Source organism: Nansenia antarctica, assembly GCF_963989245.1.
Source record: "Nansenia antarctica genome assembly, chromosome: 1".
In the NCBI taxonomy this organism is placed as follows: Eukaryota; Metazoa; Chordata; class Actinopteri; order Argentiniformes; family Microstomatidae; genus Nansenia; species Nansenia antarctica.
Genome location: NC_137674.1, coordinates 55,894,994 through 55,967,082, shown reverse-complemented (window position 1 = coordinate 55,967,082; position 72,089 = coordinate 55,894,994). Strand labels below are relative to the sequence as shown.

General features: G+C 43.7%; 2 protein-coding genes across 3 annotated transcripts; both read left to right on the top strand.

The window, feature by feature from the left end:
• Positions 1 to 23,859: 23,859 nt before the first annotated feature.
• Positions 23,860 to 38,399, top strand: ahsa1a (AHA1, activator of heat shock protein ATPase homolog 1a). Its single transcript, XM_080546874.1, has 9 exons — positions 23,860 to 24,196; positions 26,953 to 27,143; positions 28,219 to 28,301; positions 29,088 to 29,205; positions 29,320 to 29,414; positions 33,275 to 33,418; positions 36,132 to 36,233; positions 37,070 to 37,121; positions 37,849 to 38,399. The coding sequence occupies exons 1-9, from the start codon at positions 24,117 to 24,119 to the stop codon at positions 38,019 to 38,021; spliced, it is 1,038 nt and encodes a 345-aa protein (XP_080403000.1). The 5' UTR covers positions 23,860 to 24,116; the 3' UTR covers positions 38,022 to 38,399.
• A 674-nt stretch (positions 38,400 to 39,073) lies between these two features.
• On the top strand, positions 39,074 to 58,338 carry sel1l (SEL1L adaptor subunit of SYVN1 ubiquitin ligase). Of its 2 annotated transcripts, none has more exons than XM_080550429.1 (21): positions 39,074 to 39,516; positions 39,700 to 39,737; positions 40,348 to 40,552; positions 41,147 to 41,314; positions 42,242 to 42,347; positions 42,587 to 42,749; positions 43,589 to 43,642; positions 43,798 to 43,857; positions 44,249 to 44,330; positions 46,565 to 46,719; positions 47,271 to 47,327; positions 47,735 to 47,803; positions 47,925 to 48,002; positions 48,690 to 48,752; positions 48,905 to 48,992; positions 49,425 to 49,573; positions 50,278 to 50,443; positions 52,142 to 52,216; positions 54,696 to 54,868; positions 55,045 to 55,173; positions 55,303 to 58,338. In XM_080550429.1, exons 1-21 carry the CDS (start codon positions 39,429 to 39,431, stop codon positions 55,552 to 55,554), a joined length of 2,418 nt encoding a protein of 805 aa, XP_080406555.1. In that variant the 5' UTR covers positions 39,074 to 39,428; the 3' UTR covers positions 55,555 to 58,338. The 2 variants fall into 2 exon arrangements, with proteins under 2 accessions (XP_080406555.1, XP_080406554.1); XM_080550428.1 differs by having other exon boundaries at positions 52,139 to 52,216.
• The last annotated feature ends 13,751 nt before the right edge of the window (positions 58,339 to 72,089 follow it).

Below are 72,089 nucleotides of genomic sequence, written 5' to 3'. Positions count from 1 at the left end.
AGACACTCCCCTTACCACCATCATGCCCCGCAGACCAGCTCGCAGAACCTCCCGCCCCGTCCGTCGCCGCCGGCGCCCCAGGGTTAGCCGGAGGAGGAGGAGGGGAGGCCGGAGGAGGCGCTAGGACCGAGCCGGTAGGACCGAGCCGGTAGGGGAGGCGGTGTTACTTTAAATCATTCCCCTTATGGAGGGGAGAGTGGACGGAGGGGGCCTTCCTCACCCTCCCTCCCCCCTCCCTAAGGGGAATGATTTTCTGTCATTTTGCGTGTCTGTCTGTACGCACAGAGCCACACAATAAAACCCGCTATCAATTGGAGATCACCTGCTCTTGTCTTCACTGGTAACATAAGCAGTTATGGAACTACGTAGGAATTACAAGGGTAAAAGAGAACTGACAAAATATGAATAAAACATTAATAGAATGTAATAAAGATAATTTAAAAAATAATATTATAATACAGTATGACATCACAAAGACAAGTGACCGGTCTCTTGAGCTGAGGGGCATGATTTGTCCAAAACAAACTCAACCAATTATAATGTGTAGCTTTATCCATTTATTTGGTATTTCTAAATGCTTAAACAAGTTTAACGTGTGCGCTTTTATTTTGATGAAATCTTCACTGACAAACATTTGCATCGACCGGAAGAAGGTGGGCGGAGATCCACTGTTGGAGCAGGACGGACCGATGGGACTGGGTCACACTTCACTTTGGGCTTTGTGAACGAGACGAGTGAAAGGTTATGGCTGTGTTCCAATCCTGCCATTATAAAAGGCCTATATTATGGTTATACCCCTCGCAGGGCACTACACAGTGTATTCAGCCATTTAAGGGAGAGTCCAATGCATATCAGTAAATAAACATGTTAATTTCGAAGTGGCCTGCAACGTGGGTGTAACCGTAAGGAACAACAACAGGTGTACATTATACATTATGAATTTAACAACTTCTCTACATTAACCTCGTAACCCCCAAGCTATTGCGCACAGCGTAAACCTGGAATAACAACGACTCAAACCTGGGCTTAGTGGGAGTGCATTTACTGAGTTGAACTTGTCCGTTCGTATGTCACATACATTTATCTCTGATACCACTGGGACAAATAACATGTTAATGAAACTTAGCTGATTGATGCGTCTTGCCATACAAATGCGGAATGCGCTACAAATTACAATTAGCCTACTCTGATTGGTATGGTACCAATTTTGACAAAACGTAGGTGAATTGTTGTCTTGTTATAGAGATTGTTAGGAGCTTCGAGGTGACGAGATTGTCCTTTATTTAACTTGTGATGGTGCAGTTAGTGATAGTTTGTTATAATTAAAAACGGAATAATAGGGTGCAAAGAGGAGAGCGCGCCTCAGAACGCACCTTTTGGGTAATAGACTGTTTTGAAGTAATACGGTCAAATCCTTGAAATGAATCAAATAAGCACTACAAGCTCCGGTAACTTTTCAGCCTACTCAACTCTTCAAATAAATGCAAAATGCTCAAAAGTAATTTTTAAAAAGTAAATGTTTAAATTGACATATTCGTCTATTACTTGTCATTTTATATAGGACACATATAATGGACTGTATACAAATATTGTGCCTTCATCATGGCTAAACTTGATGTTTAGTACCAATCTACTCAGCAACACTTCTGGAATATGGAGCAAGTGAGTTTCAACCATGAGCTGTGTCATACATGTTGATGCCCTGTAGGCCTACACAAATATTTTCCAAGGCTAAACTTAGGTTAGGTTATTTACTACCATTTCACTCAACATTTCAAGAATATGGATCAACTGAGTCTCAACCATAATGTGTGTACAGTCCTTTATACCCTCAGCTGCCTCCCTGTGGTTACAGGAGTAACGTTCAAATGGTATTTTCACTAACTCTTAGCAAGACTGCTTTTGAATAATAATCATTTAAATTAAAAGCATTGTGACTGCCAATGGCACCTGGGGGGTGTTCCATCAACGTCGCTAAAGGACAAAACATTTTTATAGATCCCGCGAGAAAAAAATATCCAGCCTTATTTTGATAAGTCTCGCGAGACGACCATAGATTTGTGCTTATGGTGACTGATGTGTGACTTACTTTAGACAAATGTACATGTTGTAAGTCGCTTTGGATGCGTCTGATAAATGTAAAAAAATATATATAGAGCGTGCATACTTTTGTTGCAAAACACAGCCATAATAGAAAGTCAGATAATTCCAACAGAGGGCGCTGTTTACTTATAGTAACGTGCCTCCCTCAGGCTAAACAGGGAGACATTAACCGTAATCTCATAAGAAGACAGCAGACACAACAGATAGGACTTGATGGCTCAGAGTTTTCTCTCAGTGAAAATGTCACAGTCAATAACTTTCCCCATTCCATCATAACGCTGGAGAGAACAAGTATCTCTTAAATACTGTCTTCAAAAGTCTCTCCACTAACTCAGCCAGCATGGTGTTTCTGTTCAGAACAGGCCTTAGGATGAGAGTCTCCCTACGCTGGGGCTGCTGTGGACACCCGTCTGGTCATCCTGACCCCAGCAGCCATTGATCCAGTCCACACAGTAGCTGTGTCCACACAGTAGCTGTGTCCATACACTAGTTGTGTCCATACAGTAGCTGTGTCCATACACTAGCTCTGTCCATACACTAGCTGTGTCCATACAGTAGCTCTGTCCATACACTAGCTGTGTCCATACACTAGCTGTGTCCATACACTAGCTGTGTCCATACAGTAGCTGTGTCCAGACAGTAGCTGTGTCCATAACAGTAGCTGGTCCATACACTAGCTGTGTCCATACACTAGCTGGTCCATACACTTGTTGTGTCCATACAGTAGCTGTGTCCATACACTAGTTGTGTCCATACAGTAACTCTGTCCATACACTAGCTGTGTCCATACACTAGTTGTGTCCATACAGTAGCTCTGTCCATACACTAGCTGTGTAGATACAGTAGCTGTGTCCATACACTAGTTGTGTCCATACACTAGCTGTGTCCATACAGTAGCTGTGTCCATACACTAGCTGTGTCCATACAGTAGCTGGTCCATACACTAGCTGTGTCCATACACTAGCTGGTCCATACACTAGTTGTGTCCATACACTAGCTGGTCCATACACTAGCTGTGTCCATACACTAGCTGGTCCATACACTAGCTGTGTCCATACAGTAGCTGTGTCCATACACTAGTTGTGTCCAGACACTAGCTGTGTCCATACACTAGCTGTGTTAATACACTAGTTGTGTCCATACACTAGCTGTGTCCATACAGTAGCTGTGTCCATACAGTAGCTGTGTCCATACACTAGCTGTGTCCATACAGTAGCTCTGTCCATACACTAGCTGTGTCCATACACTAGCTGTGTACATACAGTAGCTGTGTCCATACAGTAGCTGTGTCCATACACTAGCTGTGTCCATACACTAGCTGTGTCCAAACGTTTGGTGTATTGAGCCAAGAGAAGGAAAAATGCTTCACTGTCCAAACACATATGCAGGGCACTGTAAGATATAATGAATAATACAATATTGGATCCAGTTTGTACGTTTTTCCTCAGAACCAACTTGCTGTCAATATCTTCTCCACTTCCTCCTCACAGTAGCCATCCAGCTGCTTCTTCAGTTCCGCCACCATCCTCCCCACAGCCTGGGTTAATGGTGGTACCAGGCAACTCCTCTGACACATCATAACCACAGAGGCCCTTGTAGTTCTGTAAACCAAGAGGAAATTATATCTGGACACAGTTATACAGGAGGAGCCTCCACCTCTGGTGAGATATTTTTTTAAATGTATAACCGATTCTCTGTACATGAGAGCTGCTCCATCTCAACATCTCTCCTCCTCAGCTCAGCGACCTCCTGCTCAGACCTCCTGCTCCAGACGCTCCAGGAGTCCTTCAGCCTGACTTACTTCAACCTTCTCCTGGACTCTGATCAGCTCTCTTTACTTCAGTGCCTCTTCTCTTAAGGGAGTGGATCACCGCAGCAGATATCCTATCACTGTCCTCCACTGCTGCCTTTGCAGAATGTTTCAGTGACATTATAGACTTGTTGAGCTGTTTTTTTATGTTGGAATATTTGACGTCTACTTGATACAACATTCTGCAAACAGACATAGCCCTGCCCTGAGTTAGAACAAACTGTAAAGAAAGTTAATACACTGAAAAGAAAAATTAAACAAAGTTGCTGACTAAATCTGAATTTCCGAGAAGAATTTCCAGTGATCATACTTTCTAGTGAAGAAGTAGACTTCATCTGTTTCTAGGCAACCAGCCATATACTGTAGCATAGAAGATAGGTAACCTGGGTCTCTACCTGTTTCTCTGCTGCAGCTGAGACAGTACCATGGCCTTTATGAGCATCTACTGTACATAGATAACAGATACATTGATTATTAGTCCGGCAGTATATCTCCAGCAGTTTGTCATGAGGACAGCATATCCCAGCCTGAAGTTGTTCAGTTGTTCAGTTGTTCAGTGGCACCAATAACCTTGTTTTTCCCCGGGGTTTAGGTCATGGTGAAGTTTAAGTTGACTCTCACAATAAGTTGTGTATCATAGCCCACACCCTGTATTTTTTTATTTTTGTATACTATCACTATATACGACATATTTATCATATATGTATCATATGTATCATAGCCTGTAAAATTGCACATTGTATATAATCTCAATGTATATATACCACTGCACATATACATCCAGTCACCATTGTATGTCATTGCACATCACGCTACCATTTGCACTTTACTGTATAGATTGCTGTAAATACTGCTGTAAATACTGCTACTTATCACTGCAATATAATTGCTATTTGTTGCACTTCTGGTTAGATGCACAATAATTTCGTTGCATTTTCTTGTAGCCTACTATGTAATGACAATAAAGTGAATGTAATCTAATCTAATCTGTCTGCCCTGGGGGCAGCTGTACACATGCTTCTGATCATCTTGATCCCAGCAGTCCTTAATACAGCCCATACAGTAGCTGTGTCCACAGGCGGTGGTCACCGGATCCTGCTATAGATCCAGACAAATCGGGCAGCTGAATTGGTCCTTCTCTACAGACATGTTAGTTGGTAAACTGGACTGTACACAACATATTTGTACTACCATTGTACTAACACAACACTTCTAGTAATCAATTGAACTTCAACCATGAAACAAAGAATTATTGACCCTTTACTGTGTCCTCCAGTCACAGTGGCAATAATTGTTCATATGACTGATGGTTGAAACTCAGTTGATTCTAGAAGTGTTGTCTAGTACAGTGGTAGTGGAAATCATGTTTAGCCTTGGAAATTATATTGAGTAGCCTACAGTCCATTATGTGTCCGCTATACAGTACAGCAAGGTTAATTTTGATATTACGAACCCTTAAAAACACATATTGTACATTGAGATGATTACATGTTTATATAGCCTCCCAGCAAGCACCGACATACCTGGACGAATTCGGACCAGCCCGATAACGGCCAGACCTAGTAATATCACAACTAGTTAGTAGCTGGCCCAGAATATCACCCTATTTCAACTAAAATATATATATATTTTTTTTTTAAATATTTGTCGGGAGAAAATACCCAAATGTGAAACCCCAGCAACAACCCGTCAACTCTGTTGTGACAGACATCAAAGTGGTTTTGATAAAACGGGCCGATTGCGTCACAGTGATGAGCGTGACGTCACGGGGCGAAAACGCCATAAATACCGGAGGTTCTCCGTTGTTCAGACACTCCCCATACCACCATCATGCCCCGCAGACCAGCTCGCAGAACCTCCCGCCCCGTCCGTCGCCGCCGGCGCCCCAGGGTTAGCCGGAGGAGGAGGAGGGGAGGCCGGAGGAGGCGCTAGGACCGAGCCGGTAGGACCGAGCCGGTAGGGGAGGCGGTGTTACTTTAAATCATTCCCCTTATGGAGGGGAGAGTGGACGGAGGGGGCCTTCCTCACCCTCCCTCCCCCCTCCCTAAGGGGAATGATTTTCTGTCATTTTGCGTGTCTGTCTGTACGCACAGAGCCACACAATAAAACCCGCTATCAATTGGAGATCACCTGCTCTTGTCTTCACTGGTAACATAAGCAGTTATGGAACTAAGTAGGAATTAGAAGGGTAATAGAGAACTGACAAAATATGAATAAAACATTAATAGAATGTAATAAAGATAATTTAAAAAATAATATTACAATACAGTATGACATCACAAAGACACGTGACCGGTCTCTTGAGCTGAGGGGCATGATTTGTCCAAAACAAACCCAACCAATTATAATGTGTAGCTTTATCCATTTATTTGGTATTTCTAAATGCTTAAACAAGTTTAACGTGTGCGCTTTTATTTTGATGAAATCTTCAATGACAAACATTTGCATCGACCGGAAAAAGGTGGGCGGAGATCCACTGTTGGAGCAGGACGGACCGATGGGACTGGGTCACACTTCACTTTGGGCTTTGTGAACGAGACGAGTGAAAGGTTATGGCTGTGTTCCAATCCTGCCATTATAAAAGGCCTATATTATGGTTATACCCCTCGCAGGGCACTACACAGTGTATTCAGCCATTTAAGGGAGAGTCCAATGCATATCAGTAAATAAATATGTTAATTTCGAAGTGGCCTGCAACGTGGGTGTAACCGTAAGGAACAACAACAGGTGTACATTATACATTATGAATTTAACAACTTCTCTACATTAACCTCGTAACCCCCAAGCTATTGCGCACAGCGTAAACCTGGAATAACAACGACTCAAACCTGGGCTTAGTGGGAGTGCATTTACTGAGTTGAACTTGTCCGTTCGTATGTCACATACATTTATCTCTGATACCACTGGGACAAATAACATGTTAATGAAACTTAGCTGATTGATGCGTCTTGCCATACAAATGCGGAATGCGCTACAAATTACAATTAGCCTACTCTGATTGGTATGGTACCAATTTTGACAAAACGTATAGGTGAATTGTTGTCTTGTTATAGAGATTGTTAGGAGCTTCGAGGTGACGAGATTGTCCTTTATTTAACTTGTGATGGTGCAGTTAGTGATAGTTTGTTATAATTAAAAACGGAATAATAGGGTGCAAAGAGGAGAGCGCGCCTCAGAACGCACCTTTTGGGTAATAGACTGTTTTGAAGTAATACGGTCAAATCCTTGAAATGAATCAAATAAGCACTACAAGCTCCGGTAACTTTTCAGCCTACTCAACTCTTCAAATAAATGCAAAATGCTAAAAAGTAATTTTTAAAAAGTAAATGTTTAAATTGACATATTCGTCTATTACTTGTCATTTTATATAGGACACATATAATGGACTGTATACAAATATTGTGCCTTCATCATGGCTAAACTTGATGTTTAGTGTTACGATGGGGTAATGTGTTTGGACCCAGGCGCAGAGTAGAACAGAGTAGACGGAAGCAGGAGTATAATAAATAATAACGGTACTCTTTATTTTGAGTAAACGGAACAAATAATAACCGCACAGTAAGCGAATAAACAAAAGAGGAGAAAACAAGTCTCCGATAAACGTTTTAAATAATAACAGGGACAAGGCAGAGCAATGTACTTACAATCGTCAACTATACTTATTTCCTAATCCGGCGAGGAACAATAAGGCTAAGAAGAATCGTATACATATAACAAACGCAACATGAAGTGAACAACCGAAGTGACGAAGGGTTTCAGTAGGGACACATGAAAGGTCGGGTGAACCCGCATGGAAGGTGGGAGTAGTAGTCTATACGCCACCGGGTTCACCCGCCGCACCACTTTGAACGGACCCACGAACCGGGGCGCTAGCTTCCTGGACTCGACCCGGAGGGGAAGGTCCCGGGTCGAGAGCCACACCTTCTGCCCCGGGCGAAAGATCGGGGCCGGGCGACGCCTGCGGTTGGCCTGAAGCTGGGACCGAGCCGACGCCCGCTGAAGCGCCGCCCTCACCCGCCTCCAGGTCCGGCGACAGCGACCGACGTGGGCTTGGACGGAGGGCACCTCCGCCTCCTCCTCCTGCTCAGGGAATAGGGGGGGTTGATAGCCATATTGGCACTGAAAGGGGGATAGGCCAGTGGATGAGCAGAGGAGGGTGTTGTGGGCGTATTCCGCCCACGCCAGTCGCCGACTCCACGTCGCCGGATTGCCGGAGACGTAGCACCTCAGCACGCCTTCCAGGTCCTGGTTGACACGCTCCGTCTGCCCATTGGACTGTGGATGGAAACCGGAGGACAGGCTGACGGAGGCGCCGAGGCTGGTCGCGAACGCCTTCCAGAACCTGGAAGCGAACTGAGGACCCCGATCCGACACCATGTCCTGCGGGAGACCATGCACCCGGAAGATGTGCTGCACCACCAGGTCGGCCGTCTCTCGGGCCGAGGGGAGTTTGAGGAGGGGGATGAAGTGGGCCGCCTTGGAGAAACGGTCCACTACCACCAAGATGGTAGTGAACCCGTCAGAGGGAGGGAGACCTGAAATAAAGTCAAGGGAGATGTGGGACCAGGGGCGTTTGGGGATGGGGAGGGGTCGGAGTAGCCCCGCTGAAGGCTGGCGAGATGTCTTGCTGCGCGCACACACAGGACAGGCTGCCACAAAGGCGCGCGTATCCCTCTCCGCTGTGGGCCACCAGAACCTCCTGCGAATAAAGTCCAGGGTCCTGGCAGCCCCGGGGTGGCTAGTGAGGGGCGACGCATGCGCCCATTGCAGCAGCCGTGAGCGCGCAGTCTTGGGAACATACAGCCTCCCCGGGGGTCCTCCCCCCGGATCCGGCTCCCGCCTGAGCGCCGCTCTCACCACTTTAGCGATCCCCCACGACACAGGGGCAACAATAAGGGTCTCCGGAACAATGGGGTGGGGTTTTTCCTCCCGGTCCGCCGGATCGAACTGCCGGGAGAGGGCGTCCGGCTTGACGTTTTTGGACCCCGGCCTAAAGGAGATGGAAAATTGGAAGCGTGTAAAAAACAGCGCCCACCTGGCTTGACGCGAATTGAGGCGCTTAGCCCCCTGGATGTAGGCTAGGTTCTTGTGGTCCGTCCACACCACAAACGGCTGTGCGGCCCCCTCCAGCCACTGCCTCCACTCCTCCAAAGCCAATTTAATGGCCAGCAGCTCCCGGTTTCCTACGTCATAATTACACTCGGCCGGGGACAGCCGACGTGAGAAAAAAGCGCAGGGATGTACCTTCCCATCCTTCCTGCACCTCTGGGAGAGCACCGCCCCCACCGCGAGATCTGAGGCGTCCACCTCCACCAGGAATGGTACTTCCGAGTCCGGATGGGCTAGGACCGGAGCAGAGGTGAACCGTTGCTTGAGGTCCACGAAGGCGGCCTCCGCCTCCGAGGACCAGGCGAACGTACGGAGGGTAGACCTGGTGAGGGCAGTTAAAGGGGCAGCTAGGGCACTAAAATTGCGGATAAAGCGTCTATAAAAATTAGCAAACCCTAGGAACCGCTGTAACTGTTTCAAAGAGGAGGGGCGGGGCCAGTCTAACACCGCACTAACCTTGGCAGGGTCCATGCTTAAATCCCCCCGTGTTATAATGAACCCCAGGAATGACACTGTGTCGGCGTGAAAGACACATTTCTCTGCCTTGACAAATAACTGGTGGTGGAGGAGGCGCTGGAGGACTTGACGGACATGACGTTGATGTTGAGTAATGTCTTTGGAAAAAATGAGGATATCGTCAAGGTACACAAAAACCGAATGACCAATCAAATCCCGCAGTACGTCGTTGACTAGTGCTTGAAATACTGCGGGTGCATTAGCGAGCAGGGGAGGCTGGTTCATTAGGGGCAATTGGACAATGCCCCACCAAAGGGAGAAGAGAGAGATTTTTTTTCTATGACTTCTAGACAGTGTTGCTTCTGAATATCATAGTCCAATCAGCTAGTGTTCTGTGGAGTATATCATAGTCCAATCAGCTAGTGTTCTGTGGAGTATGTTCCAATCAGCTTCAAGTCCCGCCCCTTTCAGGGCAACTTTCAGTCTACTCGAAGTTGCACTAGGCTGTTCTCGTAGACTTGCATGTAAAATCTATTTTGGTAACTTCAGGCCATTCGGTCGTTTGTCTATGGGGTTTTGGGACATGCACAAAGAATCGTACGTGCTTACGTCATGTCCGGCGTAGCTTTAGACGATCTAGCCAATTCACCTTCATTTCAGATCACTATGGCGGCTAGTAATGTTACACCGTTCAGCAAACCGTTCAGCCGTCGTAGCAACCAGGAGAAATTAACAGTAAAGGAATTAGGACCACCCAGACCAAATTTAATTATAAAGCAAGTTTATACAAAGGCAGGGAAAATTGGAAAATCGTATAACCGAGGATTTACGAGGGGTTGACATTGACGCAGTCTTCATAAAACATGCCGTCCACAAGCAGCATGCAGGCCATAAGGTAAGATCAAAAAATATAGTTTGTACCTTCTCCGTAATATAGAACTTTGTAATAATCAAATGTATGCATGCTATGATGAATGGGAAAGGCACCGGTAAAACTAGTAGGCTTATATAACAATGAGTTGAATTAAAATTAGGGCTTGCCCGAGTAATTGGAGTAGGATATTCCACTATTCATTTGGTAGGTTGCTATGCGAAGCTTCTTTTTTGCAACAAAACTTTGCATTTAATGTATTATGTTACATTATATTAATATGTAGTTACTTAATGTAATGTAGTATATTACATGTATCAAACAATACATTTTGTCAGCGAATTACAACTAAGCATTTTTTTTTTATATATGTATTAGGCTAATATATAGAACATGTCTAAAAATGTCTGAGGTTTAATTTGTGAATAGATAGACCTACATATTTATATTCAAGAATAAGCATATCTACCTAAATAGCTCCAAGATATCTAAGTGGTCGGGAGTGACTCATGTGCACAGCCTGTTAAAGCTAAAGTCAACTGTTATACTTAAAACAGATCCCTCTCTCCTGGAGACCTTAAATCATCGTTAGACTACATTTCAGAAATTACTGTAGATACAATTACAACTACAAGACAGCAGATTGTTCAGCTACATTTTCTTATTTGAAATCTTAACACTGTTGGTCTGTCTGCCTTCAGGGACCAAAGCTCATCTCAAGAGCAGCAGCAAGAAGCCACAGGAACCAGAACATCAAGGAGGGTCTTGGGAGAAGAAGAGAAGCAGAGGCTGTCTAAAGAGGTAGGTCCAGGTTTTGAAACACAGTGTTGGAAAATCACCACCAATCAGAGTTACATTCAGGGATGGGATGGTAGCAGTCTTTATTCAGTGTTGTACTTCCAAAGTGCTTATTTCCACATTTTCTTTTACACCCCATACTTTTGACAGATCTGCGACACAATCCTGGCCCACTCCAAAGAAAGGTTTTCTTTCACCAACCACCTTGTGAGTGCCACGCTGCTCCAAGGAGAGATGTTCCAACAGCACTGCCATGCATTCCCTGTTGAGGCTCTGAACACCACTGTCAAGGCATACCCCATGCTGAACCAGGTGAAGCTCAAGACTGAGCTGTCCCTTGTCTATGAGAGTGCTGAGTTCAAGGGCTGCTCTGGTGCACTGGCACTGTACCAGGTTCTACACAGTTACAACCTCCAGGAGACTTTCTCTGAGACTGTAGCTCTGTTGAACATCCTAATTACTACTCCCATGACAACAGCTGAAGCTGAGAGGTGTTTCTCGACCCTTAAGAGAATCAAGAACTTCCTGCGAAACACAATGGGCCAGGAGCGCCTGAATGCACTGGCCATGCTTTCAATGGAGAGGGAACTAGTCAGGAAGATGCCTGATTTTAATGAGAGGGTCATTGATTGTTTTGCTGCTTTGAAAGAGAGACGAGCTAAATTTCAATACAAGTGAGCAGTATGTATGCCGTCCATATTTTGTATTTTGTAGTATGTAAATAGTTTTATCCATCCATTGCACATTATCAGCCCCTGTGCCACTGCTCTTTATCCTGGATTTGCTGCACCTAAAATAAAAGATGTGATAACTGAATACCAATGGCTGTGAGAGTCAATTTATTTAAGCCCGCTGATTTAGGTGAATTTACCCTTGAACGTGTCACCTTAACCATCAACGCAACAATTGCCCCCCCTGAGAGATTTGGCAGGAGCCGCCACTGTTAGCGAGACCAAAGGGCATGACTAAATACTCATAATGTCCGTTAGGCGTGTTAAAGGCCGTCTTCCACTCGTCCCCCTCCCTCATCCTCACCAGGTTGTATGCATTGCGTAAATCCAGTTTGGTAAACACCCTTGCTCCTTGCAGTGACTCAAAGGCGGTATCCATGAGGGGCAGGGGATAGCGATTCTTTATGGAAATGTCATTTAGACCGCGGTAATCGATGCAGGGACGCTGTCCCCCGTCTTTCTTTGCCACAAAGAAGAAGCCTGCGCCAGCGGGCGAGGTGGAAGGACGGATATGACCCACGGCCAGTGCTTCCTCTATGTATTTATTCATGGAGAGATTCTCCGGGCGAGAGAGGGAAAACAGGCGTCTCCGCGGCGGCACAGTACCCGGCAGCAGATTGATGGCACAGTCATAGGGTCTATGGGGGGGTAATTTCTCGGCCCGAGATTTACTGAACACTTCCCCCAGGTCCCAATATATCTGAGGCACCCCTGTCAGGTCGGGGCTGGAAGGGGAAGCAGGGCCAGGGGAATTAGGAAGAGGGGTGGAAAGGGGGAGAGGCGAGAACTGGGGCTGCAACGGGGATGCGAGAGTCGTGGGCGGAGACTCAGTACGCACTGTGACGGAGCCTGCTTCGAGGGAGAGTCGACCTGTGGACCAGTCAATGCGGGGGTTGAGAGAAGCTAACCAGGGGTGACCTAACACAATAGGGCAATCAGGAGAGGCCACAATAAAAAATCGTATGAGTTCCCAACGACCCCCTCCCACCTGGATATGTACCGGCATAGTGCGCTGGGTAATGATCCCCGACCCCAATGGCCGGCCGTCTAGGGCTCGAACAGGAACGGGTTCTTTCAATTCTTCCAAAGGAACCCCCCACCCCCAGGCCAGGCCTTCGTGCATTAAATTCCCCGCTGCCCCTGAGTCCACCAGAGCCCGAACTCGCTGGGTACGGTGTCCCCACCGCACCTTAACAGAAAAAAAGGTTCGTGGGTCATTGAAACCCGAGGGTATGTCCCTACCCGCTAATACCCCTCCCGATACTAGCGGGCTGCCCCGTTTCCCGAGGTCCCTGGACAGGCACTGTAGCGGTGACCCTTGCGACCGCAACGGAAGCAGCGCCGCTCGTCCAGCCGACGCCGCCTCTCTGTGCTGGAGAGGTGTGTTGCGCCCAGCTGCATGGCCTCCTCCTCCTCCGTGGTCTCCTCCGGGAACCGCCGAGTCGCCTCCCTAGCAGGAGGAGGTTGGAACGGAGCGCCCCTCGACGAGCCCCTCTCACGTGATCGCTCTCGGCGCCGATTGTCCACACGCACCGAGAGCTCCACTACGCCGTCTAGCCGCTCTGGGAGGTCCCGGAGGGCAAGTTGGTCTTTCATCGCCTCCGAGAGCCCCTGGGTATAGAGTACGGCCAGGGCCTTCTCCTCCCAACCCGCCTCCCTAGCTAGAGTGCGGAACTCGATGGAATAATCCACCACCGAGCGATCCCCCTGTCGACACGCCGTGAGCCGCCGACCGGCTTCGTGCCCCGGTATCACCCGGGAGGTGTCGAATATTTTGCGTAACTCCCGGGTGAATGCTGTAGCGTCGGAGCACGCCGGCGACTGACTCTCCCACTCGGCCGTGGCCCAGGACAGGGCACGGCCCGTCAACAGGGTGATGATGTAGGCCACTCGGGAGTGCTCGGTGGGGAAGGACAGGGGCTGCAGGCTGAAGATCAGTGAACACTGAGTCAGGAACTCTCTGCAGCCCTCTGGACGTCCATCATAGCGTTCGGGAGGAGGTAGTCGGGGTTCCCGCGTGGTCACCGGCGGTAGAGGAGGCATAGCTGCTGCTGCTGCTGCCGCTGGTGGAGTGGGGTTGGCCTGAGCGGCCACCAGGCTAGTCACGGCGATGGTCAGCTTTTCGATCTCCGCAAACATCGCCAGCTGGTTCCGCTCCTGCTGGGCTACCATAGCCCCCTGGGTATTCAGCACCGTGCGAATCTGCTCTACATCTGCTGGGTCCATAATGGTCGGTTGTTCTGTTACGATGGGGTAATGTGTTTGGACCCAGGCGCAGAGTAGAACAGAGTAGACGGAAGCAGGAGTATAATAAATAATAACGGTACTCTTTATTTTGAGTAAACGGAACAAATAATAACCGCACAGTAAGCGAATAAACAAAAGAGGAGAAAACAAGTCTCCGATAAACGTTTTAAATAATAACAGGAACAAGGCAGAGCAATGTACTTACAATCGTCAACTATACTTATTTCCTAATCCGGCGAGGAACAATAAGGCTAAGAAGAATCGTATACATATAACAAACGCAACATGAAGTGAACAACCGACAACCAGAGGGGAAACAGAGGGATCTAAATAGCCACAGCCAAACAACACACACCAGGTACAAATCAGTTAATTAGGACAGACAAATGCATACATAAAACACCAGAGGGCGCCAAAGGGTCGCTCCACAATAAGGTCGCTTCCCCAACCCTTACAGTTTAGTACCAATCTACTCAGCAACACTTCTGGAATATGGAGCAAGTGAGTTTCAACCATGAGCTGTGTCATACATGTTGATGCCCTGTAGGCCTACACAAATATTTTCCAAGGCTAAACTTAGGTTAGGTTATTTACTACCATTTCACTCAACATTTCAAGAATATGGATCAACTGAGTCTCAACCATAATGTGTGTACAGTCCTTTATACCCTCAGCTGCCTCCCTGTGGTTACAGGAGTAACGTTCAAATGGTATTTTCACTAACTCTTAGCAAGACTGCTTTTGAATAATAATCATTTAAATTAAAAGCATTGTGACTGCCAATGGCACCTGGGGGGTGTTCCATCAACGTCGCTAAAGGACAAAACATTTTTATAGATCCCGCGAGAAAAAAATATCCAGCCTTATTTTGATAAGTCTCGCGAGACGACCATAGATTTGTGCTTATGGTGACTGATGTGTGACTTACTTTAGACAAATGTACATGTTGTAAGTCGCTTTGGATGCGTCTGATAAATGTAAAAAAATATATATAGAGCGTGCATACTTTTGTTGCAAAACACAGCCATAATAGAAAGTCAGATAATTCCAACAGAGGGCGCTGTTTACTTATAGTAACGTGCCTCCCTCAGGCTAAACAGGGAGACATTAACCGTAATCTCATAAGAAGACAGCAGACACAACAGATAGGACTTGATGGCTCAGAGTTTTCTCTCAGTGAAAATGTATCAGTCAATAACTTTCCCCATTCCATCATAACGCTGGAGAGAACAAGTATCTCTTAAATACTGTCTTCAAAAGTCTCTCCACTAACTCAGCCAGCATGGTTTTTTTGATTGATTGAAAACTTTATTAGAAGGTTTGCAGAAGTAGGTACATGAAAGTACATATTACATACAAGGTCAACTAAAAGGATAAAAACCCAAGAAAGCCACTGGCTTATTTCAATTGGGGTCTTTGATTTTCAATTCATCGTTACATGTAAGACAGACATAAGAAAAAAACTAGTACTATCTACAAGATAATACAGACAAATAACTATTACTATCTACAAGATAAACGTACATCCATCATGGTGTTTCTGTTCAGAACAGGCCTTAGGATGAGAGTCTCCCTACGCTGGGGCGGCTGTGGACACCCGTCTGGTCATCCTGACCCAAGCAGCCATTGATCCAGTCCACACAGTAGCTGTGTCCACACAGTAGCTGTGTCCATAGTACACTAGTTGTGTCCATACAGTAGCTGTGTCCATACACTAGCTCTGTCCATACACTAGCTGTGTCCATACACTAGCTGGTCCATACACTAGCTGTGTCCATACAGTAGCTCTGTCCATACACTAGCTGTGTCCATACACTAGCTGTGTCCATACACTAGCTGTGTCCATACACTAGCTGTGTCCATACAGTAGCTGTGTCCAGACAGTAGCTGTGTCCATACAGTAGCTGGTCCATACACTAGCTGTGTCCATACACTAGCTGGTCCATACACTTGTTGTGTCCATACAGTAGCTGTGTCCATACACTAGTTGTGTCCATACAGTAACTCTGTCCATACACTAGCTGTGTCCATACACTAGTTGTGTCCATACAGTAGCTCTGTCCATACACTAGCTGTGTAGATACAGTAGCTGTGTCCATACACTAGTTGTGTCCATACACTAGCTGTGTCCATACAGTAGCTGTGTCCATACACTAGCTGTGTCCATACAGTAGCTGGTCCATACACTAGCTGTGTCCATACACTAGCTGGTCCATACACTAGTTGTGTCCATACACTAGCTGGTCCATACACTAACTGTGTCCATACACTAGCTGGTCCATACACTAGCTGTGTCCATACAGTAGCTGTGTCCATACACTAGTTGTGTCCATACACTAGCTGTGTCCATACACTAGCTGTGTTAATACACTAGTTGTGTCCATACACTAGCTGTGTCCATACAGTAGCTGTGTCCATACAGTAGCTCTGTCCATACACTAGCTGTGTCCATACACTAGCTGTGTACATACAGTAGCTGTGTCCATACAGTAGCTGTGTCCATACACTAGCTGTGTCCATACACTAGCTGTGTCCAAACGTTTGGTGTATTGAGCCAAGAGAAGGAAAAATGCTTCACTGTCCAAACACATATGCAGGGCACTGTAAGATATAATGAATAATACAATATTGGATCCAGTTTGTACGTTTTTCCTCAGAACCAACTTGCTGTCAATATCTTCTCCACTTCCTCCTCACAGTAGCCATCCAGCTGCTTCTTCAGTTCCGCCACCATCCTCCCCACAGCCTGGGTTAATGGTGGTACCAGGCAACTCCTCTGACACATCATAACCACAGAGGCCCTTGTAGTTCTGTAAACCAAGAGGAAATTATATCTGGACACAGTTATACAGGAGGAGCCTCCACCTCTGGTGAGATATTTTTTTAAATGTATAACCGATTCTCTGTACATGAGAGCTGCTCCATCTCAACATCTCTCCTCCTCAGCTCAGCGACCTCCTGCTCAGACCTCCTGCTCCAGACGCTCCAGGAGTCCTTCAGCCTGACTTACTTCAACCTTCTCCTGGACTCTGATCAGCTCTCTTTACTTCAGTGCCTCTTCTCTTAAGGGAGTGGATCACCGCAGCAGATATCCTATCACTGTCCTCCACTGCTGCCTTTGCAGAATGTTTCAGTGACATTATAGACTTGTTGAGCTGTTTTTTTATGTTGGAATATTTGACGTCTACTTGATACAACATTCTGCAAACAGACATAGCCCTGCCCTGAGTTAGAACAAACTGTAAAGAAAGTTAATACACTGAAAATAAAAATTAAACAAAGTTGCTGACTAAAGAAGAATTTCCAGTGATCATACTTTCTAGTGAAGAAGTAGACTTCATCTGTTTCTAGGCAACCAGCCATATACTGTAGCATAGAAGATAGGTAACCTGGGTCTCTACCTATTTCTCTGCTGCAGCTGAGACAGTACCATGGCCTTTATGAGCATCTACTGTACATAGATAACAGATACATTGATTATTAGTCCGGCAGTATATCTCCAGCAGTTTGTCATGAGGACAGCATATCCAAAGTTGTTCAGTTGTTCAGTTGTTCAGTGGCACCAATAACCTTGTTTTTCCCCGGGGTTTAGGTCATGGTGAAGTTTAAGTTGACTCTCACAATAAGTTGTGTATCATAGCCCACACCCTGTATTTTTGTATTTTTGTATACTATCACTATATACAACATATTTATCATATATGTATCATATGTATCATAGCCTGTAAAATTGCACATTGTATATAATCTCAATGTATATATACCACTGCACATATACATCCAGTCACCATTGTATGTCATTGCACATCACGCTACCATTTGCACTTTACTGTATAGATTGCTGTAAATACTGCTGTAAATACTGCTACTTATCACTGCAATATAATTGCTATTTGTTGCACTTCTGGTTAGATGCACAATAATTTCGTTGCATTTTCTTGTAGCCTACTATGTAATGACAATAAAGTGAATGTAATCTAATCTAATCTGTCTGCCCTGGGGGCAGCTGTACACATGCTTCTGATCATCTTGATCCCAGCAGTCCTTAATACAGCCCATACAGTAGCTGTGTCCACAGGCGGTGGTCACCGGATCCTTCTATAGATCCAGACAAATCGGGCAGCTGAATTGGTCCTTCTCTACAGACATGTTAGTTGGTAAACTGGACTGTACACAACATATTTGTACTACCATTGTACTAACACAACACTTCTAGTAATCAATTGAATTTCAACCATGAAACAAATAATTATTGACCCTTTACTGTGTCCTCCAGTCACAGTGGCAATAATTGTTCATATGACTGATCTTTGAAACTCAGTTGATTCTAGAAGTGTTGTCTAGTACAGTGGTAGTGGAAATCATGTTTAGCCTTGGAAATTATATTGAGTAGCCTACAGTCCATTATGTGTCCGCTATACAGTACAGCAAGGTTAATTTTGATATTACGAACCCTTAAAAACACATATTGTACATTGAGATGATTACATGTTTATATAGCCTCCCAGCAAGCACCGACATACCTGGACGAATTCGGACCAGCCCGATAACGGCCAGACCTAGTAATATCACAACTAGTTAGTAGCTGGCCCAGAATATCACCCTATTTCAACTCAAATATATATATATATATTTTTTTATTTGTCGGGAGAAAATACTCAAATGTGAAACCCCAGCAACAACCCGTCAACTCTGTTGTGACAGACATCAAAGTGGTTTTGATAAAACGGGCCGATTGCGTCACAGTGATGAGCGTGACGTCACGGGGCGAAAACGCCATAAATACCGGAGGTTCTCCGTTGTTCAGACACTCCCCTTACCACCATCATGCCCCGCAGACCAGCTCGCAGAACCTCCCGCCCCGTCCGTCGCCGCCGGCGCCCCAGGGTTAGCCGGAGGAGGAGGAGGGGAGGCCGGAGGAGGCGCTAGGACCGAGCCGGTAGGACCGAGCCGGTAGGGGAGGCGGTGTTACTTTAAATCATTCCCCATATGGAGGGGAGAGTGGACGGAGGGGGCCTTCCTCACCCTCCCTCCCCCCTCCCTAAGGGGAATGATTTTCTGTCATTTTGCGTGTCTGTCTGTACGCACAGAGCCACACAATAAAACCCGCTATCAATTGGAGATCACCTGCTCTTGTCTTCACTGGTAACATAAGCAGTTATGGAACTAAGTAGGAATTAGAAGGGTAAAAGAGAACTGACAAAATATGAATAAAACATTAATAGAATGTAATAAAGATAATTTAAAAATTTATATTATAATACAGTATGACATCACAAAGACACGTGACCGGTCTCTTGAGCTGAGGGGCATGATTTGTCCAAAACAAACCCAACCAATTATAATGTGTAGCTTTATCCATTTATTTGGTATTTCTAAATGCTTAAACAAGTTTAACGTGTGCGCTTTTATTTTGATGAAATCTTCACTGACAAACATTTGCATCGACCGGAAGAAGGTGGGCGGAGATCCACTGTTGGAGCAGGACGGACCGATGGGACTGGGTCACACTTCACTTTGGGCTTTGTGAACGAGACGAGTGAAAAGTTATGGCTGTGTTCCAATCCTGCCATTATAAAAGGCCTATATTATGGTTATACTCCTCGCAGGGCACTACACAGTGTATTCAGCCATTTAAGGGAGAGTCCAATGCATATCAGTAAATAAATATGTTAATTTCGAAGTGGCCTGCAACGTGGGTGTAACCGTAAGGAACAACAACAGGTGTACATTATACATTATGAATTTAACAACTTCTCTACATTAACCTCGTAACCCCCAAGCTATTGCGCACAGCGTAAACCTGGAATAACAACGACTCAAACCTGGGCTTAGTGGGAGTGCATTTACTGAGTTGAACTTGTCCGTTCGTATGTCACATACATTTATCTCTGATACCACTGGGACAAATAACATGTTAATGAAACTTAGCTGATTGATGCGTCTTGCCATACAAATGCGGAATGCGCTACAAATTACAATTAGCCTACTCTGATTGGTATGGTACCAATTTTGACAAAACGTAGGTGAATTGTTGTCTTGTTATAGAGATTGTTAGGAGCTTCGAGGTGACGAGATTGTCCTTTATTTAACTTGTGATGGTGCAGTTAGTGATAGTTTGTTATAATTAAAAACGGAATAATAGGGTGCAAAGATGAGAGCGCGCCTCAGAACGCCCCTTTTGGGTAAGAGACTGTTTTGAAGTAATACGGTCAAATCCTTGAAATGAATCAAATAAGCACTACAAGCTCCGGTTACTTTTCAGCCTATACTCAACTCTTCAAATAAATGCAAAATGCTAAAAAGCAATTTTTAAAAAGTAAATGTTTAAATTGACATATTCGTCTATTACGTGTCATTTTATATAGGACACATATAATGGACTGTATACAAATATTGTGCCTTCATTATGGCTAAACTTGATGTTTAGTACCAATCTACTCAGCAACACTTCTGGAATATGGAGCAAGTGAGTTTCAACCATGAGCTGTGTCATACATGTTGATGCCCTGTAGGCCTACACAAATATTTTCCAAGGCTAAACTTAGGTTAGGTTATTTACTACCATTTCACTCAACATTTCAAGAATATGGATCAACTGAGTCTCAACCATAATGTGTGTACAGTCCTTTATACCCTCAGCTGCCTCCCTGTGGTTACAGGAGTAACGTTCAAATTGTATTTTCACTAACTCTTAGCAAGACTGCTTTTGAATAATAATCATTTAAATTAAAAGCATTGTGACTGCCAATGGCACCTGGGGGGTGTTCCATCAACGTCGCTAAAGGACATTTTTTAAATATAGATCCCGCGAGAAAAAAATATCCAGCCTTATTTTGATAAGTCTCGCGAGACGACCATAGATTTGTGCTTTTGGTGACTGATGTGTGACTTACTTTAGACAAATGTACTTGTTGTAAGTCACTTTGGATGCGTCTGATAAATGTAAAAAAATTATATCGAGCGTGCATACTTTTGTTGCAAAACACAGCCATAATAGAAAGTCAGATAATTCCAACAGAGGGCGCTGATTACTTATAGTAACGTGCCTCCCTCAGGCTAAACAGGGAGACATTAACCGTAATCTCATAAGAAGACGGCAGACACACCAGATAGGACTTGATGGCTCAGAGTTTTCTCTCAGTGAAAATGTCACAGTCAATAACTTTCCCCATTCCATCATAACGCTGGAGAGAATAAGTATCTCTTAAATACTGTCTTCAAAAGTCTCTCCACTAACTCAGCCAGCATGGTGTTTCTGTTCAGAACAGGCCTTAGGATGAGAGTCTCCCTACGCTGGGGCGGCTGTGGACACCCGTCTGGTCATCCTGACCCCAGCAGCCATTGATCCAGTCCACACAGTAGCTGTGTCCACACAATAGCTGTGTCCATACACTAGCTGTGTCCATACACTAGCTGTGTCCATACAGTAGCTGTGTCCATACACTAGCTGTGTCCATACAGTAGCTGTGTCCATACAGTAGCTGTGTCCATACACTAGTTGTGTCCATACACTAGCTGTGTCCATACACTAGCTGTGTCCATACACTAGCTGTGTCCATACAGTAGCTGTGTCCATACACTAGCTGTGTCCATACAGTAGCTGTGTCCATACAGTAGCTGTGTCCATACACTAGTTGTGTCCATACAGTAGCTCTGTCCATACACTAGCTGTGTCCATACACTAGCTGTGTCCATACAGTAGCTGTGTCCATACACTAGCTGTGTCCATACACTAGTTGTGTTTATACAGTAGCTGTGTCCATACACTAGCTGTGTCCATACACTAGTTGTGTCCATACAGTAGCTGTGTCCATACACTAGCTGTGTCCATACACTAGCTGTGTCCATACAGTAGCTGTGTCCATACACTAGCTGTGTCAGTGGAGGCTCCTCCATAGAGGTGGAGGAGGCCTGGCCTCCCCAATAATGTTTGTCATGAGGACAGCATATCCCAGCCTGAAGTTGTTCAGTTGTTCAGTTGTTCAGTGGCACCAATAACCTTGTTTCTTCCCGGGGTTTAGGGCATGGTGAAGTTGAATGTGTCAATGCGTCGAAAGCTTCATTTCCCCCATCACTACTAGAATGTAGATCAGAGTTTAAAAGCCAGTCTAAAGCGGTGTCTTACCATGTGGCTGGCTTTTTACTGTGGTCTGCATAGGACATCTATATTGGACCATACAGAAATAACTTTCGATTATTTCATCTCATCTCATCTGGTCTACTCGGCAACACTTTTACAATGTAAAACAGGTGAGATTTAATGTTGATGATATTTAGAAGAAATGCTACTTTACATGACGGGATTGAACACCGGTTTTCTTTTTTGAGTTGGGTTTCAATTGAATTTGGGGTTTGGGCCTTTGGTGGAAGAAATTCAGATTGCCAAAATAATTGTAGGTCTTTACACTTGTTTTTCTTCATTTTCTTTATTTTAGAGAGGGCATCGTCACATTTTTGTCTGAGGCTGTTTGAGCGTCCATATTTATTAGGAACCAATTAAATTATTTCTTCAGTTAATTCTGCTGCAGTCATCCCCTTTAAACTCTGCTCATAGAGCCAGCCGTTTGTAACGATAGGTGTCACTTGAGGTAAAATTTGAGGAGGTGACACTTGAGGTGCGTTTGTGGCCATAGCTACTCTGTAAAAATCTAATATGTAACTTATCAAAACAAAGAACCGAAATTAGGCTAGTCAGTACTGTGTGTAACATGGATTACATTTTATGTGGACATAAAACAACATATACACTTATCTAGCGATCTACCTATATATTCCAGCTGATTATTTACTATTTACTATTAACCCTTCGAAACCGGAGGGACCATTCACACAAACAGCGTCTAGCGGGCTAGAGTAGGCTCTCGAAGTTACAACCGGAGCAGAGTAGACTATATTTCTAATCAAAAGCCGCTGGATACAAGACAAACATGTAGCTATATGTATATATTTTTAGATAGAAAACAAGTTGAATTGAACAGAAAACGTACCGCAAGACGATCAGATGTCAATAATGATGAAGATCTTTCAAGTGTCTCCTTAAATTTACCACAGGAAAAAATCCTCCAATGAGTGGAGACTTGCGGGTAGACCAATAGGAAGTCAGGATACTTTAGATACAGGTGACATGTCCATTAAAGGGATTACTATTGGTCAGAGCCGCGGAAATGGCAAGAAAGAGAGCTTGTAAATTTCCGAAAATCACCGGAGATAGGGATTAGAACGGCGCCGCTGAAAGCGCTAGTGAGTAGCAACGGTAACATTGAAATTACAGTCTTAAAACAATAAGTACATCGAAAACGAAGTACACAGAGCTAAAACTATAATACATATATGGACATGTATGTTGACACATGTAAGACAATATCTTCCAAAAATGTATTTTTAATGGTGATTACATGCCGAGGAAAAAGTATACGATAGCTTCAAGTTCCTCCATGTTGCTATTGTTGTGGCTGTGTTGTGTCTCGTGAAAATATACGTCACCACCATGGCGCGCTGTTATGACGCGTAACTCTGTCTACTATCTCCTACTCCTCCTACTCGTTCCTGGTCTCTTGTGTATAGTGGAAAAAGGCTCATACCCAGAACTGTTCAAAAGCGTGCCGAAGCGAGCCGTGCTGACCCGAGCCGGGCCCTGTAGTGGAAAAGCACCATAAACCCCGTGTTCGCACGTTCTACGACCAGTGGGTGGACTCCCAGACTGTTGGGCGGAGCTTCACTAGTAATGTCGCCGGCGAGGAGAGCAGCTGTCGTTAGCCGACCGGAACCTTGTCAGCAGCACAACGCGATTGAACCACATTTCATTCGTATTTTGCTTCACTGATGCTTAGTGGCCGAGATTAGAAGCGAGCTGCTAAATGTAACGTTAGATAGCTAGCCCATTCGACTGTGTAACCAGCTAGTTAAAGAGCAAGCTAATTCGACATTATCACGCTGCCTGCCTCTACATAGCTACTTGAGCAAACTATCCAAGCAAACTGCAGCAGTCATGGCTAAATGGGGTGAAGGAGATCCCCGTTGGATTGTAGAGGAAAGAGCCGATGCAACTAACGTCAACAACTGGCACTGGTGAGTAAGATCTAACGACAGGAGACACATGGCTTCAGTGTGTTGTAGCTAGCTTAGCTAGGCTAAGCGATCTGGTCAGAATAGAGGGTGCGAAACTGTCTAGTACCTCGTTCTAGAACTCTCTATCTTGACTTCAACATTCAAGTCAGAGAGACGTCTGCCTCAGAGACAGAAAGAGATGTCACAGTCTTTTTCTTAGCAATGCTACAGGTACAGTATCGTATTGACCACGCCGTCCATTGCATAAGCTGCATCATTTTTTTCTTTTCCTCAAGTACTTGTGAATGGGGGTTTCGGGCAGGTCGTTATGTATTGAAGCAGGTTCAGATTACACAGCTGTGGCTAGAGATGGGATGGAGCAGCTGAGCAGAGTGCCACTGTCCCTCTCTACAATGACATTTCTCATCATTTTTGACATATTTTCTCAATCAACTTTGCAGGTACTTGATTCTCATAGGGGTCCTCGATTCGTTAGAGGAGTGTCCAGCCAGTGTGCACAGTAATTTGGTTAACTTAAATGATAAATATTAGATTCGATTTATCTCCCAAATCACCTCTGTATATTTAATGAATTGATGTGCCTTCCAAAACATGTCCTCTTTTGGAACTTGTGTGTGTGTGTGTGTGTGTGTGTGTGTGTGTGTGTGGGGGGGGGGGGGGGTGGGGGGGTAAACCAGGCTATTTTAGGAGTAACTGGCTATTAGGAGCAACAGGCTATTTTAGGAGATGTGTTGTCTAAGGTAGGTAAGGCCTACTATTTAGCCTAAAAAGTAGGTGTTTCAAACATGTCTTATATGCCAGCCAGCAGCATAAACCGTATGTTGTCATTGTATTGGATTGGAACTGTCACTGCCATGTTACTTCCTTTGGCAGTCACTACTTAAAGATGTAAGCTTTGGTATTAGTGTGGAAAATGTACTTTTTCATCAACACTTGGTAAACGGTTTGGTAATCTATACCTGGAGCAGCGAGGCTCCACTGTCACTCAACATATCAATGAGCACATATCAGTGAGGACACTCAACATATCAATGAGGGGCAGTCTGGGTTTCAAACCACAACAAAGTGGTCACTGTTTTTGGTAAACAGCTGAGGGATGGGGCTGGAGAAATGCAACCACGCTCACATTTCTAGACAGAGCTATGGATGCATGATGTAGGCTATATGATTGTTTTAACCATGTTCTAACAGTTTCTGTTTATAATTGAATTGTTTACAAAGAATAGTGCCGAGAGGTTTCAAGACAGACTGATTAGTAAACTGGTTTGAAATTATGATGACAGTCGTTGGTAACAATCGTGACCACTTATTATGTTTACATGTGTTTACACGTGAATCACACTGTTTGTGAGCCAAAGGAATTGCCTGAATCAACTGAGACCACTTTACAAGTGTTTCAGGTAGGCAGGCTGCATTGTGTCACAGATGAATGGGCACATCTAGAAAACATCCTGTCTGCGATCAAATCGACACACCCTTTTTTGGGGTGTATAGTCATGTTTGATCATATTTTAAGGTGTGTTGAGTCTTATGGTTCATTTTATACAGAACCCTGTTGTCTGCCCTACTGGATGTTGTTGATCCATCCAGATGGTCTTTGGGTGCATTTAAAAAAATGTATTTAGCTATGTCTTACAGTAGGGATGTCCCGATCCCACTTTTTCACTACCGATACCGATACCGATACCTGGGCTTCGGGTATCGGCGATACCGATACCGATCCGATATTTGTATAATTTTTTTGACCCCTGAATATTTTTTTTTTTTTTTTTTTTTTTTTTCCTAACACCAGGGGAGCCACCCCTCCTAAATTTCGTTGTTTGGTACCTGTACTGTAGCAATGACAATAAAGACCATTCATTCATTCATTCATTCATTCAAATACCTCCCCAGTATATAGTCCACACCAACAACAGTTAAATTAAAGACTGCCAGCCTTTATTAAAGCAACAAATGCGACGTGTTGTGGATTGGAACTACGGATCATAAGCTTTCAAATGATGTGTCATACATTGAAATCCGAAAAAATATGAAGTTAGAGTCATTTGAATGTTGTTAGACGTCAGGCACATATAGGGTTAACCTCTTTGTAATGAAACCGGAAGCACACAGCGCAGCGCTATGCGCATTTTAAGCGCATATAGGACTCGCGTGAAGCGCTATGCGCATTTTAAGCGCATATAGGACTCGCGTGAAGCATTTCTGCGACACGCGTTTTTGTTCACTGTTTTTATTCACTCATCGCTTATACACATAAGTTTGACTGCGGATGACAGTAGGATCGGATCGGAGCCTTTTTTTTCTTCTGGTCCGATCTCCGATCCAGCATTCAGGACCAATATCGGGTCGATATCCGATCTCAGTATCGGATCGGGACATCCCTATCTTACAGTGCACAAGTTCAACTCGTGTGTGTATCTGTCTGTCTGTGTCTGTGTGTGTGTGTGTGTGTGTGTGTGTGTATGTAGTAGAAGCTACTATTCTAAAGAGGCTCGAGCATCCTTTTAGAAACTCAAAAGCGTATTAGTGTAAATGTTATGTCTCCTGATGTTACACACACACAAACCAACGTACCTGTAGTGTTTTCTCACTATTCTCTTATTGACAGTGTTTGACAACTCAAGTCTTAACTGGGACCCTTTCTGTACATCAGTAAATAACTGTATCATGACTGAATCCGAAATTCCCCAAATATGTAGGAAAACTGTCTAGACTATGAGTACACCTAACGTACTCCCTGTGTTTCTCCATCGCAGGACTGAGCGTGACGTCACAGACTGGTCGACGGACAAGCTGAAGGAGCTGCTCCTGGGGCTGCGTGTGGTGGGGGCTGAAGGCAGCTGTGAGGTCACCGACGTCCCCAAGCTGGAGGGAGAGGCGTCCATCAACAACCGCAAGGGGAAGCTCATCTACTTCTACGAATGGGTTGTCCATGCCACGTGGACTGGTTAGTGGATCAGATCTCACAAGCTAGGTTCTTTGTCACTACAATGAAATTCCATCATATTGATTCCTGAGAGGTTCTATAGTAATAATAATAATAACAGTGACAATAGTAGTGCATAAGGGTGTAGTGTAAGTAGCAGCAGTAATGACTGTAATAATAACTTTAGTAATACTATGTCAAGTGTAAGAAACATAAATCAATTACAGTAATAGTGCAAATGGGAGAGGGGGAGGGGGGGGGGGGGGTTAGAGGTAGTGACGTTTGAGCACTTCTTGAGATCATTAGAGAACATTTATTGAGGGAGCCCTGCACAGCACAAGTGTGCGACAACATCGTAACAACATCGTAAAAATCCATGTCAACGTCAGTTCAGCAACCACCATCAGAAATTTTCTCTCTGAAGGAGCGCCCTATTGCTGCTCCGCACCTGTCCCCCGAGAAACACAGCAAGCCGACAGGCAACAGGAGCATCATAAGAAACAGTGCAGCAGCCAGCTGCATTTATTAGCTAAAGAAAGAAACCAAGATTAATTATTTAAAATAATTATTTCATAATTTTTCAGTGAAAGAGAACTACTCTGGACAAAATAATGCATTTACTGACAAAATACACAACTGCATTACCAATGGCTCTTTCAGGACACGCATTATTCATGAAACGACCACAACATACAAGTTTACAATATAGCAGGGAGCCCACCACTTAACCACACCCCTGTGGGAAGGCTGCTTACATAGCGACCATGCAGGGGGGGACGGAGGCTAGGGGCGGTGGGTGGGACGGAGGCTGTGCCTGTCTCGTTCGAATTCACGTCTACTATGGTCCAGTTCTGCATCTAGTTGAATGCGTGATTCAAGTAGCTTGTGCAAACCCGGGACGTGTGAAAATATGCAACCCGGCAATCTTCCGGCATTTAGCTCATGTGTGAGCGGCGAAAATCACTGGCGGACCCGAGTTGGGATTCCATGTATGTTTGTAGGCCTAGATTTTTTGGCTTTCGATTGACTAATCTAACCCATACATCCTCTCTCCCTCTCTGTCTCCGTCTCTCTCTCCCCCTCTCCCCTTTCTCAGGAACAACAAAAACCGGAATCAAATACAAAGGGAGCATAGACGTTCCCAACCTCTCTGATGAAAACGACATGGACGACCTTGATGTAAGCCATAGCAGGGAATATTGCTGTGTCCTAATTCTCTGCCCTTTTCCTTTGTGCTCTCTTAGGCACAAGTGTTTAAATGGTTGATACTAGAGCAAGAACCGATACTGGAGTTTTGAGTCCAATACTGATACCGATTTATGCGGGGTAAAATTCACAGATAACCGATATAGAATAGAATCCTTTTTTAAATTGATTTTTTACACAGAATGACTTCTTTTTTCTTCTTTTTTTGCTCAGTTTTCATAGTGTTGTGTGCGTGCGTATGCAAATGCCTTATGTTTATGTCGGCATGCATCTGTGTGCACGAGCGTACAAAAGTATCTGTGCAATGGAGAAAGAGAGGATCTGCTCTACCAGAAGTTTATTTTGTGCAAGAATACAACAAACCCCTATTCGCTCTAGTCAAATTGACCCAGAAGATCACCTATGTATCCTAAGTATGTCATTTCTGTCTCTTTTTATTAACATTTAATTTATTTTCTTTTGATAAGTTCATTACCCCTACCTAAAGAATAAGATGAAGGCTCATAGCTCAATAGCATTTCAAACTCAACTGACCCCTCAATGGGTCAGTTTGTCCGGCAGCATAAGAGGAGGTTTAAGACATGTGTAAGCAGGGGCTTGAGTGAGCAAACACCACATCTGTTACACAAGCCCTTCTTGTGGAAGACACTTCAGAACGGTGGGAAATTAGGATGCAGCACATTGTTGAACAATCTGTTTTTGGTGCAGAAATAACTAGACCACATAAAATTATGGTTTTTCTATTTTGTTGGGTTGCAGGTCAGTGTGACCCTCTGCAAGGATCAGCCCAACACTCCCCTTGTGGACCTCATGAAAAAGGAAGGAGCCAAAAAAGTCAGAGCCGCTTTGGGAAGCTATGTGGACAACCTCAAAACAGGTCAGGCCTTTTTACGCATTGTGTGTATTGTCTATAAATGATAGTTCAGTTTGACATGGACTGACGTTGACCCTACCTGGTTAGTTGACTATTTCCTATGTTTCCTGGTTGCAGAGTTCACTCAGGGTATGATCCTGCCCTCGGTCAACGGCGTGAGCAAACCTCAGCCATCACAGTCGCAGACCAAGGTGAAGCTGGACAAGACACAGGTGGGTAGTTACTCCAAAAAGCCTAACATAGTACTTACCATAATCGATACTACACCATTAGCTAACCTAGTAGAAAATGTTTCTGACACAGTGCCCTTAATTGAACAGTGAACAATTTCTTATTTTGGCCAAAAATCTGGATTTGAAATCAAACAATTACTATGAGGATAAAGTAGAGATTCTCAGCTTTTGTTTTGGACATATTGGTTCACCATTCAGAAAATTACAACACTTTTTATGCAGTCATGAGAGAGCTTTCATTGTCTAGGATTTACATTTGACATTTTTGGCATTTAGCAGACATGCTACATTTAGAGGAGGGAACTCAGGTTTCTTATCTCTCCAAGAAGCATCATTTAATGAAGCATGTGGAGTGGAGTTACATGACACCAGAGTAGTCTACGGCAATGAATTCTAAACTAGATGAAGTGATCGAATCCAGCAAATGATTGAGAAACTGATTCTGTTAAACCATTAAGTCAGTCAATTAGTGCTGTCCCAAACGACTATTTTTCTAACGATTAATCTAGCGATTATTTTATCGATTATTCGATTAGTCTAACGACTAATTTATCGATAAGTCTAACGATAATTTTTGTACTGTAAAAAACAAAACAAAAAAAAAACGTATTTGTCTCCACCTCACTGCTATGTTTAGCCAACTTGAATGCCAACATGGCCATTTAGAAGTCTATCCATCACCACAACACATAGCTAGCTAACGTTACTCTCGCTGCTATGTTATGATTAGCTAAATTGATGCTAACGTAGCATGCGAGCTACGAGCTAGATAACGTACAGTAGGTGCTCGCACCACAATGACAATAGGCTACCGTAGCTAGCCAGCTACATAGCTAACGTTACTAACACCAGAAGACAAGACATACGAACTGTGGTGAGCTACATTGCTTGTGTAACATTAGCTAGTAGCTATCCCTTTTTCACTCATACACTTAATTGTCTCGCCTGGTAAAATAAAGGTTTAAAAAAAAAAAACAAAAAAAAAAACGCCATTTTGTTTATTTACGACTAACCGACGCATATTACGCTAACCGACGTATTGACGTAGTCGATGACGTCGACGACGTCGAATAATCGTAACAGCCCTACAGTCAATGCTTTTGCTCTAGAAATAGAAGCCCTAGGCCCTCATTACCAACCACAGTATGAGACGTCCATTTGTTGATGTTAGTGTAAGTGTCATCAGTTGAAGAGAATACCATACAAAACACACCAATCTAAAGCAATTTAATTAAATATAACTGCATATATGCAAAAAGGTCCTATACACCAGTAATTTGCTACTGTTAGAAACATTAAAGTGAAGTCCATAGACATCTGTTGGCTCCACCATGCAAACCACCCAATTTGTCCGTCTCCCTGTGTAAGGTCTACTGTAGTCTACATACACACACAGTTCTGGAGTGAAGGTGGAGAAAAATAAAGTCTAATAGACTGAGAGTCAAAAGTGTGTTGTGTCTTGAGTAAAACAAATGTAATAAGCCTGCATTTCGACATACAGATCAGTGTTTCCTCCAGGATTTTTTTTTCCTGCGTGCACGCGCATAAAACGCGCACTGGCGCTCAAAACAAAGACGTAATTTCACCAAAAACTAGAGGGTGGTGTGCCCCGCGGTGGCGTAGCGGTCTAAGCACTAGTCACTAGTGCAAGCTGCCCACCGGGGACTGGATCGAATCCCGGTCTCGCCAGACCCGGATATGGCCGAGGCACACAGGGAGCGGCATATTGAGCGGCCGCTCCAGAGGGCGGTATAGGACTATTTCCGGACAAGGATCCGTCGCGCAACAGCGCCCCCGGGGTGCCGGAATAACGGTGCTGGGCTCGAGGAGCCAGTCAGCTAGTCTGCCTGGCGATCTCCTCTGGGGCTGCCGGCCACGGGGTCGTGCGGCGGATCCTACGCAATAGGCAGGGGATAATTGGATGCTAGGTTGGTTCAATTGGATACCAAATTGGGTGAAAAAGGGATAAAATCTGGAACAAAAAACTAGAGGGTGGCAACAATTATAATTTTGTTAAATAGCGGTTAAGTCATTAAAGCCGAGCAGGTGATTTTATATAGAAGGTGATCAAATACCAATATATCCTACAGCTGCAGCGGAACATGCGGAACGCGCATTACACACACACACACACACACACAGAAAGATCAATACGAAGTAGGCCAGTGGTGTAGTCTAGGTGACACGCAGGACTACGCCGTATACCCACTAGGAAAGGCCAAGGATTTCCGTATACCCACTTAAAAATGTGTGAGGATACGTAACAGCGTTTTGTGACAGAACTTTCACTTTCATTCATGAAATTCACCCCGTCTGTGTTACGAAGCACTTGACTTTGGACCACTGCGACTGACTATAGCGTCATATACCATCAACGGGGGGAAATGCGACAGAAATATGACAAAATGCAGCATTATCATGCACAGATCAGCCTTATAACATGTAATGTTATATATAACGTTAGACAGGGAGCGCAGATGTATTTTTATGAACGATATGAGGCTGGGAGGGGGAAATCACAGTATACCCACTAGAAAAAACTAGACTACACCACTGAAGTAGGCCTATGAGAGTACACGCACAAAACCGGCTAACGTTACTCATTAACTGTTTACACAAGTAAAATCACAGTGTGACAGTCAGATGGAGCATTCGGTAAACAACAACAGCAAGGTAATGCTATCAGTTGAGTTAAAGAAAACCAACCCTTACCTTTGAGGACACCAACATGAGCCCTGCTTACCCGTACCTCCGCCGTTCTGTTCGTGGTGATTTTAGAGGCAATAGGTTATTTTTGCCCCGCGCATATTGCTATGAATAGTTCGAAGCTAGCGTTAGGTGCGAGGCTGCTCGGTTAGCCCATTAGCGGGAACATTATTTGTTTCACAAAATAGGCTGATTTAATTGACCATGAACATCAGAGACATACATTACGAATGTTCATTTAAAATACTCTATACTGAGCACTGGTATAAGAACATGAACCAGAGAACAGCAGTAAATGCAATAATCCACAGTCGTCGCTGGTGTTGCATTTTCGATTAGGATACGTATGGGATTAAAGGCACCGGCGATGGGCTAAGAGAGAGAGAGTGAGGAGAGGGATTTCCTGAAATCCAAATGTCCCGCTAAATTCGGACCAATCACAAAACTGTTATGAAAGCGCGTCGCCTCGTGCCGCGCACCTGTTGAGCGATTCAGTTTCGATTGCAGTGCGAACACAAACGACGAGGTTAATTGCAACATTGTAACATATTGTAAATAACTACGCCCTAAATCGTAACGAAATGTTGGTCTGGAAGCGGCCTAAATCTAGCTTCAATCTGCTTTTTTTCTGTTCTCCGGTCATAATAACTCGCTGCCTGAATCAAAGCAGCCTGAATCAAAGTGGACTGTCTGAATCAATTAGTAGCGGAGGAAATTCATTCGTGGCGGCCCGCCACTAATAAATGCATATAGAGGAAACACTGCAGATGACGAAGGGTACTGTTCTTCGCTGGCTGGTTGCACACTGCGCAGCCTTCTACTCACTTTGATCATGCAAAAACTGTTATTGTCTCTCCTTTTTCTGGCATCCTGCCTCACTTTGGCTCTTATCAGATTTAATGGGGAGCAGGATGTAAAAAAACAAACCTTATTGTCATAATAGTAATGTCTTTATTGTTATCCACCAGTCCATTGTTTTATTGCTCAGCCCTAATGTATGTATACAGTCCACTGTATCAGCATTTAAAAAAAAAAGCATTTACATCATCATCGTCGTCATCGTCAGCTTCATCCATGTAAATAAAGTGATGTCTGAGTCACAAAGTGAATCATATGCTTGTCTGTTTTTTTAGATTAGCTCTTCTGTTTTGGCGCCGGCCCCGGCCCCTGCCCCGACTCCCAGCAAAGGGGTCAAGATCCCAACCTGCAAGTTCACGATGACGGAGATCTTCCTCACTTCCCCTGACGAATTGTACAGAACCTTCATAAACCAGGATGTGAGTGTCTCTATCTAATCACGCACACACAGACAGACACGCACACACATAGCACACACAGCACACGATATCAAATATACACACACACACATGACAATCGCACACTGTCACGGTCAAAATGGAGGGTTAACACAACAATACAGACAGCGGACAGACACTAAACCCAGTTGTAATGTAGGAGTGGTAGAAGTCGTACCATGTTATAGTACACATAGGCTGAAGGCTTGTAGGGATCACTGCTGATTGAGCTCTTCCTCTCTGTGCGTACAGATGGTCACATAGGCTGAAGGCTTGTAGGGATCACTGCTGATTGAGCTCTTCCTCTCTGTGCGTACAGATGGTCCCATAGGCTGAAGGCTTGTAGGGATCTCTGCTGATTGAGCTCTTCCTCTCTGTGCGTACAGATGGTCCTACACATGTTATAGTACACATAGGCTGAAGGCTTGTAGGGATCACTGCTGATTGAGCTCTTCCTCTCTGTGCGTACAGATGGTCCTACACATGTTATAGTACACATAGGCTGAAGGCTTGTAGGGATCCCTGCTGATTGAGCTCTTCCTCTCTGTGCGTACAGATGGTCCGGGCCTTCAGTACATATAGGCTGAAGGCTTGTAGGGATCACTGCTGATTGAGCTCTTCCTCTCTGTGCGTACAGATGGTCCCATAGGCTGAAGGCTTGTAGGGATCTCTGCTGATTGAGCTCTTCCTCTCTGTGCGTACAGATGGTCCTACACATGTTATAGTACACATAGGCTGAAGGCTTGTAGGGATCACTGCTGATTGAGCTCTTCCTCTCTGTGCGTACAGATGGTCCTACACATGTTATAGTACACATAGGCTGAAGGCTTGTAGGGATCCCTGCTGATTGAGCTCTTCCTCTCTGTGCGTACAGATGGTCCGGGCCTTCAGTACACATAGGCTGAAGGCTTGTAGGGATCACTGCTGATTGAGCTCTTCCTCTCTGTGCGTACAGATGGTCCACATAGGCTGAAGGCGTGTAGGGATCACTGCTGATTGAGCTCTTCCTCTCTGTGCGTACAGATGGTCCTACACATGTTATAGTACACATAGGCTGAAGGCTTGTAGGGATCCCTGCTGATTGAGCTCTTCCTCTCTGTGCGTACAGATGGTCCGGGCCTTAGTACACATAGGCTGAAGGCTTGTAGGGATCACTGCTGATTGAGCTCTTCCTCTCTGTGCGTACAGATGGTCCTACACATGTTATTAGGGATGGACGGTTTTTCGGTTAAACCGAAAACCGGGGTTTATAAAAATAGAAACGGTTTTTTATCAAAACCGTCTGAAACCGTTTTTTTTTTTTTTTTTTTTTTTTTTTTTTTTTGGAAGAATAAAATAGAATAAGAATAAAACTGGAACATGTCACATGTTTGTCGTGTGTGAAAATAACAATGATACAGTCTGAATCTGCCGCGCAATGAGTGAGAGGTTTGGTCAGTTGTGAAGAATAACTGAGGATTAATATCTAATTGGGATTATATTTAAGGGTAACGAATCACTCTATGGGAAAGATAGTTGCCTTCAGTTATTGGTAGATAGGAAAGGTTTTTTACAATTACTCGCTTACATTTAATAAGATCATTTTCGCTGCTCTCTGTAAAGCGCATTGGGTCACTTTTGTGAGAAATGCGCTATAGAAATAAAATGTGATTTGATTTGATATCAATCAATCAATCAAACTTTATTTATGTTCTATAGCACAAATCATGCATTGAATGTAACTCCAAGTGCAGTATTTACTAAACCACAATATAATAAAACAAGAGCTATACGGATCAAGAGTGTTTGTGCACAGCGCCACTGTGTGTGAAGGCGCTACTGAAAGTGATGACAGAACGCATGTCTAAGAAGATACGCGGTCACTTAGTGACGCAAAGGTAGTTCTGTATTTATCTCTATCTGTATTAGTACATTTATTTTGAAAGCTCTATTTTGACAGCTCTACCATGGGCACTTTTATTTTGATGGGGCATTCTTTGTTGATTGACTTACGACAGTTCAGGACGAGTCAGTCTCGCGGCATGTGGTTTTTATGAAAAGCTTTAAGTATGTTCACTGCATAATTCTAAGTCTAATATTTCAGTGATTATTGAGCAGTATTCAAATATTTAAATACATTGAGCAGCAGCTGAAACTTTGTCTAAGAACCAAGATATTGAGAAAGCAGTTCATTCAATGAAGACGCTGTTCCAAGAGATGATCTTCCGTGCAGGCGTGCACCCTGGATCAGCGGAGCTGGTGTGTTAAGTGTTCATGTGTTTTCATGTATGGTGTAGCTTACAAAAGTCTGCCTTTCCACTTATATTTGTGAAACTAAGTAGCCTAAATGTGTTGCGACTGTGCTTACGGTGTTTTAATGGTGTTCAACATGAGTGTATTGTAGCAGTAGGGCTCAATTATTTGAAATTGGCGCTCTTTAAAAAAAAAAAAAATTTGCACTTTTTTTTTTTTTTTTTACTGTATTTTTCGGTTAACCGGAAAACCGCGGTTTTACTCTCTGACGGTTTTTCGGTTTCAATAATTGGAAACCGTCCATCCCTACATGTTATAGTACACATAGGCTGAAGGCTTGTAGGGATCCCTGCTGATTGAGCTCTTCCTCTCTGTGCGTACAGATGGTCCGGGCCTTAGTACACATAGGCTGAAGGCTTGTAGGGATCGCTGCTGATTGAGCTCTTCCTCTCTGTGCGTACAGATGGTCCGGGCCTTCAGTCATTCTGCAGCTGTTGTGGACGGAGGCAAAGGGGGGAAGTTTCAGCTGTTGGACGGAAATGTCAACGGAGAGTTCCTGGACCTGGTGAGAACAAGCATCCAGATTGTCTATAATATGCCTTTTTCCTGGGACATTAGCATTGCTGTTCTGTTGTGTTCCAGACAAAGCATGTGGCAAATGTGTGACATAATCGGGAACACTTCCCAATTTGAAGGTAGGGTCAAAGCTGATAATTTTTTAAACATGTAGTTGGTTCAAATATTTTAATGTACGTAATAATGCCTACAAACTGTCATGGATGGAAGCTAATCCATCTATCTCACAGCCTACAGATGGTCAGTTACGATTAGATTAGCCAAATTGTGGCTTCTCTCTCTCTCTCTTCCACTCCTCCACTTTTCTCTCTCCTCCGCTTGTTGCTGTTGTGGATGCAGCAAATAGTGTTATGAAAACACTGAGCTCTCATAGAGTATAGGGCAGGATATCGAAACTGGGTCTTTTTTTTTTTTTGGGGCACTATATATTGAAGTTACTGCCATGTCGCTGTAAGATTAATAATTTCTTAATTTTCATTGGATGTTTTTTTGCTAAACCATTTGTGTTCAATCCTAAATGTTTAACAACCCTAGAAAGTAGTATTAATACCTAACATGACCCTTTTATAACACCTTTATGAGTTTTGCTGCAGCGTTCATAACCTTTGTAGCACATTTGTTCCACATCAATGTCGCCTCTGACATTGCACATTTGTACAAAAGTCCCCTTTTGTAATAGTTGACCACAGCAATTCATAACTAAAATATTAATAAATGTATGTATGCTAACTTCAAATAGTGTCAAATAAAGTGTCTAACCAAATGGTTAGCTGAGCTGTTGTATGTGTGGTGTACTGAACTGTATTTTTCTATTCCACTGACTAGGTCCCAGATGAAAAGATTGTTATGAAATGGAGGTTCAAGACCTGGCCGTCCGGTAGGTTTTTCCACCATGCTTGCCTGTTGTGATTAGTGTCAGCTCCTTTTCACCCCAGTAGTATTCAGTGTCAATTTTTCCTCACAGGTACTTTCTCAGTAAAAACAATCCCCAGGATATTGATCAGTCAGCTTATTCATCGCAAGTAGTCTGCCACTCGTACAATTCACAGACACAGGAGGCTTTGAATAAAACATTTTAACCAGAAGATGTTTACCTCCACCACAATTAAAATGTCCAAATGAGCAAATCTCACCCAAAGGCAGTTGCTGCCCATGTCAACCCCATGTAGCTCTGCACTCCATTCAGTCTGATGCCAAACTGTGGTGTACAGCTATAGGCTGGTCCAGCAAGCCAAACACGCATATCATCAGCATCCTGGAAAATACTTTTTCCCTAAAAAGAATATTTGTTAACTTTTCAGGAATTTGGAAGAAACATTTTATAGCATGTATACCAAGCATCTGGTGGGGTCAACAGGTTGCAGACTTGAGGCAGATATTGCGTGCAAAGGATTGTCGACCAAATACTGCAATAAAAAAATAAAATGAGTGCTTAATTTGGACATTATATGAATCTGTCCCATTACTTTTGGTGCTCTGAAATCTACAGAAATGATCTACTTTAACCTCATAGTAATTGTAAACATTTGGAGTGTATAGTGTATATGGAGTGTAGTTGTTTTCAGGAAATTATTATAAAATGGTCTTTAATTTTTCCCTGCCAGCGCACTATGCAACCATCACCCTGAACATGAAGGATCGAGGCGATGAAACGGAGCTGAAGATGGAATGTAAAGGAGTCCCGTCAGCCGAGGAGGAGAGGACAAAGGAGGGGTGGAAGAGATACTACTTTGAAGCCATCAAACAGACTTTTGGATATGGGGCCCGGCTCTACTGAGATTTTAACTCTTTTTTTAATGCGTGTATGAAAAAAGAAAAAGAGAAAAATATAACCTGATTACTTAATGTGGATAAGATAATCTCTTTGGCACAGTAGCTCTCTTAGCACCAGCCCTACACAGTGCGCATAAACAACGGTGACTTTTCCAGATGGTAGACTGCTGTCCATATCAGGATCTTGGGGGTCAAAGCTTCTTTTGATGTCTGTGCTTACCTCACTAAGTGTATGCAGGAAAAGCAATGTAGAAAATATTAACTTGAACTGTAATGACAATATTTTAAATTACACAATAGGACTTGCATTGTCAATCTCCAAGTCTTCACATTTTAAGTGTCATACAATGAAATAAATTAAATTTTTACCAAATTAATGTTGGGTCTGAATAATGCTTGCACGGATATTGTGGCAGGATCGCTACCCTTGCTGTGCTTTCTGTCTGGACAAAATGGTTCTTGGTAGTGGTTTGCATATTTAGACATAAACATGTTGAGACAGATCTGGAGGGTAGAGACACGGACGATTGACTGCAAGAGAAGCATATACATTTTATTACTGGAGGGATGGATACTGACATTTTGAAGTATACATTAATTGGTGAATAAAGGTTGAATTGGTGGATATATGTATAACTGGATAACATAATTCAAACAAAGCAGTTTTTCTTTACATTTTCTGCTAAAATCTTATTATAAGCATACTATAAATAAAAAATGTTTTAAATGCCCTGCAATAACACCTGTTTGACAGCACTACTACCTAATAAGCAAGTAGCACAACATTGTTATTTGTTAAGGGTTAGTGACAATCTTGACAGTCTGAAGGTGTTTCTCATGTCTGTCAGCGTTTCTCGGTCGTTGACTCGAAACTATTGTGTGTGTGCACACCTGATTGGATGACATGTCGTGTACCATCAACGATTGGCCAATGTCAGTCACCGCCTGCTACCATTGGTCTATCGGAGGGATCAGGAAGTGGAGTTCCAGGGTCAGAGGTCGTGTTCTGTGTTGTCTGATGAAACCAAATTACAGCTCATTCGGTTTGGTGTTGAGTTGAACAACACACTTTAAAGACAGAGGGGACATCTAGCTGGTATATCGAAGCATCATCAAACTCTAATTCGGGCATATTTTGTTTAGCTAACATGTTAGCAAGCGTTCTTGCTTGCATTGCCAGTCAGCTGTGAGGGTAACGTTGGCTAGGTAACTGCACCTCCCTGTCATTGGTATTTACTGTAACATATGTTGCCGTTGTATTAATCTCGTGGGTTTTGGCATATACGTGAGTTAGCTGTCATATGCAAGAAGAAGATTACTTTCAACCATCAAACTGGCAAGACATCTTTAACTGGATGTTTAGCCACAGAGTTAACTTTACTAGCTACCTATCGTTAGCTTGTCATCTAAAATGAATTTGAAAGGGTCATGTAATACGGCCAGGATGTTTTGGCCTCTGTTCATTGTTCTATTCCTTATCTCACACGGAACAACAGCTGGTAAGTGACAACCTACTTATTTAGCTGCTTACTAACCTTGTTTACATGCATGTGAGAACTAGGCTAGTCAGGCACACTAGCTAGCTTGAGACATGTTATAGGCTTGATAGCGTTAATGCATAATCAGCTGATGCATAGTAATGCCATGTTGCCTTCCTAATAACTGCATTGTTCCCTATGTAGATGAAGAGCCAGAGGGAAATGAAGCCCCAGAGTTACAGGTACGTCTACTGTAGTATTTGTAGAAGCATAGGTGAACACAGCTAGAGAGCTGGCAATAGCTTGATCAGCATAATTATGGCTATGGGGCTGCAATATCTTTTGCATACAGTACCAAGGGTTCTAACCTTTGGTAGCAACCTCATTATAACTTTGTTTATTGTTAACTTTGTTTAATTGTTTTGGTTTACTGGTTTACTCTCCACCTAGTTTGCTTGGGTGTTCTTTACCAACATGACCCAGTGTTTAGTAGTGAGGCCTGCCACTGTTATGTCAACAGCAGGACAGGGTGCAGAAAGTTAAAGCCTCCAAATACATAGAATTTCTTCAAATGGAATGTTTTTAATTCTAAATGGTGAAATAGGTTAGTATGAAAGTAAAAAAGTAAGTAGCCTTGGGAAGGCTATTCTCTAGTCTAGCCTAATGGCTAGAGGCAATCAGGTGCCTGTCTCCTGTTTCCATTTCGTTGTACTCTGTGCAATGACAAAAAGGTTCAATCTAATCTAACAAGATTGTAGGGAATGTAAGCACCTGGCGCCTGCAATATGTTTTGTGTTGTGTTTATGTTGCTGGTGGTCTTGTGTTGAATTTGTAATCTTTTTTTTCCGTAAGTCTTACCATGACCAGAACTCTGAAGAGGACGAAGTCCCGGTGGGGTCAAGGATCATAGCGGGTGTTGTGACCGGCCCCCGCGTACCCTCACAGCCCGAGGTGGACAGTAGGCCTGACAGTGGGGCCCAGGATGGTGGGCTGGAGGGAGAAGAGAAAGAGGACTTGCCCACCCAGCCTCCTCCTGTCATGGAGAGGCCTAAAGAGGGTAAGAACCAGGTGAAGCAGGCACCACGGTCCACTATGGGCCTGATTAGCAGGAGGGGGAATGCACAATTTTCTCTCATGTGGAATGGAGAAGTGCGTCAGTTCCATGGCCTTCATTTCTATCTGCAATGCTCTGAAATGTCCGGTCCTTTGAATAGACATAGATCTCAGATTTCACTCCTTTTTAAAAAAAAAGGAGCTATATAGCTAGCTATTCCTGACACGTGAGGAGCTATATAGCTAGCTATTCCTGACACGTGTCCTTGAGCATGGCAACTCTAGAGAAACGGTTTGCCCTCTTGGGAAATTACAACACTCTTGCACCTGTTGTGTCTGAAAGAAGCAATACACAAGGGTATGAACCACGAGTCCACTGTGAGGTTTCACTGACTGATTTCATGGCCTTCCTGTATCCCCCCTCTAGCATTATGCAGCTAGCCTATATCATAGCACATGTTGCTGATACATTTCTATTCTATTTAGTTTTTTGAAGCCACACCTTCAAAATATATTTTGTCCAGGCAATGTTTATCACCGTCCACCTGCTTACTGTCTCTGTGTCTTTGACGAACGCTGTGATGTTTGGTTTCTGCAGTTCCCGTGGTGAACGGGGGAACGTCCGATGGGGAGCCTTGCCTCTTCCCCTACCGCTTCCTGGGGAAGGAATACTCAGACTGCATCACCGAGGGGCGGGGGGACGGCCGGCTGTGGTGCGCCACCTCCTACGACTACGACCGGGACAAGAGATGGGGCTTCTGTGAGAGTAAGTTGGCATGGCAATGGCATAATCACGACTAGGTAGGCAAATTGGTAGTAACGGCTGTAAAGTTGATTGGCAAATTTCAGTCATCCAACTTGGATACATGCCATGTCAATATTGACGCTTCTGAGCCGAGGAAAATGTAGAAATGCCTTTCGGTGATCCTTCTCCAACACCTTTCACAGGAGCGCGAGCAGTGCTGAAAGATGTACAAATTAGACTATGGCCCCAGTCTTATCAATGTATGGGAAACACTGTGGTACATGATAATGTTCATCTAATCTGTCTACACCGTGATTGCAAGTAAGTTGCACACTTCATCTGTGAAACGTGATTTGGGCATGTATCGCTACTGCTAGAAGGGACTAATTTAGCTCTAGAATGATGATGTAACTGCTGACAGCAGTGGCAGAATGTATTCTGATGTGTACAGAAACTTGTCTGCTCAAGTACAAGCCAATGCCTCCAAATTCATTGGCACAGTAAGACCATGACCCCAAACATACTGCCACACAACAAGGTTTTCAATCTCCTTAAGGCCTGTTGAATGTACGTTTAATCTTCTGATGATACGATTTTATGCCAAAAGACCTCAAAACAAACAACAACCGAAGATGGAGCCTCAATTGGTGGCAGACTTCAGGCAGTCATTGCATGCAAAGCATTGTTGACCAAATACTAAACATTAATGCTTGATTTGGACATGATATCATTCTGTTCCATTACTTTCAGTGCCCTGAAATATAAAAAGTGTTGTAATTTCTGAATGGTGAAACCAACATGTACAGACATAAATGAAAGCTGACAATCTATATGACCTCACATTCATTGTTTGATTTAAAATACAAACTTTTGAAGTATAGAGCCAGAAGAAAAAAGCATGTTTCACTGTTCCATGACTGACGCAGGGTGTATGTCACTGTGTTGCAGCTGAGGAGCAGGCAGAGCACAGGCACCAGGCGGAGGAGGCTGAGGAACAGTACCAGGCGGCTGTCCGCATGATCAACGGAACCAACAGGAAGAGCCAGAAGAAAGAGTGAGTGGCATCTGTGTGCGTGCGTGTCTGCGTGCATGCAGGCATAATCTGTGTGTATCTGTCTGTGTGGCTGGTGACTGGAGGGTTGCCGGCATCATATCTAAGGTGCCTACAGCGCCGTTGAGCAAGGCTAACTGATCGTGGGCAGCCTTCTCCCTGGGGGAGTGCACGTGTGTCGTCATGTGTGCAACAAATAAATAACAAAGTAGCCATGTTCTCCCTCTCCCCTGTCCTCCAAGTTTGTATGACAAGCTGCTGAAGGTAGCAGGGAAGGGCCACCACAAGGCCATGGAGAAGGTGGCGTACGCCATGCTGTTTGGGGACTACATGGTCCAGGACGTCCCCAAGGCCAAAGAGCTGTTTGAGAAGCTGGCTCTGGAGGGCTCCCCCAAAGCTCAGACGGTATGGAACACATTATGGAACACATTACAACGTTTGTCCTATTGTAAATATCATGAGATGGAGACACTTAAGATCTTATCTTAAATATATATCTTAAAATATAGTATATATTAAATAGAGCTGTTGTACAGCCCCTTAAAGGGCGGCTGTGGCTCAGGAGGTAGAGCCGGCGAACGATCGCAAGGTCAGCGGTTCGATCCCAGCCTCCTCCTGTCCACGCGTCGAGGTGTCCTTGGGCTAGACACTGAACTCCAAATTTGCTCCCAATGAGTGGGCCTGCACCTTGCATGGTTGCTTGCCGCCATTGGTGTGTGTATGTGAATGCAGGGCCGGCCCTAGGACTTTTGTGGCTATAAGAGGGAATTTGAATGTGCCCCCCCCCCCCCCCCCACACACGTTTTGTCGGGGATTTGAGTTTTCGATAGACGGGTGTTTAAATGGGGGGGGGGGGGGGGGTAGATGAACATACACCAAAGTGAAAACTAGTTATTTATTTTTTTTGCTGCAAATCTATTACAATTGAAACACAGAAATACCTCATGTGCAGAAGTCTTCACACCCTTTGGTGTGGAAAAGAAATTCCACAAATATGTATTTCAGTGGAGATAGCCAACTATACTAAAGCCATGCATTTGTGGATAATTTTTGCACGTACAAAAGGAACGTAACATTTAAATGTTTAAGTAAATTATATTTGTGCTTTGTGTTTATGGATCATAGTACACATTTGTGAGCTATACTCCTTTTATTTACAATAATATTGTCAGTTATATATCTCTATGCTATCTCTATGCGTCTATAATATATCTCAAGACCATCCACCCATAATCTCGTTCTAGGCTCTTGGTTTCCTGTATGCGGCTGGGTTAGGAGTGAATTCCAGCCAAGCCAAGGTACTTCCTCCATCCTTTCCTCATGTACCATACCCATCAGAATGTCTACTTGTACTGAGGTAGAATGTGTATAAGTTATACTACAGCAATTGGACTCCTAAGCTTCTGGTGCCTGTATATTTCTTTATGTACTCCTCTTATTTATTTTTTTGCAGGCATTGGTTTACTACACTTTCGGGGCTTTGGGTGGAAACCTGGTGGCTCATATGATTCTGGTGAGCTATCTGTTCTGTTGTCGCTTAGGATAACGGAGCCGTGTTGCCTGTATGTTCAGAATCTGCTCAGATGCTCCCTTGAAAACATGGTTACCCCCAGGTCATGTTGGTTTACCCTAAGCATGAATATGGTCACAGAACGAAGCATCTAAAACTATTGAAGTGTAGAGCCAAAAGAAGACTAAATGCTTTACCATCCCATTACTTACGCAGGACACTCCTCAAGACAAAGTGTAGTTTTTCCAGTGTAACTAACTGGTAACAACACCATTAACTAGACTGCAGATCTGCCTAGACAATAAGGCATGAACCTGAAGTGAACAGTCACCTGATTTCTATGATCTGACGTGAATGATTGACATTTCTTCCTTTGGTCTCTCTCTCTCTTTAGGGATATAGATACTGGGGAGGTGTGGGCGTACCCCAAAGCTGCGAATCAGCACTGACGCACTACAGACTGGTGGCAAATCTTGGTAGGAAGCCATCCCTTTGTAATTCAACAGTCTTATTTCACTGTCTTATAATACGATCTGGGAACATCAGTGCTTGCTTTTTCGAAGACAACAATGACTGTCCCGTTCAACAGACCTGCCTGGCACCTGTTATTAAGCAAATAACATGTTAGCTTTGTTTTCATCTAAAGCAAACAACAAGCAATCAAAAAGTCTTTGAACTCTGTGGCAACCACCACCCAAAACAACTAAGATGAGTGCTTATGTTTCATAGCCTACCTGTTAGTTGTATCACTGTACACCGTCAATGTCCTAGGCTTTGATTGATTGATTGAAAACTTTATTAGAAGATTTGCAGAAGTAGGTACAAGAAAGTACATATTACATACAAGGTCAACTAACAGGATAAAAACCCAAGAAAGCCACTGGCTTATTTCAATTGGGGTCCTTGAGGCCCAAGGATACAGTCCAAAATACAGTCCTTGAGGCAGCATTAGGCATGTCATCATGCCATGTAAAATCACTAGAGTGGCTAGATGGAACATTTATTTTTTTATTTTTTTACATTTTTGGACTACCTAAACCAGGGGTGCCCCACTTTTTTGAACCAAGATCTACTTTTCAAGTAGCCAGTCTGCCAAGATCTACCAGTCTAGTTTCAACATCACAAACGTACACGCACATACTACAAACAAACACACACACACACACACACACACACACACACACACACACACACACACACACACACACACACACACACAGTTCCTGCATAGTAAACTCACAATACACTTTCTCTCTCTCTGTCACACAGCCACACAGGAGAAGACCATCACAAACCCTCCCTCTTTGCTATTCACACACACACACACACACACACACACACACACACACACACACACACACACACACACACACACACACACACACACACACACACAGACACACAGACACACAGACACACAGACACACAGACACACATTCACACACACACACACACACACACACACACACACACACACACACACACACACACACACATTTGCCAGTCTGCATAGGGAGCCATAGCACAAACCCTCCCTCTCTCCCCTCCCCCCCCCCCCCCCCCCCCCCCCCCCTCTCTCTCTCTCTTACACACACACACACACACACACACACACACACACACACCTCAATTTCTCTCACTCACACACTGACAGCCAGTCTGCAGTACCATAGCCAACTACTGATCCAACAAACAGAAAAGTAAACCAGATACAAAACAGGTAATTCCCTAGTTTGAAAGGAGGAAATAAATGCATTTCTCTACCTTAGTGGGAGACCTGGCACTGGGAGGAGGCAGCTAGTTTCTAGTAGTCAGGGCTGTAGGAGCTGGTTGCAAGGTGTAGGCAGGCTTGCAAGGTGTCATCAGCCATTGTGGATCTGTCATCGAAAAGGCAATCTGCAGCCTCGAGAAACGCTTTTTTCACAATTTCGCCGTCTTTGAATGACTTCTTGTGTTTAACAAGAACGTGACTGACGCGATAAGAAGCTATCGTTACAGCCGTACGTTTTCGCTCTTTTGCCACATTTCCCTTCTTCGAAATAGCCATCATCATAGATTTGCAGATCAGACAGACGCACTTCCAATATCACATCGTGTAAAAAGAAGTCCTCCTCCAATTCTGGATGGAAGTTGTACGTTATTGGTTTCTTACTTGGTCCAGCTTCCCCACTCATTTGTATACCCTTTCTTTAGTACTAAATAGTAAATAGTAGAAATTGGAAGGCTAACTAGGTAATTAGTCTCGCCTGTATTTTGTAGTTGGCGCTGTTGACTGCGCATGCGTGGTGAACCGTGTGTTAGGTGAAACAGGCTTACCTGTACGTCAATCAAGTGGCAAAAGCCATAGTGAGGATGGATGATAGGCGACATTTTTTTTTTTGGGGGGGGGGGGGGGGGTTGTTCAATGCCATGCGATCTACCTTTGCGATGACCTAAACCATAAGCTCACAGCCACTTTACTACTTGAACTATCATTATTATTTGTCATTTATGTCCTGTACTATTGGCACTTTTTTATATTGAATGAATGGACTTTATTGTCATTGCTACAGTACAGGTACCAAACAACGAAATTTATATTGAATTATGCCTATTGCCTTATTGTCTTGTGCTGCAATGTCAGGAACCAAAGCCTAAGAATTTTACTCTCTTACACTTGTGTAATCTGACATAATAATACAATTTGAAACTAACATCTCACACACACCAGTGGCCAGTGACGTGTCGCTGACCGGGGGCAGCGCGGTGCAGAGGGTCCGCCTGCTGGACGAGGTGGAGAACCCTGGCTCTACCAGTGGCATGCTGGAGGAGGACCTGATCCAGTACTACCAGTTCCTGGCTGAGAAGGGGGACGTCCAGGCCCAGGTATGCTAGTCTGCTACATGGCCATCTCAATAGGCCCCTCCACTGTGTTAACATGGGGTTGTACCAGCCACATTCGGCTGCTATGTTGTGATTTCACTGGGTCAACATGGGGTCGTACCTGCCCCATTCTTCTGCTATATTGTGATCTCAATGGCCTAACGTAGGGCCTTACCGACTTGTTATTCTGCTTTATTATCTCAATAGTCAAATCCAAAGCGTGGAGTGTAGAACCAAAATGATAAAAAAATAAAAATCACTGTCCCATTACTTACTTAGGGAAGTGTAAATGATGATCCCTATAGTCTATGGTCTACTGTTACGCTTGCTGATGACAGTGTAAAGACAACTCTGTCATCCAAACTCAGTTCAGCCTTTTTGAGCTTTTTGTCTCCATTACGATTGGGGTGTACTGATTTGAGGTGTTTGCACAGAGGCAGCTTTCACCCTGAGTGTCCTTATGTCTCGTACTGTCAATGTGTTCTGGTAAGAGGAGATCCAGACGGACAAGATGGAGTTTAGTGTCATGAGCCCCATGCTGTGTCTCCCCACAGGTGGGACTGGGCCAGCTGCACCTGCACGGAGGCCGAGGGGTGGAGCAGAACCACCAGGTAACCTCGAACACCCACACTTATTATTATTATTATTATATTTTTGGGGGCATTTAGCAGACTCCTTTATCCAAAGCGACTTACAATCAATACGTTTGTCTGTGAATCATCTATCCATCAGTCATTGCAAGAAAAAGTAATCCATCCTTGGGCCGGAGGCCATTGGCAGTCAAAAATGCTAGAGGAAGGAATAATTATTATGTATATATATTTTTTTACATTTAGACTTTACATTACATACAGAAACTGTACTGGGGGGTAGGAGGGACCATCAAGGTGTAGCCTGAAGAGATGGTTCTTCAGTCTACGGCAGAAGATAGGGAGTGACTGTGCAGTCCTATAACCATATTTGTGTGTCAAACTGATGTTTTGGATGTTGTTATCTCACGTGTTTCTTTTGTCCACAGAGAGCTTACGATTACTTCAACCAGGCAGCCAACGCAGGGAACACGCATGCCATGGCCTTCCTGGGGAAGGTACAACGATTTACTTGTACTGTATGTTCTCTTAGGCACAAGCCAGAGAGAGTCGTTTGTACTCCTATTTTAGCTTCTTCTTTCTCACATCTCATCCTCTGCCTCCCTCCCTCTCTGTCAGATGTACTCGGAGGGCAGTGAGTTTGTGCCACAGAACAACGAGACAGCGCTGCAGTACTTCAAGAAGGCCTCGGACCTGGTGAGTGCTAGACTCTGTGTGGATCTGTGGGCGGTGGTAGCCTAGAGGTTAGAGAGGCAGGTAGCCTAGAGGTTGGAGAGGCAGGTAGCCTAGAGGTTAGAGAGGCATGTAGCCTACAGGTTAGAGAGGCAGGTAGCCTACAGGTTAGAGAGGCAGGTAGCCTACAGGTTAGAGAGGCACTATTCGACTCTATAAACTCATTCAAAACTCAACTCAAAACCCAACTGCCATACTCACTGTAATTGTGCGCTGTGTCTTTGTATTACACCTCTTGTTGTTCTTTTGTTTTGTTTTTTGTTTTGTTTTCTGTTGTTTCTTTTCTCTCTGTTTTGTTTTAACTGTGTTCGACACTTCGTCATCTCCACATTCTTTTAACCTGACTGTATTTTGCTGTGTTTTTTGCTCTGTGAGGTGTCCTTGGGTGTCATAAAAGGCGCCATACAAATAAAATGTATTATTATTATTATTACTTACACTACACCCTTATGCACTACTAGTGTCACTGTTTTATTATCACTATTGTGTTGTTGATCGAGGAGCAAGATCCCAAAATATTTCACTATATCGATTACGGCTGTACTGTATGTGATGTACGACAACTGACAAATACAATTTGATTTAGATTTTGATACTTTGTACCAACATGATCTCAGGTTGTATGTTCTTCTCTCGTCTCTTGTGCTCCAGGGGAACCCTGTGGGGCAGAGTGGCCTGGGTATGGCCTACCTGTACGGGAGAGGAGTTCCTGTGGTGAGTGACCTCAGACCTGGAGTTTGGCTTGAGACCTCTGGCTGGTTTGGTGACCAACCAGTTAGCGGGAATGCAGTTAGCTTGTAAAAAAAAAGACATTTCGTTTTCTCTGTATGTTGACTGGAAATTGGCATATGATGTGTCTGTGACAGAATTACGAGCTGGCACTGAAGTATTTCCAGAAGGCAGCAGAACAGGGCTGGGTGGATGGACAACTTCAGCTTGGCACCATGTACTACAGTAAGTTTCTCTTTTCTCTACTTTTGGTTTGTTTCCTGTTGATGTGTGAAACGCAATGTAGTCGCCCACCGTCATTCTGCTGCTACCTCCCCCTCAGTCTCAGCAGCACTCTCTGCTCCCATACCTCTCTTTTTCCCCTATTTCTTCTAGTCCTACCAGACAGCCTCTCTCTCTTTCTCTCTCTCTACACCCTATCATTCTGCCAAACATCCTTCCTCCATCTCTCTTATCCTCTTTCTCGCCACTCAGTCCTTTTCTCTTCCTTTTTCTATACACCCCTATGCCAGATGTCCTGTCCATGCTATCTTTCCCTTTCTATTTCTTTCTCTATCACCCGTTTCTCTACACCCACTCTCTGCCAGGCTGCCTCTCTTCCTCTCCCTCTCAATCGCTTTCTGTCGGCAGTACATGACTTAGTCTCTCCTCCCTCAGATGGCATCGGGGTGAAGCGTGACTACAAGCAGGCACTCAAGTTCTTCAACCTGGCGTCTCAGGCGGGTCACATCCTGGCCTTCTACAACCTGGCCCAGATGCATGCCACGGGCACAGGCGTCATGCGCTCCTGCCACACTGCCGTGGAGGTGAGCTAGCGCCGCGGCTAGCATGCTAATACGTTGGCCAGTGTTACAGTTCATTAGCCTGTGATTATCCAGCAAGATTATCCTTCAACATAGTTCATTAGCCTCTTTGAGCAACTGATAGATAGCAGTCTTCCACCAAGTTCGTTAGCCTGTGATTCATTGTCAAGTGCCGCTGCTACACTAGCCACCTTGGAGCTAGCCACCTTAGAGCTAGCCACCGGTTTGATTAAAAAAAAAAAAATTAAAAAAAAAAATGCTAGGTATTAACCATCTATTTGTAATCTCATGGCTGTTAATTAGTTGGTCAATCACCTCAGTTAAATTTCTGTCCGTAACAACACAAATTCAAATCTGAAATACTTTGCCACCTGTAATGTAAGCTTTATCTGTTTTGGATTCAAAATCAAATGTTCTGTTCTGTTTTAAATAGACTAGAGGTCCTGTCAGAGTTGTGTTGTGTCAACAAGTGCCATATGCAACAGAAAAACAGGAAAACCTGTTGGGTTTGTCATAATGTGGTTTTAATGTGCCAAACGAGCTGACAAAGGCTGCATCGACAGACTTGATCAAATCCAAGTGCAGAACCACTGTAAGATGTTCATAAAGAGGAACAGAACCTCAGATACCGTTGTAGATTACAGTTCCAGTTACCGCCAGTACAAGGTCATTGGTGGCCTTAAGTAAACTCAGCCTTCTCTCCACAGCTATTCAAGAATGTGTGTGAGCGCGGCCGCTGGTCAGAGAGGCTGATGGCGGCCTACGGAAGCTTCAAGGAGGGGGACATGGACGCGTCGCTGGTGCAGTACCTCCTATTGGCTGAGCAGGGCTACGAGGTGGCCCAGAGCAACGTAGCCTTCATCCTAGACCAGAGTAAGACCTAGAAACTGGACACATGAAAATACAAACATGATTACAAAAGTAGTTTCCTGTTGAACCAACCTACTTCCACGCTGTAATGACACATGTCGCACACAAACACACACACACACACACACTCACCCACTCTCTCTCGGTCGCACACTGTGCACACACACACACAAACGAAATGCTACAATGTAGAGGCTACATTATGACTAAAAATGCACAATACAAAAATTGAGAATTCCGCTCTCAATGGAGAATTAATCAGGCAAAACAGGAACGAACTCGGTTGAAAATATAATGAACTTGTTGTGCCACATATACACTCCCCGCATCACTCCACTCTACGCATGAACGCTTCCTTTCTGAGTGCTTATGCATTCTCTTCACAAGAGGAGCAACTTATCACAAAAAAGCGTATATTTTAGTTTGTAAATGTTAAGATGAACACATCGCAATGCTAACCTCAGAATGGCACTAGTAGGCGATAACATCCACAACAGCACTTAAATACGTAATAGTTTACCGTAATACATTTATGTAATATACTGTGATGTACCTGCGAGGGGCGGGGACATTCGTGGCTGATTTCTCTAGGTTAGATTCTTGGTAAACAGAGCCCTTTCCGGACTGGTTTATTACAAAACGATCGCGTATTGTGATGTTCTGGTATGATGGTATGGTATAAGCACTAATTTTAAGTAAATTAAATAAGCTGTATTGAAAGGAAGTGAACGCAGCGTAGAGAGGAGTGAGTATATGCAGGGAGTGAGTATTTGGCACAACAGGCTTACATCACTGCCGGGGACATGGACTAAGTATCAAAACTAAAATAAGAAATGTTCTCTCTTGCTTATAGCCAACTATAGCCATTTCAGTAAGCCCACAAACTGAAACATATGTCACTCAAGCAGAGCCTACATGGAAAACAATAAGTCACAGGCAAAACTATTTACAGTTATATAGGCTATTCCACTCTGTGTTCATTTGCGGGCGCTATGCAAGAAAAGGATGGCATGCACTGTTGATGTGTTGCTCCCATGTTAATTAGGTCCCGTGCTAACTTAGTGAATCCTGGTCCAGCCATTGTTAGAAATGGTCCGATGTCCTTGCAACAGAAATACACACACTTTTCAGTGACTTGCAATTTAACCTTAGCTGGCAATGGTTTGGAGAAGAAGTTGGGCATTGAAAGTTGGCTTGTGCTAGCATTAGCTATGGTGCATCAACATGACGTTGCAGATGGGATGAACCTGCTTTCGTTCTATCGTAGACTAGGATAGTATTGCAATTTCTGCACTGTACATGAACTGTCAACATTCTTCCACAATGCAGCTTTCCCTGAGCCATTGGAAACCATCAAAAGCTCTGCCTTTGCTAGCTGAGATTTTAGTTGCTCTATCTTGATTCTTGATGACACGCCGAGCGCTACGCTACGTGGGTCTGCGTCACAGAGCCCGGCCCGAACCGAACCCTATCTATGCCAAATAAAATCAGCTCGAGCCCGGCCCTAATCTGGTCATGCCGTCGGGTCCCGTCGGGCTTGCAGACCTCTAACTTGGTGCCAGTTGTATTTGAAAAGGCTACTTCTAAACGTGTGTGTGTGTGTGTGTGTGTGTGTGTGTGTGTGTGTGTGTGTGTGTGTGTGTGTGTGTGTGTGTGTGTGTGTGTGTGTGTGTGTGTGTACACGTGTCTCGTTTTAAGCAGAGGAGGCGCAGATCTTCAGTGAAAATGAGACCTATCCTCGAGCCCTGCTTCACTGGACCAGAGCAGCCGCACAGGGTCAGTCCTCTCTCTCTCTCTCTCTCTCTCCCTCTCCCTCTTTCTCTTTCTCTCTTTCTCTCTTTCCATCCTCAGTGTCCCTACAGCTAGGCTGTAGCCATGGAGTCAACATTGGGGGAGACCAAATCTGCCTCCCCTGCCCCTGAAAAAAAAAATCTAAATTTGAAAGTACAATATATAAAATAAAAATTCACTAACACATGGGATATATATATATATATATATATATATATTTTTTTTTTTACAATAATGTCTAATAGTGCATTGCTGCGTTTGGATCCATAGAAAGGTCTGGGCCATGCAATTTCAGTAGAAACAGGAAAGCTTTATTGTCCTTTTGTTTTACTTTCAGGACTTGCAATTGTTGTTTCTTATTGTGGCCAAGGTTTAGCAAATTGTTGTTTTTGTTGACATACTTGCTGTGATGTCATTATTCGGTCTTAACCATCAATATTTGCTCCTTTCTCACACTCTTTGCCACCTGTAATGTAAGCTTTATCTGTTTTGGATTCTCACACTCTCTCTGTCCTGTCGCCGTCCTCATGTTCTCTCTCTTTACTCTGAACACACCAGTGAGTGAACATGAAAGAAATATCAGTAAACAAGTGGTGTTTCTTGCCATGTTCAGGAATGGCTTACTCAACATTTCTGATCTGAATGGCAATGATTATTATATCAAGAAACATTGACTCATCTTGTGTACTACCGTATACTTCTATCATCTGACTGATAACATTACGGTACACATTTTCTCAGTTCTCTCAACCTACTTTTCTTGTTTTCTGAGGCGGCCCAAAAACTGTTGAAAATCACTGCCACCTTCCTCTTGCTCATCATGACTCACTGTGAAATGACACATGCAGCGTTACATAAATGGTTGACACTGTCCTCAAACTTCATGTGGGATTCTGACAAATAATATGCAATAAAGACATTAACGTTAGTGGAATACGCCCGTGAGCACTGTTGTTCGCTGGGTGAATATGTAGCTAGCAAATTAACTTTCCAATGATGTTCCTAACTTCACGCAAACAGATTGTACGGAATGTATGCTAGCTGGCTAACGTTCTGACAGGAATTTCACAGCGAAAGCCAGCTAGCTATACATTCCGTTGCAAGACGATAACTGTTATGTTCTAGGCTCCTTTAAGAGCCTACATCATTGTGTGCGCCAGGTCGCACGTTCTTGTTATATTACCGAGTTCTAACCACTAAAGTTGTAAACCAAATGTAGCACCTCTCTGTCGTTATTCTACAGTATATTATAGAAGCTAAGACACTACAATAACCATTCATGAAATTACATTTTCATAACACTTTACAAAATCACTATCAACAGTTATACTATAGCCTATGTAGCACTCGTATTATATTCTAGTTTTCCACTTTTTAATGTTTGAAAGTAATGAAAAAGACAGTGTTTGACACTGCCTACCCACATTTTTTTTTCTTTTTTTTTCCGTTTGTTGGTTCACTTCCATTCTACAGCTTGTACAGAGCCTATGGACATGAACGTATTAGCAAAGTTGCTAGCGACTGAGTCAGCAAACTGACAGTTGGTTATTCAGTGAATACTTGTAGCTGGTATTCCGTGTGACATGTTCCAAAAGTCACCGTTTTGAGATGGTGGGGGGGGGGGGGGCACTGGGGGAAGTTTCTAGATCACACACATACACACACACAGTGAGATCAGGGGAGGGCGGGTGGCGGGGACGAAGTTATAACTCCCCCCTGGTTATAACTCCCCCCCCCCTGGTTATAACTCCCCCCCCTGGTTATAACTCCCCCCCCTGGTTATAACTCCCCCCCCCCTGGTTATAACTCCCCCCCCCTGGTTATAACTCCCCCCCCTGGTTATAACTCCCCCCCCCTGGTTATAACTCTCCCCCCTGGTTATAACTCCCCCCCCTGGTTATAACTCCCCCCCAACCCCCTCAAAATCTATCACCTACAGGGTCAGTCTCTCTCTCTCTCTCTCTCTCTCTCTCTCTCTCTCCCTCTCTCTCTCTCTCCCTCTCTCTCTCCCTCTCCCTCTCCCTCTCCCTCTCCCTCTCCCTCTCCCTCTCCCTCTCCCTCTCTCTCTCTCTCTCTCTCTCTCTCTCTCTCCCTCTCTCCCCACACTCCACACTTTGCACTCTGCTTAACCCTGCACTTTACTGCAATCTTTTCACTCAGTTTTTTTCATTTGTATACGTCTTTTTTTTTTAAATGTGCCTTTATGTGCCTTGTCTATTAGTGACAACATTTCTGATCAGATCATCAAGTTGAAACATGAACACTAAATCAGGAAACATCCTGAGAATGTAATGTCAAGTCAATGTGTAGTCCTAGCCTGCCAGTCGCACTGCAGAGGACAACATGGTGCTGGAATGGTGCACATTTGGACACTTTCTGCCTTCTTTTCTCTTTCTCTTGTACCATAGTATCCAGTATCTGTGCCAACAGATTGAATGGGGTATATTGATGTTTTTTTCCACAGGTTATACAGTGGCTAGGATAAAGCTCGGGGATTACCACTTCTACGGGTATGGTACCGATGTGGACTACGAGACGGCAGTCATCCACTACAGACTGGCTTCTGAGCAGCAGCACAGTGCCCAGGCCATGTTCAACCTGGGCTACATGCACGAGAAAGGCTTGGGCATCAAACAGGTGGGCTCAGAGACACACACACACACACACACACACACACACACACCGTACACATGCATACATGTTTTTGTGAAAGTACATGCGCAAACATACACAAAAAGTAGTTGTCACATGCACAGACCTATGACACACACACATTCTTGGGCACACTCACAAGACCATTCTCCTCTTTGTAGGACATCCACTTAGCCAAGCGCTTCTACGACATGGCCGCAGAGGCCAGTCCAGACGCCCAGGTTCCCGTCTTCCTCGCCCTGTGCAAGCTGGGCCTGGTCTATACTCTCCAGTATCTGCAGGACTTCAATGTGAGTATTCTACAAGCCTGGGACCCTGGGGGCTTCTGGGAGTTTGAGTTCATTTTCATTTGTCCTGTGCCAACTTACTTTACTAATCTAAGATCTTTTTCCCCCTTCCTCTCTCTCTCTCCCCCCCAGGTGAAGGAGGTGTTCACCCAGGTGGACCTGGACCAGATCCTGGGGCCAGAGTGGGACCTCTATCTCATGACGGTCATCGCCCTCCTGCTGGGCACGGTCATCGCCTACCGCCAGAGGCAGCACCAGGCCATGCCCCCCAGACCCCCTCCCCCTCCCGCCGCGCAAGCCAGGCCTGCCCAGGAGCAGCCTCAGCCCCAACCTGAGCCCCAGGCTCAACCCGAGGCCCAGGCCCAGGCTGAACCGGAACACTGAGAGGGAAAGAAAGAGAGAAAGAGTGTGTGTGTGGGGGGGTGCTATGGAGGCCCCTACCCATTACTTCCAGCTATAGGAGGCAGCAAAAAGTACAGTCCCTAACTTCCACCCAGTGTGGGCACCACTACTTCTCTCCCCCCACCTGCATGCGGAACAGTAGGCTACTGAACAGTCAAGACTCGCTCATATTATCCAACACCCACTGACCCCCCCCCTAAATCATAGGAATTGGGGGTGGTGGCGGTTGTAATGGGAAAAAGGCAGTGGAAAAGACAATACAGACTTGTAAACTGTTAGTGTGTGACTCAGGGTGTTGTCTGCAGAAACTTGCTCCTGCTCTTGGAACTAGCCACGGGTAGCTGGGGCTGAAACGTCCTATCTACTTTGTTTGATCCAGTAGTTGGGACTCATAGAAATGAATGCGTTTTTATTTTATTTTTTTTCTTCTCTGATTCGACTTGTGTGTTACGGTTAATAATCTCCTATTGGCAAAGTAGGTTCAAGCTCCTTATTTACTTAAAACTAGCCATACACCAACAGATCAGGGGTAACATTTTGTGGAGTTCAGCTCATGTCAATCTCCTAGCTAGCCGGTAGCAAATATTGTTTTGTTAGCTAGAACATGTTGCTTAGTTAACATTCTTTTCATAAACATGATTCCTCAGCAAGCAGTTTTTCTCTTGCATGTTTCGTCTGTACATTTGCTCGATTAGCTTTAGTTGGGAAGGTGCTTTGCTAATAATTCGCTAGCAGACATGCTAAAACAAGGTTGTCTTTCATCTTTGTCATACAACATAGACATGTCTGTTTAAGGATTTTGGATTTGTTGGTGATAATGCTTTGTTAGCAATAGCATACATGTAAAGGTGTGACTGATGTACAAATACAGTGGGCTTTAAGTGAAAAGAAGCAAACCTAACCTCTAAATGGTACAAAGTTTAACATGACACATTTCATCACATTTTAAAGCACGATTATTATTATTTTTATTACTTTTTTCAGTTTCAAAATAATAAAACAAGGACAAAAGGCCTTGTGCAAAGGTTTGGGAACCCTGTCAGCTAGTACTTTGTAACTCCTCCTCGGGCAACTTTAACAGCTTGCAAACGCTTCCTGTAGCCAGCTAAGTCTTTCAATTGTTGTTTTTGGAATTTCTCCCCATTCTTCCTGGCAGAACACCTCTAGTTCAGAAATATTATTTGGCCTTCTTGCAAGCACGGCATGCTTGAGATCTCTCCACAGATTTTCAATAATATTCAAGTCTGGGGACTGTGATGGCCATTCCAAAACCTTCATCCGTCTTTCCTGGAAGTACTGCATGGTTGATTTTGAGGTATGCTTCGGGTCATTGTCTTGCTGGAACACCCAACCTCTCTTCAACTTACATTTCTGGACTGACCTTCGAACATTAGCCTCTAGAATGTCTTGATATTTGGTGGAATCCATTCTTCCTTCCATCCGCACAATATTGCCTGTGCCCCCAGCTGCTACACAACCCCAAAACATAATGGATCTACCTCCATGCAAAAAGTAAAATTTTGGTTTTCTCAGTCCAATGTACATTGTTCCAATAGGCTTCAGGTTTCTCAAGATTTTTTTTGCATACTTCTGAGGCTTAATTTTGTGTTGAGGTTGTAGGAAAGGCTTCTTTCTGGCAACTCTGCCATGTAGGTCTTTGTTGTTTAAGGTACGCGTATGACCCTGTGAACAACTAGACGGGTTTCTGCTACTCTTTTTTTCAGCTCTTTTGCAGTCATGTGTGGGTTCTTAGAGTAGTTTGAAACGTTGCAAGAGTTTTTTGTAGCCTTCTCCTTGATGGTAGAAGTTAATTATCTTGATTCAGACATCCTTGGACAACTGTTTAGAGGAACCCATGTTTTTAACACCAGACACAACAGCCACCGCAGTCAGATACTTTAGAAGTTAAGTTAGTTAAATCCTGGAATTATATTCACCTGACTCATTGAAGCCCTAACGAGTAAATCACCTTGGTCTGGGCCTTAGAAATCATCTTCTCAAAAGGTAACAAAGAATAATCCAAAAGGGTTCCCAAACTTTTGCACTGGGCCCTTTTCCTTTTTTCTAATTTAAAAACTCTGAAAAATGAAAATAAAAAGAAACTTTGCTTTAAAATGTGCAGATTAACTTTTTTTAAATGTTTAACTTTGTAGCATTTAGTGTTCAGGTTTGCTTTCAATCACTTCGAGATTAATTGTAACAGACATTAAACCGGGGGTGCCCACATTTATGCACCCCACTATAGCTTGCTGATTCATTGTACATCACGGGCACAAGTCAGCAGGTGTCACTACAGAGCTGAGCTTTGGATCACCCTACTTATTTGAGTGTTCAAATATATTGTCGGCAGAAATGTGCTATGCGGATATGGACACAGGAGACAGAATCCCTCATAACCCTTCTGCTACCCTTTTTTCTCAGTGTCTCAGATGAGTCATTTTGTTTGTGAATTCATGAATTGTCAATTTGTGTGCTTTCTGAGATATTGTCACTTCAAGGACACCCTAGACCAGTGCTCCCTTCCTGAAGGGCCAGTGTGTGTGTGTGCATGTTTTTGCTCTAGTCCCAGCACTATCACACCTGATTCAACGTATGGTGGTTCAGTATACAACCTCATTAGTTGATTACTTGAAGACAATGTGTAAAGTAAGTACAGGGCCAGAACGAAAGCCTGCGCACCCAATAGCTCTCCAGCACTGGAGCTGAAGCACTCCTGCCATAGATGATACCAACCAGCCAAACACCCTGGCACAGTGCTGAATCTGTTGAATAAATCCTGTTGTTGAATCAATCCCTACACTGTATGTGCCTGATTGCCGTACACACATCTAAACTATTCAACTCTTAATGCCTTAAGAGTTTTTGTTAAACAGTGAAGATACTGTAGAAGACGGAAATGTCATTTTTAGTCCACTTCAAAATACAAAGAATAGTAAGCTATATTCAGAATTGTTCAATTCTCCAAAGGTTAATCCAGTTTCTTTATCAATTGGAAAGTCTTGCTTGACATTATGGTGTTGTACTCATTCATTGGGTTTTCATCTACCAGTAGTTTCTTGGTCTTGTGTGACACCACGTGGTTAGATACAGTCAGCTTAGGTAGAGTTAGAGAGAGTTGCTCTTTGATTGCTGTTTAAAATGTTTAAACCCGATTACCTTTTCAATCTCAAACACAGACCTTTTTGTAGACTCCTAAGACATAAGGTGATGTCTCCAACTTGTTATGTACATTCGATTTTATTTATGTGTTGTGTTGAGAATATCCACTCCCAGTAGTCCTAGTTGGACTGCTTCTTAGTTCATATGTTCATATTTGAGAAGGCGGAAATGGTAAGTTCCAATTAACATGATACAACTGGACACGCCAATTACTGCCAAACGTGATTGGAGTTCTACAGGACGTCCTTATCTATCTGTCAAGCGTTGCAAAGGGCTTGCTGTGTCACCAAATATGATTAATACTGTTTGCTATAAACTGCATACATATTCGCCATCTTCGCATGGACATCTATGGCGTCAGATTTATGTCATAAGTCTCACAAGTCATGCTTAACAGATGAAACACTAGTAAAAGAAAACAACAAATAAAAATACACTAAAACAAAAAACAAGGTGCAATACAAAATACAACAGGTGCAGAAATAAAAGTGCAGAAAAGTGCAGTGTTGGGAGGCAGGCTCACCTCAGGTCAAAGGCCAGGGCGAAGAGGTATGCCTTAGCTAATGTTTTAAAAGCCTAGACGCTCTGGGCAGATCTGACATGGAGGGGGAGGCTGTTCCAGAGCCTAGGGGCTGCCTTTGCGAAGGCTCTATCCCCTCTGGTTTTTAGTCTGGTCCTAGGGACCTACAGCAGCAGCTGGTCAGCTGACCGTAGGGCTCTGGATGGGGTATGGCTACAGACATTTTGACTCTTGTCTCTCATCGGCCTTAAGCTATAGTTTTTTTTGCTTGTATTACTTGCTCTTTAAAGTTTTGAAGTCATGTTCGATGTTGAGTTCTATGACGTTTGTTATCCTTGTCTATTCCCAGAAAAACTTAAATCCCACTTATGTGTGGGTGGGTATCATATGAAGTTGAGATGTTTAAGAAGTTCATCAAGCAACATATGTGGCTCATCATGTTTATTTTAAAACATCTCTAGTTGAACCTTTGACCCTTATATATAGTTAGTCACATTTTTACCTAATTGCCGTGTTTTATGTAAGGTAAATACACCATCAAACGCCACTCCCTCTCATTAAAAACAAGTGATGTGGAAATTTGATTTGTTGAATAAAAAAAGTTTTTTCAGGTATAATTTTGTACAATTATAAATAAATGCTACATATACAGTAAGCTATATCTATTAGTTGTTAGCTATAACAATGAACAAAGATGAATTTGGCATCACTGCAGTTTTCAATAAGAGAAAATGTCACTTCTGTTCTCTCATGTGACAGCATGTGTGTTCTGTTTACATGATACCCTCATAGTGAAATGGGGCAATAAGGCTGAGGTAATGGTGATAGAAGTATTTACAGAGTGAATTGAAACTATCAGTAATCCTCCTAGTTCTTCTTTCTAGATCTTTCTCTCTTAAAATAGCTGACCTCTGACTGACCCCTGTCTGTCTGTGTTACAGAATAACCCATTTTTATTACTTTAAGTTAATTTCTTTAATTAATTTAGAGGTACTTATCCGTGACTGGCTTCATCATTAACATCGACACCTTAACCTTGATGATTCCAGAGCTGCTTCAGTCACAGCGTTATGTCTGCACATACTGCTTCAGCCAGGACCATTTAGAGCTACTGTTCAATTCCATCAATTCAATTTCCTGAGGCCAGAGGTGGAGATTGCTGACTGCCAAAAGGTGTTTTTTCTAGGAATGACACAGTCTCCTCTTAGTGGTCTGGGTGACAGCTGTTTTGTTCAGAGTTTATTTTTTCAATTATTATTTTAATCTCATTCCAAAAAAACCTGATAAGAGGACTACAATGGACAATAATGGAATAAAATGAAAATATGAGCCATCAGAAACCTTACAGTTAGGATACAATACTTACAACAGCTGTGGATTTAATTTGATCCTTGTTAGAGGAGCGAGTGACTCTAAACTAAATATCTTTGTTAGTAGCTAAGTAGTCTCATGTAGCCATACCTCCAAATCTATGGAGGGTGTATCATGCCGTATTTAAATACAATACAAACATCGGAATGCAATACACACATCGGAATGGAATACACGTGTAACACCAAATACAATGCAAAAATACGGAATGTTTGTGCCAAAATAAAAGCAATGTGTATTACATTTGAGCGCAGCGTATTCCATTCTAGCATGTGTATTGTATTTGGTCACGAGTGTATTCCATTCTGCATGTGTATTACATTTGAGCGCTGTAGGTATTATGGCACTCGCAAATACAATGCAAATTAGTATCCGCCCATATGCAAATTAGTATCCGCCCATAGGTTCTGCCCTTTCCGGCCATAGGATTCGCGATGCCAACGATGACGACAGTTTCTGTAATAGCTTATTAATAAAGATTCGAAAAATTATGCTGACCATCGTATTATCTTAGTTTAATGTCATTTCAATGAATCATATAACTTTTATTTACAACAAGCACAACACAAAAATCGCTATTATGCACCGTCTTTGTCCGCGAATAACACCGGCTGTGGAGGTGGTACAAACTTTGCTAACTTCACCATCTGTCTACGGTCATTTTGAGCCCTTAACCACCGCGCTGACACCCCGAGAAGTTATGCTTTTAACCGTAAACTCGATGAACCGGGAGTTCACCCGGCCGCTGCTGCTCGCAGCACCGCTTGTCCAGTTGACAGCTGGGGCAGAGAATATTTCTACCCCGGAATTCCATTCAAATGCCCGCGTCAGTCAGCCTTTTCCGTAGAAATACATCGCTCCGTTATATATCTAACGTTACATGTTTTAAGGCTGATCTGTGCATGATAGTGCTGCATTATGTTGATCTATTTATATCGATCTATAAACGCGGAGATTGGAGCCCCAGACAGCGCTGCACTCGTATCTATCAGCCTGTCTGTATAATGATGTCGTTGAATGCCGATGCTGTGGTACTGTGCTGAATGAACCATTCGCTGACTGTCTTAATAAATCAAGTACAGAGATTCCAACCCGTGTTGAACATTCTATTTCCTTGTCAAATCGTGTATGCTGTCATTGCTGTGCACCATGAGATGACAACGCATTTAAGATCACAATCCTCAATAGATTGATTCCATCGTTTTACCGACAAGAAGATTCTACAATCTATCAGCCTTTCCGTAGAAATACATCGCTCCCTGTATAACGATATATATCTAACGTTACATGTTTTAATAGTAAGGGCATTTTACCAGATATTTGACCAATCTGCGAAGTAAATCGTTACCAAGAAATTTCTTCACCAATGTGTTTCTAAAGGTGTGTAATAACATGTCCTAAAAGGTTGAAATTCAACTCCTGTGGGAAACCTCATAAAAAACTGCTCAAAGTTGGGGTACCGATAACCGATTTTCGAAAATTCGAAAATGCTTAAATTGGACTTGAGTAACTTTTGAGGGGTCAAACTAGGCATTTTTCATGATTCTGAGTTGATTGCAAGCATTTATTTGTCACCAAGAGCACTTCCTGGTGCAACCCCCAACCCCCACCACCCCCATTGGTGGTTGGCATTCAAAGTGAGGAAGTTTGGAGGTAACAGGTAACATTAGACAACATTAGACAGCACCAGCAGAGAGGCACTATGATGGGCATGGACACTTAGTCATAGGCCTCACTACATGTGGAACAATAGAACCAGGCTGCTTGAGCTACTCACACAGCCCAGCAGAGAGGCACTATCATGGGCATGGAAACAGAGTCATAGGCCTCACTACATGTGGAACAATAGAACCAGGCTGCTTCATTTACTCACACAGCCCAGCAGAGAGACACTATCATGGGCATGGAAACAGAGTCATAGGCCTCACTACATGTGGAACAATAGAACCAGGCTGCTTCAGCTACTCACTCAGCCCAGCAGAGAGACACTCTGCTGGGCAGTAACTTACCTGTTATGGAGGCCTAAAAAAAGGGAGATGAAAGTGAAGCTGAATAGCTTCACTCTCACCTCCCATTGTGGAAGAGATGTACCAACATGAGATGTACCAAGGACTACCAGAGGTGTTCAGCTAGACACACAGCCCAGAGACAACACACCTTCCATGGGTGCTGTGACTAGGCCTGTGGCCCTATGCTGGAGGTCACATGAGCTCCAGGGCCTAACTGCTACTCTGTCAGTCCGATTAGGAGTGCTCTCACTGGGCCTAGCTGTCTACCATTCACCCCTCATCTGGAGCTCTGACCTCCAGGGCCTAACTGCTACTCTGTCAGTCCGATTAGGAGTGCTCTCACTGGGCCTAGCTGTCTACCAGTCACCCCTCTTCTGGAGCTATGACCTCCATGATAGTGCCTCTCTGCTGGGCTGTGTGAGTAGCTCAAGCAGCCTGGTTCTATTGTTCCACATGTAGTGAGGCCTATGACTAAGTGTCCATGCCCATCATAGTGCCTCTCTGCTGGTGCTGTCTAATGTTGTCTAATGTTACCTGTTACCTCCAAACTTCCTCACTTTGAATGCCAACCACCAATGGGGGTGGGGGGGGTTTGGGGGTTGCACCAGGAAGTGCTCTTGGTGACAAATAAATGCTTGCAATCAACTCAGAATCATGAAAAATGCCTAGTTTGACCCCTCAAAAGTTACTCAAGTCCAATTTAAGCATTTTCGAATTTTCGAAAATCGGTTATCGGTACCCCAACTTTGAGCAGTTTTTTATGAGGTTTCCCACAGGAGTTGAATTTCAACCTTTTAGGACATGTTATTACACACCTTTAGAAACACATTGGTGAAGAAATTTCTTGGTAACGATTTACTTCGCAGATTGGTCAAATATCTGGTAAAATGCCCTTACTATTAAAACATGTAACGTTAGATATATATCGTTATACAGGGAGCGATGTATTTCTACGGAAAGGCTGATAGATTGTAGAATCTTCTTGTCGGTAAAACGATGGAATCAATCTATTGAGGATTGTGATCTTAAATGCGTTGTCATCTCATGGTGCACAGCAATGACAGCATACACGATTTGACAAGGAAATAGAATGTTCAACACGGGTTGGAATCTCTGTACTTGATTTATTAAGACAGTCAGCGAATGGTTCATTCAGCACAGTACCACAGCATCGGCATTCAACGACATCATTATACAGACAGGCTGATAGATACGAGTGCAGCGCTGTCTGGGGCTCCAATCTCCGCGTTTATAGATCGATATAAATAGATCAACATAATGCAGCACTATCATGCACAGATCAGCCTTAAAACATGTAACGTTAGATATATAACGGAGCGATGTATTTCTACGGAAAAGGCTGACTGACGCGGGCATTTGAATGGAATTCCGGGGTAGAAATATTCTCTGCCCCAGCTGTCAACTGGACAAGCGGTGCTGCGAGCAGCAGCGGCCGGGTGAACTCCCGGTTCATCGAGTTTACGGTTAAAAGCATAACTTCTCTGGGTGTCAGCGCGGTGGTTAAGGGCTCAAAATGACCGTAGACAGATGGTGAAGTTAGTAAAGTTTGTACCACCTCCACAGCCAGTGTTATTCGCGGACAAAGACGGTGCATAATAGCGATTTTTGTGTTGTGCTTGTTGTAAATAAAAGTTATATGATTCATTGAAATGACATTAAACTAAGATAATACGATAGTCAGCATAATTTTTCGAATCTTTATTAATAAGCTATTACAGAAACTGTCGTCATCGTTGGCATCGCGAATCCTATGGCCGGAAAGGGCAGAACCTATGGGCGGATACTAATTTGCATATGGGCGGATACTAATTTGCATTGTATTTGCGAGTGCCATAATACCTACAGCGCTCAAATGTAATACACATGCAGAATGGAATACACTCGTGACCAAATACAATACACATGCTAGAATGGAATACGCTGCGCTCAAATGTAATACACATTGCTTTTATTTTGGCACAAACATTCCGTATTTTTGCATTGTATTTGGTGTTACACGTGTATTCCATTCCGATGTGTGTATTGCATTCCGATGTTTGTATTGTATTTAAATACGGCATGATACACCCTCCATACAAATCATGTTGTTCTCACGCCTCTTTTGGAGCTCTGGAGAATTTTAAATGAGCCATTCTGGCTTGGAGTGATGGGAGTTGTTGCCTATACTAGCTTGCAAACCTGAAGGAAAAACATATTATTCTTTTATTTTTTGACCCAAGCAAGTAAGTATTGGAACGAGGGAGCATTTTGTCTTCTTTTAGATCTATACTCCAATGGTTTGTTTTGGGCCTAACTTATCTTAATTGATGATGTTACTGCTGACAGCAGCAGAATGGAGTCTGAAGTGTACAGAAACATCTTGTCTGCTTGAGTGCAAGCAAATCTCCAAATTCCTTTGAGGGCGCTTCATCATACATTAAGACAATGACCCCAAACATACTGCCATAGCAGCTAGCAGAGTTTTTGACTGGCCAAGTCAATCTTCAGATTTAAATCCAATTGCACATTTAATTTCCTGATGATAAGATTCTTGGCAAAAAGACATTACAGGCTTGGCAGAGCATCACCAGAGAACATACCCAGTATCTGGTGGGGTTAATGGGACGCAGACTTCAGGCAGTTATTACATGCAAATGATTGTTACTAAATTGTTACTAAATTGTAAAAAAATAAAAATAAATACTAAACATCAGTTCTTTATTTAGACATTATGTTATTTTTTCCAATACTTTTAGAGCCCTGAAATAGGTGCAGTATGTTTATAAAATGTACTTTTTAAATGGTGAACCCAATCTGAAAAAAAAACTTCTCTACTTTGACCCCATATTAATTATTTGATATCAAATCCAAACTGTTGGTGTATAGAGCCAAAATTAGACAAAATGCTTTCTCTTTCCAATACTTACTCATTTCAAACAGGTTTCCACACCTTTGTAGCTACTGATTTCCAAATTAGGAAAACCTGGTCTCAACAAGGTTAGTAACCAGAGACACTAAACCATACCTTTCAACCATCAGCTGATATACTGTAGGTTCTCCGAGGTCATCTGTGGCCTTAACAGCACAGGTATCCTCAATATGAGAGGCAAGAAGAGCTTTAAAACCTTGAGGTTAGTTTCCTGATAAACAATATTTTCTCAAAAGGTGAAACAGAGAAACTGTTAAGTGCCTAAGGGTAGACTGTCTGGTGTTGGATGATAGCTTGCCATGTTTGTTTGTCTATTGTTAATGTCCGACCTTCTACCTGTTTGTCATAAGAAAACAACAACTTGATAACAGTTTCCATATCCAACATATTTCATTTACAACAATAACGTACAGAGACAAGATGAACAGATGAATTGTTAACATGACTATAGCGGTGGTCCCCCTCGTGCAGCTCCATGACGGATGCTTTATGTCACTGGCCCTGGACTTTGTCACTCAGCTGTTTTGGGTGGGGGAGACAAGGCTAGCCTCATATAGTGGCTGTGACCTCCGGCCACGCATTTCATTGTGCTGTCCGCCTGACCGCTCCACTGGCACGCACCACTATGGGGTGGCTTTTGATTGCCGTGGCAACATGCGCGCTCGCCTCCCGCTCTGTCAAAGGTAAGTGCTGGAACAGGCAGGAGAATAGACAACACAGTCCCTGTGCATATTTCACACACACACACACACACACACACACACACACACATCATGTCAGCTGTGGTGGCTTCATTGTTGGATGAGTAGTTTCTCTGAAAGAGGGGCCTGGTTTGGACAGGTCGATGCTTGTTTAGATAATGAGGGAACGTGTCACAAAGACGTTTAGGTTTCGGTTTGAAACATCAGATTTAACGGTTTAACAGACTGCAACAATGTTAATGAGGACCCAGGGACATTCAATATAGATGAAGGAGCTGTTTTTGAAAACTCATATTCCCGTCACACTATATGGGGGGATCAACAGAAAATGACTCAGAATGTGACTTCAGTTGCTCTTGATCTGAGTAAAAACACTTGTTTTAAGTGGCTAATCTATGTGTCTCAGGTAATGACTGGTGGTGGGAGTATGAGGAGGGGCTACGTCACTATAGCAAGGAGGCTCTCAACAAGGTACTGTGTCTATCACCTTTGACCTCTTTAGCATATGGTATCTTGATGACAGTATATTCAAATGTAGGGGCTCTGTATGTCAGCCTTTGGTTATTGATGAACGCTGATTATATGCATTGTTTTCTAGTTTTAAAATGGCTTATACAGTACGCAAATAGGGCACCTATGCAGAATATCTATCTAGGTTTAGTATAACCTACTTGACCTGAATTGATAACCATCATTGCTGCTATAGATATGGAATGAAACAAATAACACTGTAAATCAGTCATCTATATACAGTTGAAGTCAGAAATGTAGTCTTAGCCAAATACATTTAAACTCAGATTTGCATAATTCCTTTTTTTCCACATTCCCTGTGCGTCAGAAGTTTACATACACTTAGTTAATATTTGGTAGCATTGCCTTTAAATTGTTTAACTTGCATTAAACGTTTCGGGTAGCCTTCTACAAGCTTCCCACAATAACTTGGTGGAATTCTGTGCCATTCCTCCTGACAGAACTGGTGTAACTGGGTCAGGTTTGTAGGTCTCCTTGCTCACACATGCTTTTTCAGTTCTGCCAACACATTTTCGATAGGTTTGAGGTCTGGGGCCTCATTTATAGAAAGTACTCAGATAACATTTTTATCTTACCCGTGTCGTACGTAGAAAACCACGTCAACGTAGTGATTTATACAATTTCAACGTGAGTCAATTTGACCGTGGAATGTATGACACATCATTTGAAAGCTTACAATCCGTAGTTTAAGCACATGTAACAACTGAAAATGTACTGCCTTCTGGGTGCACATTTCACCAGGAGCTGTCACATATTGGTTGTTGGTTATAATTGTATAGCCTATTGGTTGTTTTCTGGTGTTTTCTTGTTTTGCTCTGTTTGTAGTCTACTTGATGCATTTTTATCAGCTGTTAAATCACCACAGCGGTTAATCCACTAATAGAGATAATAGCAGATTGAAAATGCTTGTAGCCAACTACTATAGCTCGTGGTCGCAGCTATTGCGAATTGCTATTCACGCGAGTCAGCTGTGAATCACCGCAGGTCCTTGACGCTTGTTGCAAAAATGGATGACGAACGGCTGATACTTGAGGTGGAAAAATATATATTTTTATATGCGACAAATGACGATGGAGCAGGTAGAACGTTGACGGTGACTCAACGCTCAGGTGGAGCATGGACAACGGACAACTTGAAGACTTACTGAATGTAAGTTGTTATTCATGATGACTTTGTGGAATCCAGTTCCTGAATCCAGGCCTCAGTTGAGACTCCTTGTGATGTTATCAGATATCGATATTACCATCCTCCTTCTAGCTATGCTCTAATATATTTCATTTTTCTAGATAATTTTATTATTATTATTATTTAGAGTTTTTGATCATTACATAAATGCACATACAGCTGCATGAAGTCAGCTGTGAATCACCGCAGGTCCTTGACGCTTGTTGCAAAAATGGATGACGAACGGCTGATACTTGAGGTGGAAATATATATATTTTTATATGCGACAAATGACGATGGAGCAGGTAGAACGTTGACGGTGACTCAACGCTCAGGTGGAGCATGGACAACGGACAACTTGAAGACTTACTGAATGTAAGTTGTTATTCATGATGACTTTGTGGAATCCAGTTCCTGAATCCAGGCCTCAGTTGAGACTCCTTGTGATGTTATCAGATATCGATATTTCCATCCTCCTTCTAGCTATGCTCTAATATATTTCATTTTTCTAGATAATTTTATTATTATTATTATTTAGAGTTTTTGATCATTACATAAATGCACATACAGCTGCATGATGGCCTATATAACTATGCATTTGCTAACCACTAGATGTCAGCAAATACAAGTTTTCTGTCCAGGGTATTAAAATGTGATCTAATTTGGTCAGAGTGACGCACCAATTTGACGTGGCTTTGATCACCACGGTTTAGAGAACATGTTTATAGGAGTTTAGAGAGCATGGTTATAGGAGTTTAGAGAGCATAAATAAATGTCATGAGGCTACAACATGATGCCATGATACATATACCTTTACTTGGCTGACTGACTTGGCTGACTGACCTTTACTTGGCTGACTGACTATCACCGGAAGATGGATCACTTAGACCCCCACCAATCCGGCTTCAAGGCTGGGCATTCCACTGAGACTGCGCTCCTTGCTGTCACGGAAGCCCTCCACTCTGCCCAAGCTTCCTCCCTCTCCTCTGTCCTCATTCTCCTTGACCTGTCTGCTGCCTTCGACACAGTCAATCACCAGATCCTTCTCTCCATCCTCTCAGACCTGGGCATCTCTGGCACCGCACACTCCTGGTTTTCTTCCTACCTGGCGGGCCGCTCCTACCAGGTGACCTGGAGAGAATCGCTATCTTCTCCACGAACCCTCTCCACTGGAGTACCCCAGGGTTCTGTCCTAGGGCCCCTACTTTTCTCCCTCTACACCAAGTCTCTTGGCTTGGTAATCTCGTCACATGGGCTCTCCTACCACAGCTACGCAGACGACACTCAACTCTTCCTGTCCTTCCCCCCGTCTGATGTACACGTGGGAACCCGTATCTCAGCATGTCTCGCTGACATTTCAACTTGGATGGCTGACCACCATCTCAAGCTCAATCTTAACAAGACCGAGCTCCTCTTCATCCCCGGGAAAGCCTGCCCTCTCCAAGACTTCTCCATCACAGTGGAGAACTCTACTGTAACCCCCTCCCTGACAGCCAAGAACCTTGGAGTAGTGCTGTCCCAAACGACTATTTTTCTAACGATTAATCTAGCGATTATTTTATAGATTATTCGGTTAGTCTAACGACTAATTTATCGATAAGTCTAACGATAATTTTTGTACTGTTAAAAAAAACAAAAAAAAACGTATTTGTCTCCACCTCACTGCTATGTTTAGCCAACTTGAATGCCAACATGGCCATTTAGAAGTCTGTCCATCACCACAACACATAGCTAGCTAACGTTACTCTCGCTGCTATGTTATGATTAGCTAAATTGATGCTAACGTAGCATGCGAGCTACGAGCTAGATAACGTACAGTAGGTGCTCGCACCACAATGACAATAGGCTACCGTAGCTAGCCAGCTACATAGCTAACGTTACTAACACCAGAAGACAAGACATACGAACTGTGGTGAGCTACATTGCTTGTGTAACATTAGCTAGTAGCTATCCATTTTTCACTCATACACTTAATTGTCTCGCCTGGTAAAATCAAGGTAAAAAAAAAAAAAAAAAATCGCCATTTTGTTTATTTACGACTAACCGACGCATATTACGCTAACCGACGTATTGACGTAGTCGATGACGTCGACGACGTCGAATAATCGTAACAGCCCTACCTTGGAGTGATCCTGGATAACCGACTATCCTGTGCGGAGAACATTGCAGCAACGGCTCGCTCCTGCAGATTCTTCCTCTACAACATCAGAAGGATACGACCATTCCTTACCAGAGAGGCAGCGCAACTCTTGACCCAGGCACTGGTCATCTCCCGCCTGGATTACTGCAATGTACTCCTGGCTGGGCTCCCCGCTTCAGCCATTAGACCTCTGCAGCTCATCCAGAATGCTGCTGCCCGGCTGGTATTCAACCTCCCCAAATACTCGCATGTCACCCCTCTCCTTCGCACCCTGCACTGGCTCCCGATAGCAGCTCGCATCAGATTCAAGACCCTGGTGCTTGCATACCAGGCAGCTAAAGGGACAGCCCCTGCCTACCTGAAGGAAATGGTAACCCCCCAAACCCCTGCCCGCTCACTCCGCTCCTCCACCTCGGCTGGCCGACTGGCCCCACCTCCCCTACATAGCAGTCGGGCTGCCCGATCACGTCTCTTTACAACACTGGCTCCCCGCTGGTGGAATGAGCTCCCCACGGCTGTCAGAACGGCAGAGTCACTACCCATCTTCCGTCGTAGACTGAAGACCCATCTCTTCAGGTTACATCTTAACTGCTCCTCCTGAGACATCTTCTGACCCTCACCACTACGTCTCCTAAAGACACCCGCTTTCCCCTCTACTGTGTCCCTAAGAACTTCTATTGCCCCCCTTGTACTGTTTCTCAGTTTCTCCAGTAAAAATAAATAAATAAATAAAGTTTTAGTAGAAGGCGATAATAGGGAGAAGGTTTTCCCTTCTATCAGTGGCCCCGGGCCTGAGCTAGATTACTCTTCCTGCAACGAATGGTGGATTGCTGATTCACATGCTTGGTATTCAAATGTATTGATTGTAAGTCGCTTTGGAATAAGGCGTCTGCTAAATGCCAAAAATGTAAATGTAAATGAAACGATCGTAGCTCTACGTCGAGTATTGACCTTGCGTAAGTTGCGTACGCACATTACCTACTGGTTATGCGGAGTTATTACAGGCATGTGAGCCGCACTGCCTAGTGTAATTCATGCAAGTGGCTCGTAATAAAATTAACAATGTTGTTATCAGCCGAGAAAATTAGTTTCATATGATAAAATCCACCACCTCCCTGATTTTCTTTTACAACTTGAGTACTGAGTTCTGAGTATAACAAGCATGTGCCTGGTTAGTTGTCATGATCAAACGTTACAAATGCAACTTACCGGGAAGCCACCCTTCTCTGCCCTCTCCCGCTTCCAGACGAACGCCTACCCTATATTATAGCACTTGTCTTAATTCAGCCGCTATAATTGAGCCGCTATCACAGGGCGTTAATACAAACCTCATTCACCTGCGTTCATTTTACCTGCGTTGGTATTTATAGAAGGAAGCACGTATACGCAACTTTAAACCATCGCAGCCCGTTTTATAAATAATGCTTACGTCCGTTTAGAAAAATGTGCTTACGTGAAAGTCAAAGATGACGTTCAAGTACTTTTTTATAAATGAGGCCCCAGGGCTTTGTGATGGCCACTTCAATACCTTGACTTTGTTGTCCTTAAGCCATTTTGCCACAACTTTGGAAGTATGCTTGGGGTCATTGTTCTCCTGCAGCAAACTGCCACTCCTGTGCTTCATGGTTAGGATGGGGTTCGTCAGCTTGCAAGCCTCCAACTGTAAAATGTTTGTTTCATCAGATCTTTGTCCCCATGTGCAGTTGCAAACCATAGTCTGGCTTTTTTATGGTGTTTTTTTTAGCAGTGGCTTCTTCCTTGCTGTGTGGCCTTTCAGGTTATGTCGATAGAGGACTCTTTTTTACTAAGAATAGTTTGTAGCTGTTTCCTCCAGCATTTTCACAAGGTCCATACCTGCTGTTCTGGGATTGATTCGCATTTTCCTCACCAAAAGTACGTTAATCTCTAGGAGATGGAACGCGTCTCCTTCCTGAGTCATATGACGACATGGTGTTTATATTTGCATACAATTTTTTGTACAGATGAATGTGGT

Excerpts from the sequence above, each read along its gene's own strand:
- sel1l (XM_080550428.1), top strand. The coding sequence starts at position 39,429 with ATGAATTTGAAAGGGTCATGTAATACGGCCAGGATGTTTTGGCCTCTG. Across the intron at positions 50,444-52,138 it reads AGCCTTCATCCTAGACCAGA|CAGAGGAGGCGCAGATCTTC; the intron begins GTAAGACCTAGA and ends TCTCGTTTTAAG. Across the intron at positions 52,217-54,695 it reads GACCAGAGCAGCCGCACAGG|GTTATACAGTGGCTAGGATA; the intron begins GTCAGTCCTCTC and ends TTTTTTCCACAG.
- ahsa1a (XM_080546874.1), top strand. The coding sequence starts at position 24,117 with ATGGCTAAATGGGGTGAAGGAGATCCCCGTTGGATTGTAGAGGAAAGA. Across the intron at positions 27,144-28,218 it reads TGTCCATGCCACGTGGACTG|GAACAACAAAAACCGGAATC; the intron begins GTTAGTGGATCA and ends CCCCTTTCTCAG. Across the intron at positions 28,302-29,087 it reads ACGACATGGACGACCTTGAT|GTCAGTGTGACCCTCTGCAA; the intron begins GTAAGCCATAGC and ends GTTGGGTTGCAG.